Source organism: Loxodonta africana, chromosome 13 (genome assembly GCF_030014295.1).
Source record: "Loxodonta africana isolate mLoxAfr1 chromosome 13, mLoxAfr1.hap2, whole genome shotgun sequence".
Lineage (NCBI taxonomy): Eukaryota > Metazoa > Chordata > Mammalia > Proboscidea > Elephantidae > Loxodonta > Loxodonta africana.
Window position 1 is genome coordinate 36,693,422 of NC_087354.1, and position 72,089 is coordinate 36,765,510.

The 72,089-nt window shown below is 41.6% G+C and overlaps 1 protein-coding gene across 1 annotated transcript; it reads right to left on the reverse strand.

Moving 5' to 3' along the window:
- Positions 1-33,262: 33,262 nt before the first annotated feature.
- On the reverse strand, positions 33,263-46,438 carry MINAR1 (membrane integral NOTCH2 associated receptor 1). Its single transcript, XM_064267210.1, has 3 exons — positions 43,176-46,438; positions 39,615-39,872; positions 33,263-34,455 (listed from the first exon to the last, which is right to left on the reverse strand). Exons 1-3 carry the CDS (start codon positions 45,474-45,476, stop codon positions 34,258-34,260), a joined length of 2,757 nt encoding a protein of 918 aa, XP_064123280.1. The 5' UTR covers positions 45,477-46,438; the 3' UTR covers positions 33,263-34,257.
- Positions 46,439-72,089: the final 25,651 nt, after the last annotated feature.

Here is a 72,089-nt window from a genome sequence, read left to right on the forward strand (position 1 = left end):
TTCCATATTATTATAGGGTTGCAATGATTCAGAATCAACTTGACAGCACACAAAAAGAGTAACAACAATTCTGTACTTACGTCAATTATTTGGCCACATCTTTCTATCTTCCCAAGGGCCAAACCACTGAGATCTTAGACAATCCCAAAATTTTTTACTGACAAAAATTTCCAAGATCAAGTTCGGTCCCTTATCTATTATTTTAAATCCTTCCTACAATCGATTTTGTGAAGACAAGTATAAATTCCTAGATATGGAAGTGCCATGCAAAAATAAGATAATACTATTTTCTCTAATTTTTAGACGTGGTAAAGATGCAGAGCTGCAAGCACTCATTCACCTATGCCAAGAAATTTGGAAGACAGGTACCTGGCCAGCTGACTAGAAGAGATCCATATTTGTGCCCATTCCAAAGAAAGGTGACCCAACAGATGTGGAAATTATTGAACAATATCATTAATATCACACACAAGTAAAATTTTGCTGAAGGTAATTCAAAATGGTTGCAGCGGTGCATCAAAAGGGAACTGCCAGAAATTCATGTTGAATCCGACATGAATTTGGAATGAGTGATATTATTGCTAATGTCAGATGGATCTTGGCTGAAAGTAGAGAATACTAGAAAGATGTTTACCTGTGTTTTATTGACTATACCAAGGCATTCAACTGCATGGATCTTGACAAATTATGACAAATTACGGATAACAATTCGAAGAATGGGAATTTCAGAACACTTAATTGTGCTCATGCACAGCCTATACATAGACCTAGAGGCAGTCATTCTAACAGAACAAGGGGATACTGGGTAGTTTAAAATCAGGAAAGGTGTATTTCAGGGTTTTACACTCTCACCATATTTATTCAATCTGTATGCCGAGCAAATAATCTGAGAATAATGGGACGTCAGATTTGGAGGAAGACTAATTAAGAATCTGCAATATGCAGATGACCCAACCTTGCTTGCTGAAAGTTAAGTGGACTTGAAGCACTTACTGATTAACATCAACAACTACAGCCTTCAGTATAGATTGCTCTTCAACATAAAGGAAACAAAAATCCTCACAAGTGGACCAATAAGCAACATCATGATAAATGGAGAGAAGATTGAAGTTGTCAAGGATGTCATTTTACTTGGATCCACAATCAACACCCATGGAAGCAGCAGTCAAGAAATCAAACGACCTATTGCATTGGGCAAATCTGCTACAAAAGACCTCTTCAAAGTGTTAAAAAGCAAAGATATCACTTTGAGGACTAAAGTGCACCTGACCCAAACCGTGGTGTTTTCAATTGCCTCATGTGCATACGAAAGGTGGACAATGAATAAGGAAGACCAAAAAAGAATTGATGCCTTTGAATTACAGTGTTGGCAAAGAATACTAAGCATATCGTGGGCTGCCAGAAGAACAAACTACTCTTGTCTTGGAAGAGGTACAGCCAGAAAGCTTCTTAGAAGCAAGGATGACAAGACTTCATCTCATGTACTTTGGACATGTTATCATGAGGGACCAGTCCCTGGAGAAGGATATCATGCTTGGTAAAGTAAAAGGTCAGTGAAAAGGAGGACGACTCTCAACAAGATGAATTGATACAGTGGCTGCAACAGTGAGCTCAAACATAACAACGATAGTGGAGACGGTGCAGGACCAGGCGGTGTTTCGTTCTGTTATACATAGGATCACTGTGAGTCGCAACCGATTTGACAGCACCTAACAGCAACAACAAAGATGGAGATTTAAAAGCCATATAAACTCCAAGAAAGCCAGTGAGCTCTCTGTAGTTGGCATCTGTTGGTGTTGCTCGCTCCCATTCTTCATTATTGCAGATAATGTGATGTGCAAGTCAGATTCTGTTGCAACAAGCACTATGACAACCAGAATTTTTGTCTGATGTAACAATTGCCAAGCTCCAGGCACAGTCCACTAATTCCACACACTAGTCATCCCAGCAAACTCAAAGGAAAGAATTACGACAGTTCATTGAAATCCACTGTGATTCTATTTGTCTTGGATCAGCTTGCTCTGCAGACTGGTAGTGGATACAAGGGAAATATTTAACCTAATGGAACACGAATATATTCAAACAGTTTCTGAGTGCTCCTCAAACCGCTCTGGCGACTGTTACTGTGGGCAAATAATGAAAGTGCTAAATACAAATAATTTCATCAATTTTTTAAAACACTTGATAGTTTCTATAGCACAGCTGTCCAATACCCTGCTCCAATAGCAGCAGCATGACAGTAAATTAGTTTATGCTATATGTTTGAATTTTTAAAAGGTCTTTACCGCTTTCTCACTATCTCCTTTTGGAGGAAATGTGTGAGGCTTTGCAGTATGAAGACTCAGGGGAAATGGAACGAGCCTCTGTGAGTAAATTGAGTCTGTGTTTTAAATGACTAGTATGATGAAATGAGTCCTTATGTTTCCATTGTACAAAGTCAAATGACAGGAATTAGGATTTGGGGAATTCAGAGAACATTAAAACATGTTTACACCCTTCAAATCAAACTTGTAAACTCCTGGCAGAAGCATGGATTGACTTCATAGGAACCAGGGTTATTATATTAGCTGGGATGCAGAAGATTAATGTTGAAGCTTTGGAGAGGCAAACCTAGATTCCCAACACACCCTTGCGCTCCCCCAGCTGTGTCATTTTGGGCTACAGACCTCACCTTTCTGATTCCCATTAAGATCACCTGCTAAAAGGAAGCAATCACATCTCCCATGTAGGATCATAGGGAGAAGATGAGATAATGCCTCCAAAACAACCAGCCTAGCTTCTGACACAGAGATGCTTAGTGAGTGTGAGTGGTGGCACAGTGGTTAAGTGCTCAGTTGCTAACTGAAAGGTAGGCAGTTGAAACCCACCAGTGGCTCCATGGGAGAAAGATGTGACAGTTTGCTTCTGTAAAGATTTACAGCCTTGGAAACCCTATGGGTAGTTCCACTCTGTCCTATAATGTCACTATTGGTCAGAATAGAATTGACAGCAATGGATTTGGTTTTGTTTTTTTAAGGAGCATTCAGGTGCACACACACACACACGCACATGCAGTTTGTGGAAACAGTAAATTCAACAATCCAATTTGAGGGCCCTTTAAAAGGACATATTCACAAGAACAGTTATGAGAATGATTGATTAACTCCAGTTGCCACAATTCATTATGAGGGCTAGAAGGGAAGATATTACTATGACAAATTGCATGACTTTCTCTTCTGTCTTTACGTTAACACATTTGTCAGCTCAAGAGGAGGAGAGAAAAAAATAAACAAAAGAACTTCCAGTGTCAAAGAGGACCTTTTATTGATTCAGTTCTACAGGACATTCCCATTAAGAATAGGAAGAGTTGGTTTCTGTCTAACACAGTGTGGGGACAGCCCCACCCTGGGACAGGAGAAGAGCTAGGTGACCTCAAGAGGCGATCACAAGACACTGTCCCTCCAGCCCTGAGATATCCCTTCCTTCCTTCCTTCCTTCCTTCCTTCCTTCCTTCCTTCCTTCCTTCCTTCCTTCCTTCCTTCCTTCCTTCCTTCCTTCCTTCCTTCCTTCCTCCCTCCCTCCCTCCCTCCCTCCCTCCCTCCCTCCCTCCCTCCCTCCTTCCCTCCTTCCTTCTTTCCTTCCTTCTGAAGAGGTGATGATAAGAAAAGAGAGAAAAGGAAAGGATAAAAGAAAGTAATATTTCATTCTTCAGACAATGGCCTGAGTATATGATGATTAAGAACTTCAGCTTCAGAGTTGAAGAGACCTGGATTTTAATTCAAAATCAAATCCAGGTTCAAACCTGCTAACAGCGAAACCTTAGGTATATTTATTTAATGTCTCTGAGCGTCAGTTCCTGCATCTGTAAAATGGGGACAATAGCACTTACTTCTTAAAGATGGGTGAGTATTAAGTGAGACAAATGTCACTTATCACTGCCCAATTTTACATTACATATTCATTGGTTTTTGTTTGTTTATTGTGTGTCTCCCCATTAAACTGCAGTTAGGATAGGAATAGTGTGTGCGTTACTCACCACTGTATTCTCAGCATCTAGGACCTTATCTGGCACATAGTATGTATTTTACAAAAACTGGCTGAGTAAATAAATAATGTGTATAAAGGGTTCAGCACAGTGTCTGCATACAGTAAGATCCCAAGGTATGAGAGCTTTTGGAAATTCAGTGAATGAATGAAGGACTCCCTGCCTTGGGATGTGTGAGGTCAAGTTAGGTTTGGCTTTCAAAGGCAGCACAGACTAGTAGACAAGAATGTGAACTCTGATGCCAGAACATCTGGGTTTAAACCCCAGACCTGCCACTGCATGACTTGGGTGAATTACTCAATCTCTCTGTGTCTCTACTTCCTCACCTGTAAAATGAGGATGACAATAATAATAGTATGAACACCATGTTGTTGGGTGTCATCGAGCCGATTCTGACTCATAGTGACTCTGTGTGACAGAGTAAAACTAGCCCATAGAGTTATCTTGGCTGTAATTTTTATGGGAGCAGATCACCAAGTCTTTCTTCCTTGGAGCCGCTAGATAGGTTCAAAGCATCAACCTTTTGGTTAGCAGCTGAGTGCTTACCCATTGCACCACCAGGCTCCTTACCTACTTCATAGAGAGGTGGTTAATCTAAGTGTGGTGCTTAAAACATTGTAAGAGTAGGATGTTATTATTTGGTTATGGAGGAGGTCAGCATGGGGAGGGGGCATAACACAGCTGGAATCATCAAAATCCCAAGGGTCTTGAATGAGAGTCAAAGGTCACTGCCTGCCAACTGGAGTCTTAGGAGGTAAAGTCTGGGGGCCTGGGTTGGCATTAGGTCCCTGTGATGTGTTCCATCCTGGACCAGAGGCTCATTGCTCTTCCACTCCTCTGGGGAGGGGGTAGAATGGGGTGGGGAGGGCATAAAGGCCTCTTCTCTGTGGGCATGGTCTCCTTAAAGGCAGAGCACCTCGCACTGGGCAGCGCGCAGAGGAGAGCACAGGGGTGATTCTCATTCCCAAGAAGTTCTTCTTCTTTGAAAGCCATTGTCACCTACATCACCCTCCACCCCACACTCCTCACCCCAGGACTAAGTTAAAGCCCTTTATTATATGCTGCCGGGGCACCTTTCGTCTTCTATATACACTCATCCACTGGTAATGGTTTACTCAGTGTGTGGCTTTCCTGATAGACTATAAGCATCATGAGGACAGGGGCTATGTGCCTGAATGTTCAGCATCTAGCATAGTCCCTGGCACATAGAGTATAAGTTAAAGAAAAAGTCTGTTGAATGAATGGATGAAGTACATCAGTTTTGTGGATCAACAAGAACTCTTTAAAAACATGCCATCTGTATGTCTGAACTACATACACTTCATGTGCCGTACTGTACATTCTCTGTGTGTATGTGTCTAATACAAACCCTGCTACTTGTTTTTCAGTAACTGTCATGGATTGAATTATAGTAGTAGCAGCAGTACTTAGGTGCCGTTGAGTCGGTTCCGACTCATGGCGACCCTATGCACAACAGAACGAAACACTGCCTGGTCCAGTGCCATCCTTACAGTTGTTGTTATGCTTGAGCTCATTGTTGCAGTCACCATGTCAATCCACCTCGTTGAGGGTCTTCCTCTTTTCTGCTGACCCTGTACTCTGCCAAGCACGATGTCCTTCTCCAGGGACTGATCCTTCCTGACAACATGTCCAAAGTATGTAAGATGCAGTCTCGCCATCCTTGCCTCTAAGGAGCATTCTGGCCGCACTTCGTCCAAGATAGATTTGTTCGTTCTTTTGGTGGTCCATTGTATATTCAATATTATTCGCCAACACCACAATTCAAAGACGTCAACTCTTCTTCGGTCTTCCTTATTCATTGTCCAGCTTTCACATGCTTATGATGGGATTGAAAATACCATGGCTTGGGTCAGGCGCACCTTAGTCTTCAGGGTGACATCTTTGCTCTTCAACACTTTGAAGAGGTCCTTTGCAGCAGATTTGCCCAATGCAATGCATCTTTTGATTTCTTGACTGCTGCTTCCATGGCTGTTGATTATGGATCCAAGTAATGAAATCCTTGACAACTTCAATCTTTTCTCTGTTTATCATGATGTTGCTCATCGGTTCAGTTGTGAGGATTTTTGTTTTCTTTATGTTGAGGCGTAATCCATACTGAAGGCTGTGGTCTTTGATCTTCATTAGTAAGTGCTTCAAGTCCTCTTCACTTTCAGCAAGCAAGGTTGTGTCATCTGCATAACGCAGGTTGTTAATGAGTCTTCCTCAAATCCTGATGCCCTGTTCTTCATATAGTCCAGCTTCTCATATTATTTGTCCAGCATACAGATCAAATAGGTATGGTGAAAGAATACAACCCTGATGCACACCTTTCCTGACTTTAAACCAATCAGTATCCCCTTGTTCTGTCTGGACAACTGCCTCTTGATCTATGTAAAGGTTCCTCATGAGCACAATTAAGTGTTCTGGAATTCCCATTCTTCCCAGTGTCATCCATAGTTTGTTATGATCCACACCGTTGAATGCCTTTGCATAGTCAACAAAACACAGGTAAACATCCTTCTGGTATTCTCTGCTTTCAGCCAGGATCCATCTGACATCAGCAGTGATATCTCTGTTTCCACATCCTCTTCTGAAACCGGCCTGAATTTCTGGCAGTTCCCTGTTGATATACTGCTGCAGCTGTTTTTGAATGATCTTCAGCAAAATTTTGCTTGCATGTGATATTAACAATATTGTTCTATAATTTCCTCATTCGGTTGGATCACCTATCTTGGGAATAGGCATAAACATGGATCTTTTCCAGTCAGTTGGCCAGGAAGCTGTCTTCCACATTTCTTGGCATAGACGAGTGAGCACCTCCAGCGCTGCATCTGTTTGTTGAAACATCTCAATTGATATTCTGTCAAATCCTGGAGCCTTGTTTTTCACCAAGGCCTTCAGAGCAGCTTGGACTTCTTCCTTTACTACCACTGGTTCCTGATCATATGCTACCTCTTGAAATGGTTGAATATCGACTAATTCTTTTTTGTATAATGACTCTGTGTATTCCTTCCATCTTCTTTTGATGCTTCCTGCATCATTTAATATTTTCCCCATGGAATCCTTCACTATTGCAACTCGAGGCTTGAATTTTTTCTTCAGTTCTTTCAGCTTGAGAAACGCCGAGTGTGTTCTTTCCTTTTGGTTTTCCATCTCCAGCTCTTTGCATATGTCTTTATAATACTTTACTTTGTCATCTCGAGAGGCCCTTTGAAATCTTCTGTTCAGTTCTTTTACTTCATCAATTCTTCCTTTTCTTTTAGCTGCTCAACACTCAAGAGCAAGTTTCAGAGTCTCCTCTGACATCCATCTTGGTCTTTTCTTTCTTTGCTTTCTTTTCAGTGACCTCTTGCTTTCTTCATGGATGATATCCTTGATGTCATTCCACAACTCGTCTGGTCTGCGGTCACTAGTGTTCAGTGCGTCAAATCTGTTCTTCAGATGGTTTCTAAATTGAGGTGGGATATACTCAAGGTCATATTTTGGCTCTCGTGGACTTGTTCTGATTTTCTTCAGTTTCACCTTGAGCTTGCATATGAGCAACTGATGGTCTGTTCCACAGTCGGCCCCTGGACTTGTTCTGACTGATGATATTGAGCTTTTCCATTGTCTCTTTCCACAGATGTAGTCAATTTGATTTCTGTGTGTTCCATCTGGCAAGGTCCATGTGTATAGTCGCCATTTATGTTGGTGAAAGAAGGTATTTGCAATGAAGAAGTCGTTGGTCTTGCAAAATTCTATCATTCAATCTCTGGCATTGTTTTTATCCCCAAGGCCATATTTTCCAACTACTGATCCTTCTTCTTTGTTTCCAACTTTTGCATTCCAATCACCAGTAATTATCAACGCATCCTGATTGCATGTTCGATCAATTTCAGACTGTAGCAGCTGATAAAAATCTTCTATTTCTTCATCTTTGGCCCTAGTGGTTGGTGGATAAATTTGAATAATAGTCTTATTAATTGGTCTTCCTTGTAGGCGTATGGATATTATCCTATCACTGACAGTGTTGTACTTCAGGATAGATTTTGAAACGTTCTTTTTGACGATGAATACAACACCATTCCTCTTCAAGTTGTCATTCCCAGCATAGTAGACTATATGACTGTCAAAATGGCCAATGCCAGTCCATTTCAGCTCACTAATGCCTAGGATATCGATGTTTATGCATTCCATTTCATTTTTTACAATTTCCAATTTTTCTAGATTCATACTTCGTACATTCCAGGTTCTGATTATTAATGGATGTTTGCAGCTGTTTCTTCTCATTTTGAGTCGTGCCACATCAGCAAATGAAGGTCCTCAAAGCTTTACTCCATCCACGTCATTAAGGTCAACTCTACTTTGAGGAGGCAGCTCTTCCCCAGTCATCTTTTGAGTGCCTTCCAACCTGGGGGACTCATCTTCCAGCACTATATCAGACAATGTTCCACTGCTATTCATAAGGTTTTCACTGGCTAATGCTTTTCAGAAGTAGATTGCCAGGTCCTTCTTCCTAGTCTGCCTTAGTCTGGAAGCTCAGCTGAAACCTGTCCTCCATGGGTGACCCTGCTGGTATCTGAATACTGGTGGCATAGCTTCCAGCATCACAGCAACACACAAGCCCCCACAGTATGACAAACTGACAGACACATGGGGGGATTGAATTATGTCCCCCCCCAAAAAAATGTGTGTATCAACTTGGTTAGGCCATGATTCCCAGTATTCTGTGGTTGTCCTCCAATTTGTGATTGTAATTTTATGTTAAAAGGATTAAGGTGGGGTTGCAACACCACCCTTACCCAGGTCACCTCCCTGATCCAAGGTAAAAGTATTTTCCCTGGGGTGTGGCCTGCACCACCTTTTATCTCTCAAGAGATAAAAAGGAAAGGGAAGCAAGCAGAGAGTTGGGGACCTCATACCACCAAGAAAGAAGCACCGGAAGCAGAGCACATCTCTTAGACCCAGGATTCCTGTGCAGGAAAGCTCCTAGTCCAGGGGAAGATTGACGAGAAAGACCGTCCTCCAGAGCCGACAGAGAGAGAAAGCCTTCCCCTGGAGCTGATGCCCTGAATTTGGACATGTAACCTGCTAGACTGTGAGAAAATAAATTTTTCTTTGTTAAAGCCATCCACTTGTGGTATTTCTGTTATGGTAGCACTAGATGACCAAGACAGTAACAAAAATAAATAAATAAGGGTATAACATTGGGAACCCTGGTGGTGTAGTCCACCAGGCGCTCCTTGGAAACTCTATGGGGCAGTTCTATTCTGTCCTATAGGGTCACTATGAGTTGGAATCAACTCGACAGCACTGGGTTTGGTTTTTTTTTTTTTATTGTCCACCTGAATTTCCCGTGTAGGCTCAGATATGCAGAAAACAGGTACACTGTGGACCAGTACACCCCCTGAAGAGTTCCTGTGGTGATTGGTGGGTGTTTTTGAACTCTATTCTCTACAAGAGGTTAGGTCCCACTGGAAGACACCCTCTCAGACCCAAGTAGGAATCTCCTTGTGCCCAGTGGTTAGGAACAACCCTCAGGGGTGGCAGTGAACACCAGACCATGGGCAGGGAGAGCCCAAGAGCCTCTAGAAGCCAGTCACATAGCTCCAGCCAGCCTGACTCATGCAGCCTGCTCTGCAGACAGTGATTTATTTCAGAGGGCCTTGTTTGCTTTCCAGTCACATGCTCAGGGAAGATTTTCCTTTCCCATTTAGCAAGCATATGCACACACTCAGACTCACAGATACTTACATATACTCATACAATCACACACACACAAACACACACTCACATATACATACACTCACACATATATCCATTGTACCTTACATATACTCACAGCCACATCCCCTATACACATACAAACTCACGCACTCATGTATGCACAGAGATACACACACGCACATGCATAGAGTCACGGACACTCACATATACACAGACATACCACTCTCTCACACACACACTCACATATACACTTACACAATATTTACATACCTTATATATACTCACACGGTCACTCAACACACAGTTCACACTCACACATACACACACAGATGCATACACACACATACTCACCCTGACCAAAATGGAAGAAGAGGAATGAGGCTTCTTAATTTCTCAGGGAGGCAATGTCCTCAGCTCTCACCTCTGAGTCCCTGGGCTCCAGTTCCTTGCGGGAGCTCTAGGCCCTTCCGCATAGCCAGACACTTGTTCTGCTGGTGCCTAGCAAGCCCACTCATCAGCTGAGCCCTGGGCACCCCTTGCCAGGCCTGCCTCACCTTGCTTTCTGCAGCATTCCCACACCAGCTGTTTTAAACCTTCCCACCTCATCTCTCTTTTGTCTCTCTCAGCAAATGATGAACTCCCTAGCTTCCGGTTGCCTTAGTTTCCTGGTGCTGCTGTAACAGAAATACCTCAAGTGGGTAGCTTTAAAGAACAGAAATTTATTTTCTCTCAGTTTGGGAGACCAGAAGTCCAAATTCAAGGCACCAGCTCTAGGGGGAGGCTCTTTCTCTGTCAGCTCCAGGAGAAGATCCTTGACTTGTTCAGCTTCTGTAGTACAGGTTTTCTTTGGTTCCTTGGGGATCTTTACATGGCACCTCTCTCCTCTGGTGCCCCATTTGTGCTCTGCTCCCATGTCTAATCTGCCCTTTTATAACTCAGAGTGATTAGGTTTAGGACACACCCTACACTGATATGACCTCATTAACATAACAGAAAAAGCCCTATTCCCAAACAAGGTTACCTCCACAGGTTCAGGGTTAGAATTACAACACATAGTTTGTGGAGACACAATGCAATCCGTAACACCTGTCCACCTCCAACATCCTTACTTCATTACCCTCTTTCCCAGCCTCCCCTTTTGTCTCAGAAGTAAATATGCAGCACATCCCAGGGGAAGAAAGCAGACAGGCTTTGGAGTCAACAGCTGAGGGTCTGATTCCAGCCTGTTTATTCCTGGCTGTGTAAATTCGGCCAGGCCACTCGAATTTTCTGATCCTGTAAAATGACATCACTTGTATCTCAGATAAACAAATAAATGAGATAAGGAATGGAGAAATGCCAAGACTGGTGTCTGAGACAAAGTCAGTGCTCAATACATGTTCATTTCTCTTCTCTTTCTTCCCACCAATGTTAAACCCTTCATCTGGGACCAAGTCCCTTTCCTTTCACTCTATCAATCAACTTCCCATTCAGACCACTATCCTTTCTCTCTACTTTGGCTTCTGCCCTGTGTTTGTTAAGGTTGTGTGTCAACTTCGCTGAGGCATGATTCACAGTGGTTTGGCAGTTATATAATCACTTAGGTTCACAGTTATGGAATGATGTAGTTAACCTCCATGATGTGATCAGCAATCAATTGTAAGGGAAGTTTCCTTGGGGGTGTGGCCTGCATCCAATATATATGGGCATTCTGGCAAATCTCACTTGCTGGCTTTGGATTCTGTCATGGCTCATCATCATCTGACCTCTGGTTCTTGGGACTTGAGCCAGTGACCTGCCATATTGCCTGCTGATCTTGGGATTTACCAGCCTCTGCAGCCTGTGAGCCAGTACCCTGCCATTTGAGCTGCTGATCTTGGATTCGTCAGTCCCTACAGCTATATAAGTCAGGAGAAGCCTCCAGCCTGACATCTGACCCATGGACTTGGAATTTGCCAGTCTCTACAACCACATGAGCCATTTCTTGAGATAAAACTCTTTCTCTCTCTACACTCACACATGTATACATACATACATACATATATATATATATATAAAACAGATTTTGCTTCTCTAGAGAATCCAGCCTAAGACATTTGGTACTGAGAGTGGTTCAAAGAAACAAAATTGCAAGGATGCGTTTTAAAATTGTTTCTCAAGTCTGGTTAGTCTTAAAGATGTTGATGACTCTGCTTCCAGTATTAAAGAGGGCACTGATAACCCATGGCATAAGGAGACAATAGAAATATGCAAAAATCACTACCAATAGACCAAGTGTTGGTGAGAGGCGAGGCTCTAGGTGATTGTATGTTTGATTCTTCTCTACAATTTTGTCAGAATGAGAAGTATAAGGAAGATGGTTGATCTGACTTTCATTAGACAAAGTGATGAAAGAAAGAGATGAGCTCAAGGCTTCAGAATCACAGCTGAAGTGCTATGAATGAAGTCAAATTTTCTACTTGTGCCCTGAAAGAAAGCCTTATTTCTTGCAGTAACAGAGCTGACATTGCTGAAAACAAAACTCAGAGTCTTATCGTAAGAGCAGCAGAATTACAATGCCAATTGAATTCCCAAAATTGAATGATGTCTGAAGTTAAAGTGAGGGCATTGATTGGGAAGAAATGGAATCCTGAAACTTGGGATGGAGACATATGGGCAGATAATCAGAAAGCTGGGACACTGAGCCCCTAAGTTCCATTGAATCACTCCTGCCAATGGAACCAGACCTCTCTCATCCATCTGAAGAGATTATTCCATCTGCTAAACCACCCTTCCCAGTAAAACCATTAGTCCCTCCATTCCCATCTGATTAGATTAACCCAACTTTCTCTGTAGAGCCTTTGTCTGCAATATCACCTGGGGAGGCATCTGAGTTATGGCCCGGGGAGGTGTCCGAGTCATTGCCTGGGGCATTGCCTGAAGCAGATGCCTTACAAGACATTGCTGAATGTTCTTATAATTCATCCCCACCACCCATTTTTGCTTCTAGACCTATAACTAGACTTAAGTCACAGTGAGCTCTGAAAGATGAAGAACAAAATGTGACCCAGGAGGAGGTACACAACACTCCAGAAGAACTGCATGACTTTTTTAATATGCACAAATAGAATCCTAGGGAATATATATAGGAATGGCTACTAAGGGTGTGGGATAATGGTATAAGGCACATAAGGTTGGGTCAGCCTGAGTTTACTGATATGGGCCCACTAAGTACAGATTCTTCATTCAGTGTTTCAGCTTGAGAAGTTAGGAAAGGATCTAATAGTTTATTTGGTTGGGTCACTGAAACACGGATTGGGGGTGGCCTATACTAAATCAAGTTGAAATACCAGGTCTGCCTTAGTATACAATAGAAAAAGCTATTGAAAACCTTAGGAAAATTGGCATGTTAGAGTGAATATCAGGTTAGACCCACAGGCCCACATATGAAGACTACTGTGATTGCCATTTTATGTAAATTAGATTTGACAGCGGGAACTTTCCTAACTGAATTAAGACACCTAAGTGCAGTGGGGCTGACTGGACCCCATGGTGGTAGGGACCAAGTGGTGGCACTCAACCGACAAAGACAAGGTGGATGTGGTTACCATAATGGACAGCAGAGTCCAAGCAGTGATCAGAATAAGCTGGCTTGTATGGACTTATGGCATTAGCTAGTTAGTCATAGTGTCTCTAGGACTGAAATAGCTGGGAAATCTACTAAATATTTACTTGATCTGTACATGTGGAAGAATTCTAGGTCAAGTGAACAGCAGTCCAACTTGAATCACCAGAGTAGGGAGTCATGGCCCCTTAATCAATTCCCAGACCTGAGCCAAAACCCCCTGAATGAAGGGGAGGGCAGATTCCCTTGAGGAAGGACCCTACTACACTGCCAAAAATTTATACTGTTAATCGTTCTCCCAGCCTTCCCCAAAGGGATCTATAGTCACTAAGGAGAGTGACTGTTCATTGGGAAAATAATTGGACTTTTCAGGAATTACGGGATACTGGACACTGAACTGACAGTAGTTCTAGAATACCCAAAACATCACTGTGGCCTACCAGTCGTAGGTGGAAGGGGGAGAGCTTATGGAGGTCAGGTTATTAATCAAGTCTTAGCTCATTTCCACCTCACAGTGGGTCCAGTGAGTCCTCAAACCCATTCTGTAGTGATTTCCCCAGTTCCAGAATTCATAATTGGGACAGATATACTCAGCAACTGGCAGAGCCCCCACATTAGATCCTTGACAAGTGGAGTAAGGACTATCATGGTAGGAAAAGCCAAGTGGACACCTTAGAATTGCCCCTAGTTAGGCAAATAGTATACCAAAAGCAATACCACATTCTTGGAGGGATTGCAGAGATTACTGACACCCTCAAGGACTTGAAGGATGCAGGGCTGATGATTTCCATCACATCCCTATTCAATTTGTCTATCTGGCCTGTGCAAAAAACAGAAGGATCTTGGAAAATAACAGTGGATTATCATAAACTTAACCAGATGGTGACTCCTATTGCAGCTGCTGTTCCAGGTGTGCTTCCGTTGCCTGAGCCAATTAATACATCTATCCTGGTACTCAGTATGCAGCTATTGATCTAGTCAATGCCTTTTTCTTTATTCTGATTTTGAAGGACTACCAGAAGGATTTTGCCTTCAGCTGGCAAGGCCAGCGATACACCTTCACTGTCCTACCTCAAGGTATATCAACTCTCCAGCCCTACGTCATAGCCTGCAGGGATCTTGATCACCTTTCCCTTCTAAAAGGTGTCACACTGGTCCATTACATTGATGACATTATGCTGATTGGATGTAGTAAAGAAGTGTCAATGAATCTGGACTTATTGGTAAAACATTTCTGTGCTAGAGGGTGGGAAATTTATCCCACAAAAATTCAGAAATCTTCCACCTCAGTGAAATTTCTACAGGTCCATTTGTGTAGGACATGTCAAGGCATTCCTTCTAAAGTGAAGGCTAAGTTATTGTATCTGGCCCCTCTCACAACTAAAAAGGAGGCACAATGCCTGGTGGGCCTCTTCAGATTTTGGAGACAACATATCCCTCATTTGGGAGCTGGCCTACTTATCAAGTGATTCAAAAAACAGATAGCTCTGAGTGGGGTCCAGAACAAGAGGAGGCTCTGCAACAGGTTTAGGATGCTGGGCAAGCCTCTCTGCCCCTTAGGCCATGGATATGGCTGATCCAATCACTCTTGAACTGTCAGTGGCAGATAAAGATGCTGTTTGAAGTCTTTGGTAGGCCCCTATTGGGGAATCACAGTGCAGACTCTTAGGATTTGGGAGTAAAGTGAGAAATTACTAGGACAATAAAACAAAGAAAGAATCCAAGAGAGGAAAGCCTAGCATTTGAGACCAATTTTACCCCCTAGAGTCCAAAACCAAACTTAAAAACTGTGAGCTGAGAAGCTGAACAGGAAGGATTACAGTCTCACAGGACAGGAAGAATTAATATTTTATTTCTGAGCCCATTAGGGAGGCTAGGCCGTGGTAATCACTGCAGACTCTGTTGGGCCTGTGGAGGGGTACATTAAGATGGAGGTTGAACTGGGAATAGATCAGTCTTTACAGTTGAAGCCCAACTGTGAATAAAACCAATCTATGGTTAGATTAAAGTGGTTTTTTCCTAATCTAGCTGTTGCCAGAATAAATAAATTGGAGAAAGACAGCATCATCCAGAGCTTATAATTATCACTATAATTTTACAGACAGAAGTCCAGCCCTCATTCAAAAATAAATAGGCTATGAAGAGTTAAGATTTTCTTCAAATCCATGGGAAAAACAGCCAGTAAAAGCAAACCAACAGGAGATCCCAATAATAGACTTATCAATCACAGACTTTAAAATAACCATAACTAATATAATTCAGAAATTAAATGACAAAGTGAAAATTTTCAGTACAGTACTGGACATTATATAACAAAAAAGATCAGATGGAAATTATAGACTCAATAATACAGTAACTTTAAACTCTCAAAGCCTGAGTTGAAAATCAGAGTAGGCATAAAAGAATCAAGAATAAGTAAAGTGGAAAACAGGTCAGAAGAAAATATCCAGACAAAATTGGGAAGATCCAAAAAGGTGAAGAAAAAAGAAAAATACAGAATATGTATGTGGGACATAATGAAAAGATGCATAATTTAAAAAACAAACCCAAATCCATTGCCATCGAGTAATTCTGACTCATAGCAACCCTATAGGGCAAAGTAGAACTGCCCCACAGTGTTTCCAAGGAGCACTTGGTGGATTTGAACTGCCGGCCTTTTGGTTAGCAGCTGTAGCTCTTAACCACTACACCACCAAGGTTTCAGATGCATAATTAGGGTCTTAGAAAAAGAAACAGCATGGAGCAGAAGTAAGCTTTAATGAATCAACGTTCAAGAATTTTCTAATACTGAAAAAAGTCATCAAAAAACATAATCAAAAAGCACTATAAAGCCCAAGAAGAATAAACAGAGTGATATTATCAAAGCACTTAAAATTAAGATAACAGCAGCCTAGAATTTTATACCTGATGAAAATATCTTTCATAAATAAACATAAAAATATTTTGTACAAGCAAAAATTAAGAGAGTTCATTATCAGCAGACACACATTAAGATAAATATTAAAGGGCATTCTTTAGGCAGATGAAAATTAATCCCAAATGAAAATTTGGAGACACAGGAAGTAATGAAAAGCTATGGGAATGATAAGTATGTAGATAATATAAATTATTTACTGTATAAACAATAATACAGTGTTTGTTGAATTAAAAACTACAAAATAACAACAGCACAAAACCTTGGCGATAGGTAAATGGAATTAAAGTGTTCTAAAATCCCTGAATTATTAGGGAGTGGTAAATGTACTAATTTATATTAGACAGTATAATCAACTATTATAAGTCAGTCATGCATGCACAGTAATCACTAAAAGAATGTTTTGTTTAGTTTTTAGAGGATAACTATCAAGCCAATAAATCAAAAGAAAACCAAACCTGTTGCCATGAAGTCAATGCTGACCCATGGTGACCCTATAGGACAGAATAGAACTGCCCCAATAGGGTTTCCAAGGAGTGGCTGGTAGATTCAAACTGTCAACCTTTTGGTTAGCAGCCATATAGCTCTTAACCACTGCACCACCAACGCGCTGGTGGAGGGTATAGCATAATAAAAAAATGCTAATCCATGGGGAGGAAAGAAAGAAAAAGTAGAACAATTAGAAATGGCAAAATGGTAGATATAAAACCAAATATGTCAGTGACTACTCTAAACATATCTTCTTATGAGAGACACCTTAAATCTAAGGACACAGAACGACTGAAAGTAAAACGATGGAAAAAGATATGCCATGTAAACACTAACTAGAAGAAAGCTGGTGCAACTAGCCTAAAATCAGATTAAAAAAGATCTTAAGGAAAGATGAATGAGTGGAGATCAATGTAAGTATCTCATAATAAAAAAAGATCAAACCATCAGAAAATTATGACAATTTAAAATTTGCATCCATTGGAAAAAAAAAAAAAACCTCAGAATATATAAGACAAAAGTTGACAAATAAAATAAGAAATGACAAATGTGCAATCATAGTAGAAGGTTTTAGCGTATCTCTTTGATTATCGGAAACCCTGGTGGTGTAATGGTTAAGTGCTACGGCTGCTAACCAAAAGGTTGACAGCTCAGATTCCTTGGAAATTCTATGGGGCAGTTCTACTCTGCCCTATATGGTCACTATGAGTTGGAATCAACTCGAAGTCAATGGGTTTGTGTTTTTTTTTTTTTTTTCTTTGATTAACTGATGGAACAAACAAACAAGAAAAGGTCATAAGGAGTTGGAAGAATTAACAGTACAATTCCTTCAGTTCCCTTAGTTTTAAGAGTTTTGAAGATTTGTAATTGGGTGGTTATACATTTAGGATTCTAGCCCTGGTGGTGCAGTGGCTAAGAGCTCAGCCTCCTAACCAAAAGGTCAGCAGTTTGAATCCACCAGCAGCTCCTTGGAAACCCTACAGGGAAACTCTACCCTGTCCTATAGGGTCACTATGAGCTGGGAATCGGGTTTTGTTTTGTTTCTTAGTTGTGTATTCTTGAGGCATTGACTCTTTTAACATTACAAAATAGCCTTGTCTGTTAAGATTCCTTTCCCAAAAGTCTACTTTTTCTGGTACTAACATAACCACTTCAGCTCCCTTATAACTAGTATTTCCAGGAATATATTTTTATAAGAAACACACTTTAATAAAAATAAAAGTAAAAGGAGTAGAAATATATACAACATGCTGACACAAATTGAAAGAAAGCTGGAATGCCTATATTAATATCAGACAAATTAGATTTCAGGGCAAAAAAATTACCAAATATAGAGAAGGCGATTGCATAATGATAAGGGAGTCAATTTATCAAGATGATATGATAATCCTACGCATTTATGAACCTAGTAACAGAGCTTCAAAATACATGATGCAAAAACTGATAGAACTGCAAGGAGAAATACACAAATCCACGCTTACACTCAGAGATTTCAGTACCCCTCTTTCAATAATTATAACAGACTGTGGAGCCCTGGTGGTGCAGTGGTTAAGAGCTATGGCAAGCTACGGCTACTAACCAGAAAGGTTGGCAGTTTGAATCCACCAGCTGCTCCTTGGAAACCTTATGGGGCAGTTTTATTCTGACCTATAGGGTTCCTATGGGTTGGACATGACTTGATGGCAATGGATTTGGTTTGGTTTTTTTGTAAGTCAATAAAAAATCACTAAGTATATGGAAGACTTGATCAACACTACCAACAAATTTAACCTAATTGGTATTTACAGAACTCTGCACACAATAATAGAAAATATATTCACCTTAGGTGCACATAATTTACCAAGGTAGACTATATTCTAGATTAAACAAATCTCGATAAAGCTAAAAGAATTCACGTTAACGAAGTATGTTGTCTTACTGCAGTTAAATTAAATATCAGCGACAAAAAGACCTCTGGAAAAAACCCAAATATTTGGAACCAAAGTAACTCACTTCTAAATAGCCCCATGGGTCAAACAAGATATTAAAAATAGTAGTGAATTAGAGAGTATTTTGAGCTAAATGAAAATAAAAACATACATTTCAAAATTCTTTTAATCATTGAGCATATTTATAATAGCTGCTTTAAAGTATTTATGCCTGATATACCATCACATTGGTCATTTATGGTTTATTTCTATTAAATTTTTTTCCTCATGATTAAAAAAAAAAAAAAAATTACCATTGAGTCAATTCTGACTCATAGCAACCCTATAGGACAGAGTAGAACCGCCCCATAGAGTTTCAAGGAGCTCCAGGTGGATTTGAACAGCTGACCTTTCGGTTAGCAGCCATAGCAATTTAACAACTATGCCACCAAGGTTTCCTCCTCATGATTATGGGCCACATTTTCCTGCTTCTTCATATATCTAGTAATTTTTTTATTGTATGTTTGACATCGTAAACGTTACAGCATTCAGTGTGTAAACTGCGGTGATGTTCTTTAAAAAGTGTCGAATTTGCTTTGGCAAGCAATTAAGTTGCTGTGGAGTAGCTTGGTTCTTTCGGGGGTTTGTCTTTAAGCGCTGTTAAGTCAGCTCTAGAGCAGCATTCTTTAGGGCTAGCTTAGCCCTGTTGCTGAAGTGTGACCCCTATGCTGTCTCTTCTGAATGCCTTTCGAGTTCAATGAGATCTCCCCACTATGGCTGGTCAGAATTTGAATGTCTGTCACACCTGTGTGACTTCTGGGACTTTCTTAGTTTACATTTCCTCAGTGGTAGCTCTTTGGCCAACCTTGTGGAGTATCACTCAGCTAAGGACTCAAGGGAATCCATACTCATATTTATGGAGCTCTGTCTGGGCATAGCTCCTTCCCCTCCAGTACTCTGCTCTGGCATCCCGCTGCCCAGGCCTCCCCAAGCTCATATCTCTGCCTCTTCAACTCAGAAAGACTGCTGTGCTCTATTGGGATTTCCTTTCCCCACATCATAGTCCAAAAAGTGCCTCTAAACAGAAAGTGTGGTGATCATAGCGCTCACCTTGTTTGCTATTCTTCTTTCAGGTATCACAGTCCTATTTTGCCTACTCTATAATGTCTGAAAACAACTGTTTCATTTATTTCATGCATTTGGTCTAGTTTCATAGGTTTTTTACTGTGAGAGAGCAAGCCTGGCATCAGTTTCTCTGTCAAGGCTGAGAGCAGAAATTGACTCACTTCTAGTATGTATTTATATTTATCAAATTTTCTTTATAATTTCTTCGGTGTCACCCTTGCTTAGAAAAGGCTTTACACTTACATTTTCTGCCAGTACCTTAATGGTTTCATTTTTTTAACATTAAATTCTTTAGCCCATGTAGAATTTATTCTGGTGAAAAATATAAAGCATCAGTCTAGTTTTCTCCAAATGGTTAGCCAATTTGCCAACTCCATTTACTAAATAATCCATACTTCCCTTATATAAAATGCCATCTTTATATGCCTAAATTCTACATATAATTACATCTGTATTTTGACTCTTTATTTTGTTCAAATAAATTGTCCATTGCTGAAGCAGTATGGGAAAATCATTCTGAAATACTGACTTAGCAATTAATTATTGAAACTCACTCCATAGAAGGAAAGTCCATTAAAATTGGAATAAAATGGGACCTGGAGGAGAAGAATATTGTCTTGACTCTCAGTCCTACTACTTATTTCCTGGTCAACTCTGAGCAAGCCACTCAATTCCCGACCCTCAGTTTCTTCAGTGGTAGAATGGGAACAATGACATTTCATTCTTTTCACCGCTACAGTTAAAGCTCTATATTCCAACAACACAAAATTTGTCTGTACTCTTAAAATACTCCTTACTTTTCATACATCTCGGTGTACTAGCCCATGCTGTTTCCTCTTCCTGGAATAGTTTTCTTATCCTCTCTTTTTGGTAAACTTATTCATCCTTCAAGAAAGAGATATCAATGTCATCTCCCCTCTGACACTTTCCATGGTTCCCAGAGTTACTTAACCTCCTCTCCTGTGCTCTCTCAGCCCCTGTGTCCACATCTCATTGTGTTATAATTATTTGTTTATATGTCTGTCTACTGTGGCTGACTCTGAGTTCCTTGGTGAGGGGCAGGGGAAGGTAGAAATTGTGTCTTTTTAGTATTCACGATCACTAGAATTAACAGTAGATGCTTAGCAGGCATTGGTTGAATAAACAGATGAATAAATGGTTATGTAGAAGCAGGGCTGAGTGAATGATTCTGCAAATATACCATCCCACTCTGCACTTGGAAAGCACACCCCAGACAAGATTTTTGCCTCTGTAGCCCATTTTCCCACGTGCTTTTCTATCTCCTGATGACAAAATCCTAATGTCAGGGAGCATCTCTCTCTTGTAGGACTCCTGATCCCTGATGCTGCATCCCTGAAAGCCTACTTAGAGTTCCTCCAACAGATGTCCACTCCTTTTCTAGCAGATTCTCCATTCACTGCTCGCTCTGTGAGCTCTGGGCTCCTACAACACTCTTGAAACCTTAGAACACTCACATTAAACCATCAGGTGGGTCTCTGGCCTGCCAGGTTTTGGAATTGTGGCTACCTGGCAGTCCTGACATTGGTTTCCCAGCATGAACCTTGCTTCTCACCTCTTTTCCCTACCTGGGGAGTCCCTCGGTGGCACAGATGGTTAAACTCTTGGCTGCTAACCAAAAGATCGGTGGTTTGAGTCCTGGGCTGATCAGCTGGGCCAAGACCTCCCATATGCTTGTCCTTGAATGCAACAAGATGGATTGACACAGTGACTGCAACAATGGGCTCAAACATAGGAACAATAGTGAGGACGGTACAGGACCAGGCAGTGTTTAGTCCCATTGTACATAGGGTTACTGTGAGTTGAAACCAACTCGACAGCACCTAACAACAACAGCTCCTTGACTTAGAGGAAGGCAATTAACATTTTTGAGTATTATGAGTCAGGTGTTTTGTATGTGGCTTTCCGCTTAATTCTCTGCAAACCTTGCGAGACTGAGGTTGTTGTTTCCATTAACAGAAACTCAGAGAAGCTGAAACTTGCTCAAGCTCAAGCAGGAAGGGGCAGATTCAGGAATCACTCCCATACCTATCTGATTCTAAAGACCATGCCCTTTGCACATCTTTCTTTGAACTGTATGGTTTCAGTATCATGGAGACTCGTTACCATGTGGTCATCACTGGGCTGGGCTGTGCTGGATTGGGCCAATTTATTTTTGAAGCCTAGTGTAAATCCGTGTGAGGGGTCCATTTGGACTCCTAGCCCTAGTAGGTCTTTCCCCAATTCAAACTCCAGGCCAAGCACTGCTTGAGATTTGGAGTTAGAGCAACTGGCTCACCCAAATCTGAGTTCAAGCCCCACCTGTGTTGCTTATCGGCTAGAGGATCCAGCCTTAAGACTCACATGCTTGGTTTTTTGGGGGGGGGGGGGCATGAAATAATTATCCTTACTCATCAGGCTAACATAAAGAAAGAATAAAATGACCCAAGCGGAATAACAGAAAAGAGCACAGATTAAAGTATCCAGTCATCACTGTAACTAGGTCCTGTCTTAGCTTCTTAGTGTTGCTGTAACAAAAATACCACAAGTGGGTGGCATTAACAAACAGAAATTTATTTTCTCACACTTTAATTGGTGCTGGCTCTTGGAGAAGGCTTTTTTGCTCTGTCAGCTCTGAGGAAATGTCCTTGTCTCTGTTTAGCTTCTGGTCCTCAGCTCCTTGGTGATCTTCATGTAGCATGTACCTTCTCCTCCATTTGTGCTTCCTTCTCTGCGCCTTGGAAACCCTGGTGATGTAGTGGTTAAGTGCCACAGCCACTAACAAAAAGGTCAGCAATTCAAATCCACCAGGCGCTCCTTGGAAATTCTATGGGGCAGTTCTACTGTGTCCTATAGGGTCACTATGAGTCAGAATCGACTCAACAGCATTGGGTTTGGTTTTTGGTTCTCTGTGCCCTATCTGCTCTTTTTCTGTCTCAAAGATGGTTGGTTTAAGACACAACTTACACTGATATGGCTTTATTAACATAATAAGGAAAGCCTTAGTCCTAAATGGGATTATATCCACAGGGATAGGGGTTTAGGATTTACAAAACATATTTTTGGGGAACACAATGCAATCCATAACACACCCCATCTCAGACAGCTTCATACTTACCTCCAGGATAAAACTGAGTTGCAAAGGGCGATGCTACATTGTTCCTGTGAGTCTAATGATAGTTTACCGTTCTATCAGGACTTGTTGTGTGCCTACCAGGTGTCAAATATTGATGCTGAAAAGGCTTGCTCATAATGCAACAACAGTGATAGAAGTGTGGGCGAACTTGGAGGGGCTCTTGACCTAGTGAATGGAACAAGAGAGTCAGAGAAGGTGCGTGAAAACGATGATTCTCAAACTTGAGTGTCCATCGGAATAACCTGGGGGGCTGGTTAAAAACGGATGCCAAGTTAGTGGCACCATCTGCTTGCCCATCCATTCTCCAGGCACCTCACTAAAACAGTGACTCTGCTCCCACCTCCCCACCCCCCACGTTAGTCTCTCTTGCATCAGTTCATTTCCTTCCCTACACTGCACCTATTGCAGTTTGAAATGATTTTACTTATTTGTTTACTTGATCATTATCTGCAACTCCATCGGATGGAAGTTCCAAGACACCAGGCTTTCATTCGTTTGTTCCTTCAACAAATACATATTTAGCAACTAATATCTGCTCAGCTGCTAACCAAAAGGTCAGTGGTTCAAGCCGACCCGCTGCTCCATGGGAGAAAAGATCTGGCAATCTGCTCCCGTAAAGATTACACCCTAGGAAACCCTAGGGGCAGTTCTACTCTGTCATATAGGGTTGCTGAGTCAGAATCGACTAGACAGCACCTAACAACTACATATACAAGGCACTGTATGTGGCTTTGGGGACACAGCGGGGAATAATATCTTCAAGATATTGAAGATATTTTAAGACAGTGATCCACCTTACACATTCTAGTTGTTCAGTTCCTATCAGCTGATTAAATAAATAAATGAATAAGCTAACGAAGAGTTTGGATCAGAAAGTATATAGGTCACATACACATTGCTAATGGTAAAACTGAACTTTAATAAAGCAACAAAATGCTAATTTAGACTGGCTGAAGCATCAGATCAAACAGCATTAGTCTCAGAGAAAATGAGCTAGGAAAGGCTCTCTTATAGGGAGTTCAGAAATTATGCAAGAATCATTAAAATGTAGAACAAGACTGTGAATAACCAGCATGAAAATACCATGTACACTTCTACTAGCAGGGTGACAATGAAGCAACTTATTAGGCATAATTTATTAAGTGCTTCCTTGACAAATGAAGGGAAACTGTATTTGCAATTAAGCACACTCACACTGCTGGTGTTTAGCAATCATTTTACATCCAGGATTTAATGAATCTTTCAAGAATTTTCAAAAACTGCTACTAGTCAAAGTCAATTTTGAGATAGCAAAGAGGCAATGTGTCTTTTCCTGTTTTCGGATACTAATACATTTTTTCATGTAACATAGCATCACTTCTGTGGGAAATCATGTGTACCTTCTCCTTTCCCTCCTTTCCACCTCAAGGATTCATCAAGCCATAATCCAAATCCAAGTACACCAAACTCTCAATAAGCCAGGCTCGCTATGGGGAAAGCCAGTGGGGATGACTGCAAAGCCTGCATTCTAGAGCGCCAGGAAATGGCGTATGCTTTTTTGAAAAGTATGTGCAATAATGTAGAGTAGGTTAACGAAGTATTGACTTTTGCTACTACTTGCGGGGAGGAAGTTAAACTAATGATAGATTAAAATGCCTTACAATAGCGTATTGCATATTGATTTATTCTCTTAGGGGGAATAAACGTCTTTTTCTACAAGATTACTTATGTATTATTTTCTTAATTCACTTTTTTTCCAAAGCACTAAGGCAAAATTCAATCCAGGCTCAGTCTAGCTAAATGCAAACTTTGCATTTGTGAGTATGAATTAATACTTTATTGTAAAACAACAGAAAAAAATTGTCTTTTTTTAAAAAAAAATTGTGCTTTAGGTGAAAGTTCACAGGTCAACGTACTTTCTCATACAAAAATGCATACACACATTGTTATGTGACCCTAGTTGCTATCCCTATGATGTAACCACACGTTTCTCCTTTCCACCCCGGATTTCCCACGTTCATTCAACCAGCTCCTATCCCTTTGCTCCTTCTCATCTCCCCTCTGGACAGAAGCTGCCCATTTAGCCTTTGTATCAAAAAAAAAAAAAAAAAAATTTTTTTTTATCTACTGAACTAAGCAGCACACCCTTAATGGGTATCATTTTATGTCTCATAGTTCAGTCTATTCTTTGTCTGAAAAGTTGTCTTCGGGAATAGTTTAAGTTCTGGGTTACCAGAGCATGTAGAGTCTGTGTCCTCCACGGTTCCTCCAGTCTCAGTCAGACCATTAAGTCTGGTCTTTTTACTAGAATTTGAGCTCTACAGCCCACTTTTCTCCTACTCTGTCAGGGACTCTCTATTCTGTTCCCTGTCAGGGCTGTCATTGGTGGTAGCCGGGCACCATCTAGTTTTTCTTGTCTCAGGCTGATGGAGTCTCTGGTTTATATGGCCCCTTTTGTCTCTTGGGCTAATATTTTTCTTGTGTCTTTGGCGTTTTTCATTCTCCTTTGCTCCAGGTGGGTTGGGACCAATTGATGCATCTTAGATGGCTGCTTGCTAGCTTTTATGACCCCAGATGCTGCTCACTAAAGTGGGATGCAGAACATTTTCTTAATTAACTTTGTCATGCTGATTGACCTAGATGTCCCCTGAAACCATAGTTCCCAGACCCCTGCTCCTGCTACACTGTCCCTCAAAGTGTTTGGTTGTGTTTAGGAAACTCCTCAGCTTTTGGTTTAGTCCAGTTGTGCTGACTTCCCCTGTATTGTGTGCTGTCCTTCCCTTCACCTAAGGTAATTCACGTCTACTACCTAGCTAGTGAATTCTCCTCCCTTTCCCTCCCACCCTTGTAACCATCAAAGAATGTTTTCTTCTGTGTTTAAACCTTTTCTCAAGTTCTTATAATGGTGGTGTCGTACAATATTTGTCCTTTTGCAACTGACTAATTTCACTTAACATGATGCCTTCCAGGTTCATCCACGTTATGAGATGTTTCAAGGGTTCATCGTTGTTCTTTATCATTGCATAGTATTCCATTGTGTGAATGTACCATAATTTGTTTACTCATTTGTCTATTGATGGGCACTTAGGTCGTTTCCATCTTTTTGCTATTGTAAACAGTGCTGCAACGAACTAGGGTGTATCTATCTATCTGTGTGACAGCTACTTCTCTAGGATATATTCCTAGAAGTGGGATTGCTGGATCCTATGGTACTTTGATTTCTAGATTTTTAAGGAAGGGCCAAATCAATTTCCAAAGTGGTTGTGCCATTTTACATCCCCACCAGCAGTGTTTTTAGTGTTCCAGTCTCTCCACAACCTCTCTGACATTTACCATTTTGTGTTTGCTGGATTAATGCCAGCCTTGTTGGGGTGAGATGGTATCTGCCTCTAGTTTTGGTTTGCATTTCTCTAATGGCTAATGATCATGAGCATTTCCTCATGTATCTGTTAGCCGCCTGAATGTCTTCTTTGGAGAAGTGCCTGTTATATCCTTTGCCTATTTTTTTAATTGGGTTATTTGTCTTTTCGTAGGTAAAGTTTTACAGTATCTTGTAGATTTTAGAGATTAGACCCTGATCGGATATGTCATAGCCAAAATTCTTTTTCATTGTCTTTTTACTCTTTTGGTGAAGTCTTTTGAAGAGCATAGGTGTTTGATTTTTAGGAGCTCCCAATTATCTAGTTTCTCTAGTGTTTGTGCGTTGTTAGTTACATTTTGAATTCTGTTTATGCCATGTATTAGGGTTCCTAGTGTTGTCCTTATTTTTTCTTCCATGATCTTTATCGTTTTAGATTTTATATTTAGATCTTTTATCCATTTTGATTTAGTTTTGGTGCATGGTGTGAGGTATGAGTCTTGTTTCATTGTCTTGCAGGTGGATATCCAGTTATGCCAGCACCATTTGTTAAAGAGACTGTCTTTTCCCCATTTAGTGGACTTTGGGCCTTTGTCAGATACCAGCTACTCATTGGTGGATGAATTTACATCTGGATTCTCAATTCTGTTCCACTGGTCTATATATCTGTTGTTGTACCAGTACCAGGCTGTTTTGACTACTGTGGCGGTATACTAGGTTCTAAAATCAGGTAGTGTGAAGCTGCCCATTTTGTTCTCCTTCTTCAGTAATGCTTTACTTATCTGGGGCCTCTTCCTTTTCCATACGAAGCTGGTGATTTGTTTCTCCATCTCATTAAAAAATGTCGTTGGAATTTGGATCGGGATTGCATTGTATCTGTAGATGGCTTTGGGTAGAATTGACATTTTCACAATGTTAAGTCTTCCTATCCATGAATAAGATATGTTTATGTTTTTCCACTTATGTCATTATCTTTTGGTTTCTTGCAGTAGTGTCTTGCAGTTTTCTTTGTATAGGTCTCTTATGTCTCTGGTTAGCTTTATTCCTAAATATTTTATCTTCTTGGGGGCTACTGTAAATGGTATTGATTTGGTGATTTCCTCTTCAATGTTCTGTTTGTTGGAGTAGAGGAATCCAACTGATTTTTGTATGTTTATCTTGTATCCTGATACTTTGCTGAAATATTCTATTAGTTCCAGTAGTCTTGTGGATTCTTTGGAGTTTTCTGTGTATAGGATCATATCATCTACAAATAGAGATACTTTTACTTCTTCCTTACCAATTTGGATGCCCTTTACTTCCTTTTCTTGCCTTATTGCTCTAAGACCTCCAGCACAATGTTGAGTAAGAGTGGTGATAAAGGGCACCCTTGTCTGGTTCCTGTTCTCAAGTGGAATGCTTTGAGACTCTCCATTTAGGATGATGTTGGCTGTTGGCTTTGTATAAATGCTCTTTATTATGTGGAGAAATTTCCCTTCTATCCCTATTTTGCAAGGAGTTTTTATCATGAATGGGTGTTGGACTTTGTCAAATGCATTTTCTGCATCAGTTGATAAGATCATGTGGTTCTTGTCTTTTGTTTTATTTATGTGATGGATTACATTGTTTTTCTAATGTTGAACCATCCCTGCATACCTGGTATGAATCCCACTTGGTCATGGTGAATAATTTTTAATATGTTGTTGAATTCTATTGGCTAAAATTTTGTTGAGGGTTTTTGCATCTATGTTCATGAGGCATATAGGTCTGTAATTTTCTTTTTGTGAGTGTGATGTCTTTACCTGGTTTTAGTATTAGGGTTATGCTGGCTTCATCAAATGAGTTTGGGAGTATTCCATCCTTTCTATGCTCTGAAATACCTTTAGTAGTAGTGGTGCTAACTCTTCTCTAAAAGTTTGGTAGAATTCTCTAGTGATGCAGTCAGGGCCAGGGCTTTTTTTTTGTTGGGAGTTTTTTAATTACCTTTTCAATCTCTTCTTTTGTTATAGGATTATTTAGTTGTTCTACTTCTGTTTGTGTTCATTTAGGTAAGTGGTGTGTTTCTAGAATTTTGTCCATTTCCTCTAGGTTTTCAAATTTGTTGGAGTACAATATTTCATAGTATACTGCTATGATTCTTTTAATTTCAGTTGGGTCTGTTGTGATATCGCCCATCTCATTTCCTATTTGGGTTATTTTCTTCCTCTTATGTTTTTCTTTTGTCAGTTTGGCCAGAGGTTTATCAATTTTGTTGATCTTTTCAAAGAACCAGCTTTTGGTCTTGTTAATCCCTTCAATTGTTTTTCTATTTCATTTAATTATGCTCTAATTTTTATTTATTCTTTTCTTCTGGTACCCCAGGCTTCTTTTGCTGCTTTCTTTCTACTTGTTCGAGTTGTAGGGTTAATTTTGGCCCTTTTTTCTTTTTGGGTGTGTGAATTTATTGTTATAAATTAACATCTGAACACTGTTTTTGCTGTGTCCTGTTAGGATGTGTTTTCATACTTATCTGATTCTGTGAATTTCTTTATTCCATCCTTAATTTCTTCTATAACCCAGTAGTTTTTGAGCAAGGTGTTGTTCAGCTTCCATGTGTTTGGTTTTTTTTTTTTTTTTTTCCCTTGCATTTTCTATTATTGATTTCTACTTTTATGGCTTTATGGGCAGAAAAGATGCTTGGAATATTTTGATGTTTTGGATTCTGTTAAGGCTTGCTTTGCGGCCTAATATGTGGTCTATGCTGGAGAATGTTCCATGTGGATTGGAAAAAAAAGCATTCTTGGCTGCTGTTGTGTGGAGTATTCCATACATGTCTATGAGATCAAGTTGGTTGATTGTGGCATTTAGATCTTCCATGTCTTTATTGTGCTTCTTCCCGAATGTTCTGTCTTTCACTGAAAGTAGTGTGTTGAAGTCTCCTACTATTATTGTGGAACTATTTCTCTATAAAAAACGTTCTTATATCTAACTTTGTATGGTGGCCCTAACATTCTCCAAGATCTCGTCAGAGACTTGTTCGTGTGTTTCTATGTGAAAATATTATTACAATTATCACAATTAAAATAATGACTAAAGCAGGGAAGTTGGTCACATTTGTGAATGGCAAAATGGGTAAAAGGAGCTGGGTGCATTCTCTCTTCAACATCCTCTATGACGTGATTTCATAAGTGAGAAATGTGCCAAGGCTTCTGCCCAAGTCATCTACTATTCACTTACTTCATACTGAGGAACAGTTTAATGCCCCTGGGATGAAGAAAATTAGAAAACGGGTGTTGTGCTTACATAAGAACAGATGAATAGACCAATGGAGCAGAATAGAAAGTCCAGAAATCTACACATACATTCAACAGATTTATGTCAAAAGGGAAAAGATGATCTTTCTAATAGATGGTGCTGATCAATAAATGTCCAAAGGGGAAACAAATATTTCTCTTAACCATCTATCTCACACCAAGTACAAACATCAATTCCAGAAGGATTACAGATGGAAATGTGAAAGTAACACAAAGTTTCTAGAAGAAAACAAAGAGCGTCTTCACAATCTTGGAGTATGTAAAGATTTCTTAAACAGGACCCAAATTGCTAATCATAACGAACTTGGACCCATGTTAGCTGACTCCAAATCTTCTGCTGTTTGTTCTGTACTGTGATGCCTTTTAAAGACCAATAAAAATAATAAAGTACTCACATTGAATGAAAAATGGATTAAATATGAAAGAAAACCAAAAAAAAAAAAAACAATTTCCCTTGGAGTCAATTCTGACTCATAGCAACTGTATAAGGCAAAGTAGAACCGCCCCATAGAGTTTCCAAGAAATGCCTGGTGGATTTGAACTGCCAAACTTTATGGTTAGCAGCCGTAGCTCTTAACCACTACATCGCCAGTGTTTCCAGGTAACTAAGACAAATGGATAAATAAATTGTGGTATATTCACACAACTGAATACTATACAGCAATGAGGGTGAGAAAACTACAACCACGCACAATAACATGGCTCTCTCACAAACGTAATGTTGAGTGAAAGAAGACAAAAAAAAAAGAGCGCATAGAGTACGTACTGCATGATTGCATTTACATAAAGTTCAAGAGCCCACAAACTAATCTCTGCTGTTAGAAGTCGGCATAGTGGGTTTTCTTTGCAGGGTTTTAACTGGGAAGGGGCAAGAGGGAGGCTTCTGGGCTGCTGGGAACATTCTGTTTCTTTGATCTGGATGCCGATTACACAGATGTGTTTAACGTGTGAAAATTTATGAAGCTGAACACTCATGATCTGTGTATAAAGCTGACTACTTATCATTGGCACATAGAATAAAATCTCACTGCAAGATGTAATTTTTTTCGGTTTATTTTCTATTATATTTGGAGAGGCAAATTTTATGTGATAGCTTCAAACCAACCATTGTACATTAACCAATTTTTACACAAGCCATTTGAAAAAGGATCTAAAAATGTGCTTAGTTATTGGTATTATATAACATTTATCAAGCACCAAGAGTGTGCTGAGAGCTGTACAGAACAAACATAGAAAAGACACAGCCCCTGCCTTCAAGGAAACACTTTTCTTCAGAGTCCCCCACATAAAATGTCACCTCACGTTTCACACCCTTTTATTCATAAGGCATAAATAAGGAAGTTTGTTGCATTTCTCATTGTTACTTAATTAATAAATATCTAACACCCTCTCCCCCAATTACACCAACAATTACTATTTCTTTTCCTGTAAATACAAATCTCCATAGTACAATATACAGTATATACTGATTTGGTATTCACACAATTGACCACAATACTCTTGCAGGTTGGTTATAATATGAAGCATGTTGAATTTCAACATTCACAAAATTTTATACCACTTAACAGAATCCTTTACTGTTGGCAGAGTTTTTTTCCCCCCTTTAAAAAAAAATGAGGGTCCACTGCTCTTATCTTGACAAACTGTAAACAGAAACAGCACTGCCTTGATTCCAATAAGGGTATCAGAACTTACGGCACAGATACTCAGAACAGTGATTCTTAGCAAATCTATTAAACTAGCCTTGCAGATAATAATCACATAGCTGCATGCCCTAAAATACTAACAACTTACGTAATGGGTGACATAAGTAGGATTTGCTTTATCATATTTGAAGTTTAAAGAAGGAGGCTTAGGAGGTACTGGTATAGAATGCCTGAAAACGTTGAACGGTGGAAATTTTTGCTTTTCTGCAAGGCTGTGTTGAAAAAAATTCAGGTTAGAAAAGAGGATGAAATGATTCTGAATTTAATCATTGGCTAAGGAATTTGATTACAAAATAGTCCCTTAAGAAATAACATCTTATTGTTTAATTTTAAAATGCAAGAAAATGAAGTGAATTTTGATAATGAAGTGATTTTAGACTCAGACCAAGAAATTATGCTTTATGTAAAAATGCTAGGAATTATGATGGAAGATGGCACCCAATATACCAGACAGGCCAGTCCATATGTCACCTGTGGGAAACTCATACAAGAAGGAGATGAGGGACAAATTTTATGGGGATAGATAGATGTCTATCTCCCAGCCAGATTCTGGTCCTTCTCAACTCTACAAATGGTGGAGCTAGGATGAGTCTGGTGTCCAGACAAAGAAGGCCATAGCAAGCTTGGTGTCAATGGAAAGAAAAGATCCAACTGTGGACTCTACCTTCTCTAGATCCCAAGACCCCAGTCATCCTTCACCAAGTTCAAGCCATGGAGAAGGCCAGCAACATCAGCACCAGCCTTGATGCTATCAGGCTGAAGGATGACCCCTTTCCAGAGGAAACCACTTTGCCTTTGGGCCTTCATTGTCTGGTTTCCTGGGAGTTTTACCAGCCTCTGGATACTTCCATATGTTCAATGACTTTGAGTTAAACTTTAAAACTACACTGAATTTCTGTGACTTCCTGCCCAGAAATGAAAAGGGTAGAAGATTATAGAAAATTTTATACTTCCATGCACTGGGGGGATTTACAGTCACCCCTTCCCTAGGTAGCTAAGCACATGGCCCAAACAGGGCCATTAGGAATGGATTCAGCCAAAGACAATGAAAAAAATGGTTTGGTCCAGCCCCCATGATCCTGTCTGTCTAATGAAGAAGTCTGGTTGGGATTTGACAAGATTCTTCTTATCCTGGGTAAGTATGCCTTCACTTTTCTGCTAATCACAAAGCAGGATGTTAGGAGCTACCAATCAGATAGGATATGGGATAGAGTGGGGGAAATGTGGGATGGCAACTCCCAAGGGTGGTAATTTTGTATGCCCTTTGGGGTGAAGGAAACAACCTTATTGCATGTAATGTGCCCAACCAAAAACAGAGACCAAAAGACTAAAATTCTGACAATAGACAGTAATGTATTCTTTTACCATTTTCAATGATAAGTCCTCAGTTTTCCATACTAAGACTTAAGTTTCTGTCACCTAATTGAAAATCCATTCATAAATATGATAATAGAGATGAAATGAAGATGAAAACATCCATCCCATGTGCGATCATCATAAAATTTACTGACAACCTCTTAATGATGAACAAAAATTAAGATGCAGAAAGCTAGGCATTATTTGGAAGTTTTTAGGATGGATGTTGGACTTCTATTGCTTTAAAAATTAAGATGCTTCCCAAACCTTTCTTGCAAGAATTGATTATAGCATTCAGAGTGATTATTCTTACTACCAAAATTTAATTACATCCACCTTGTTCTTAAAAGAACTTAAGGTAGCTAGTTTTTAATCAATCATTTTTCCTTTAACCTGTAATAAGAAGTTAGCATCAGATCCTGGAAAGGATTCTTTCTGTGAAATTATTGTCAAAGCACCATTCAGCAGGTGAAACCGAGATCAAATTCTGATGAAATTACAACTGCTTCCTATACACTGGAGAAACCTTGCTCCCAAGTTATTTAACAGAGAAGACAATCAATGAAAATCAGATATTTAGATAGACATGTAGATAGATAAATGGTTAAAGAGATATTTTTTGCACTGCTGACAGGTATTCAAAACTCTGGAGTATGTGTTTGGGGTAGGTGAGAACACCTCGGTGCCTTTATCATATTATTGGACAAGCTTTCGACATCTTTTTAAAGCCATGGGAAATGGCTATCATTAGTGGTGCACGGAAACCATAGTTTATGGCTCGAAAGTCAAAGTTTAGCCATTGTTTCTACTCTTCAAGGCACAAGGACAAATTTCAAACTCTTCAACTCATGTGTGAGAAGCAGAGCATCTGGTACCAGACAGGAAACCAAGGAGTGGTGCCACGCGCCAAAGCAGAAAGGGAGATCCTTTGGGATAGCCATGATTTTCAAATATTGGCCTTACATGGTTAGCAAGCAGGCCCCCAACACCTTGGGGCTGAGGAGGGGAAGTCTGGCCTGAATACGTTGGCCCATTAAGCAGAGAGAACACACTTGATGTCATTCCTGATTTGGCAGTCTAGCTCCTTCCTACTGAGGGCACAAGGAAGAAGGTCCAGAATGTTTCCATGAAGATCTGCAGTGAGGACCATACCAGTGACAGAAGGGCAAGAATGAAGAGTCCGTAGCCCTTAACAAGCCAGCAGAGAAATAACATCCTTTATGGATACATCTCTACTACTTTACCAACAACCATCTAAGAACATTCAGGAAAATAGAACATCTACTTTTTCTTCTCATCTTGCCATCTCCCTTAGCTTCCCCCAAAGAGGAATGTATTAAATATATTCTGTATAGCATATTCCCCACCGTAAAACTTCATCAAAATGGGAAGAGTCCAATTAATCTCTTTTTTTTTTTTTTTGCTTGAAATTAATTTTGGATCTACTGGTAGTTCATTACATTCTTTTGGTGGGAAAAAAATATTACACTTCTAAAAATGCATCAAAGTAGTTAAGTCAAAGCTAATAGGTAGGTAGATTTCTCTCTAGAATGTATATTTTCTGAAGACCACCTACAGCATTTTCAGAAAAGTCTCCAAGATTTCGTCTTTAGTTCAACAAACGGTTACGACTTTTGCCGCAAGATTTTAAAACACGGGAAGACACTGGTAGCCCTAAGCTGTCCGTAATACTGTGTCCATCGACTCAGGACTTCATGGTGCAGATGGGCACAACAATGACCAGGATGACTGTGCATGCGGCAGCCGCAATCAGAGCTGCTATTTTGCAGACCTTGGCTCGTCTGAATTCGGCTTCTTTGCGTTTTAGCAAGGAGTCGTAGCCTGGAGTATAAATATCTTCCATCCAGTATTCTAAGTTGTTTGGGTTTAAAGATTCTTGTGCCTGGAAGTGAAGAGATGTTAGAAATATGGTGAAGACATGAAATCATGTCCAAGAGGTTCTGACATTGTCAGTCCTGAAACACTTAAGAGTGGGCTACAGCTGTTGTTTGAGATGAGCATGTGATATAATACAATATTGTCCATAAGCCCAGGGCCTGAGACAGGATACCAATGACTTGGGTTCCCACCGATCACAGACTGCAATGTCCCCTCCCTTCCTACAGACTTCATGAAGCTTTTGACATGGGAAACCCACAGGTCTTCTCTCTGTAGGCAAGCAAATGAGGCCAAGACAAACAAGGGCACACAACCAAAGATTTGCACCTAGTTCCCAACTAGAAGGTGAAAGACCATAGTGGAAAATAATCAACCTTTCAGACAGGCTGGCCTCACTGTAAGGGAAGCAGAAAACTCACTGAAAAATATTCTCTACCAATAGGTCTGAATGATATCTGCTCGGAGCAAGGTCATTTATTATGTGATTCTGATTCATTTCCCAGCTACTTGCAAAAGCTTCGCTGAAAATCAAAGGCACCTCCAAGATAAACAATTCAAACAAAACATAAAATATTTCCATTTCAAACATTCATCTAAGTCGGCTAGGCCAGCGCTCAAAGTCAAGGTCCACAAACCCACCACAGAGCATCCCGGGGCCAGGTGTGCTTGGCTGTGATTCCGGACTTGGTGCAGCTTCCCCAAAAGGAAAGCCACCACTGACATTTGTCTCCCGAGCTCACCGAGATTAATGAGTCGTCTGCAGGAAAAATATCATGTTTAACCTGGATTGCCCATCAATTCCATTCCGCATTGATGGTCATAATCTATTTCCACGAAGAAAGACAATGTTCTCCTTTTATGGCAAGCATTTAATAATGCAAGTGTCACATAAAAGCAACAGTACATTGCAATTCAAGTGAAGTCACCTAAATCTTTGAGAGACATACAAAATATCCATTTTGAAATTTTTCTTGCATTGTTTAATGCTTATAAACACGGGCTGGTTAAAAACCTCTCTCATATACACACTACACACACGCACACACCAAGAGGATTAACAAACCAATCCTTCACAATTAAAAAACTCAACCATACCATGTTATTGGTGGAATATTGATTATTTTAATTTGCTTGCTCTTCCAGATTCATCTTTTTTTTTTTTTTTTTTTTGCTCTCTTCGGCGTTGCTTGGTGCCCCATGGCTTTCCATCATGTGGCTCCCTTCCCTTCCAGTGCCCAGTTGGAGTGTTTCTTCCCCCAGCTCCCTCCCTGCTGGGCAGTTTGGCAGTGGCTCAGCTCCCATAGGTCTTGGTGGGTATCAGAAGAAGTTCCTTTCCCCTGGCCCAAGGGAAGGGTGGCAACAGCTTTTCACTGGTGTTGATACCTGGCTATATCCCCAGCTCTTGATAGTCCCCTAAATCCTGCCCATATCACTGTGAACATTCCCTTCATTAACTCATTTCCATTACCCCTTTGAGTGTGCCATCTGTTTCCCACTGGGCAACTGACAACCCACGTGCCAGGGACCCCTTTGGCTTCTTTATTGCTTTCCTGTGGCTAATGGTACAGTGGTTGGCAGACTACAGCCCACAGGCCAACTCTGGCCTGCTGCCTGTTTTTGCACACCCATGAGTGACGAATGGCTTTTATGTTTTTAAAGCACTGAAAAAAATCAAAAGAAGAATATTTTGTGACATAAAAAGCATATGAAATTTGCATTACCGTGTCCATAAATAAAGTTGTATTGGAACACAGCCATTCCCATTTGCTTACAAATTGTCTATAGCTGCTTTTTACTACACTGGCAGTGTTGAGTAATTGCTACAGAGACCCTGTGACCCAAAAGTCTAAAATATTTATTATCTGACCCTTGACAGAAAATGCTTGCTTACCCCCATTCTAGTACATACTACACAACATGGTACAAGGGAAGGAAAATGGATTTATTGGGTCACTGAAATCTCGCCAGGTTCCTTCCTTCACTGAGGCACAATGTTTGAAGACTGTTGTGAAATTTTTCATGTTACCTGGAGGGTGGAAAGCAGTGCTGGCCACCCAGTACACCCATAATGGGAATCAGGATACTCTCAATGCTGGAAAAGGCCTTCAAGTGCAGAAGGCTCTGTCCAACTTGCAGTCTTTGCAGGAAACTCCTGCTACAGCATCCTCTGCCAGGGTCTCAGGAGCCATGGTTCTCCCCTGGGCTGCCCAGAGAAGTCATGCTACTGCCTGGCTCTGCTGTTAAAACGTGGTCCTTATGCTTGAGCCACATCCCCCGCCCCTGAAGCTCTGCCCTCCACGGAAAGAACCAGTCTGCTCCCCTTGGCACAAAAGGCCCTCAGCAATTCAATGGACATTGTAGAACAGAAAGATGGACCCAAGAGGGGCATATTTTGTTGGGAGACAGGTCTGCAGGAGTTTGGTGATGTGCCCACAAAAGTGGGATTCAGGTGGAGGACTGGACTAGCATCATCCTGGTGCCCTTGAAGAAAGGGTCTGGCCATGGGGCTAGAAACAGACTCCTCTTCTCCTCAATCTTCCCAGGGCCCTCCCAGAAGGTAAACAGTGTGTAACTAGCACCTCACATTTTCTGCCTTATTCCCTCCGGCTCAGATAAAAAGAAACTGGCTGCTTTTCATAGCTATATACACTTTATGGGCTGGGATTCAGCCTGTGAAATAAGCTATTTTTAATTAGCCTTTTTTCAATAACTGCAAGCTCTAATGGCACCAAGTAGCAGAGAGGTAGATCATATCAAGGCTTCAAGGGACACAGGGCAGCGTACGTAGTTGTTAATTAGGCTTGCCAAACACTGGGAATCAAAACAGGGCCCGCACTTCTGGCGACACCCCCAAGTGGTCACCACTGATAGTGAACTTGTATCTGGACACCAAGGGACCCCGAGGAGCTTGCCCAGACGCCGAAGCAGCACCAAGATAGCGCTTGGGTCTCTGGGAAAGAGACAGAAAGAAATAAGGCAGCACTTTCCTGCCTCTATCCAGTTTGCAATGCTTGGTTGGCTTTCTGCAAACAGTCTCCCAAGGCTATTGCATAGTTTATGCAAACAGATACAATATTTTTTTTGCATTTTTAAGTGATGTTACCTAAAGCTCTGTGACCCAATTTTTAAATATAAATTTATTCATTTTTTTGTGCTTATAAACATTGGCACGTTAAAATCTCATGTATCTGTAGGGGCAAAATTTCCCAACTCCCTTCCCCACCTCTGTCCAAACTTTTAAAAGGTGTATCTCAATCCACGGCTCATTAAATTCATCTGAACCTTTCAAACTCATTCCGTGATACTGGTGAAATAGTGATTATTCCACCAGCTAAACCATTCATGCCTCTGTTGCCTTTTGGACTTGCCTGCTGTGCGTGGTATTCGAATGCCCAGGGAGTGCAGGGTGGCACCCGTGGCAGAACTGCACAGGGAACCACCTGGGGGAGAATCAAATCCCTGTCTCACCTGCTTGCCAGCAGGAAGATGACGGGAGAGGAAGTGACCTAAAGGAACAACTGACATGCAGCACACCACACAGAGACGTGACATGCAAGAGGTAAGAGGGGCTCGGAGGGGCTCAGGGAGGCCCCAGCTGCCACCGAAAACCTCTCTTTCAGGATCTGGCCTTTTAGAATTGTCCCTTCCCATAATTGCTGTCCTCTAGACCCTGATCTAAACAAATGTCATTTCAATCATTTTTTATGACATGACGTGTTACTAAACTCCATCAACAGAAAAAAAAAATGGTGGAGAGGTAGCAGAAGAGAAGGAACATGAGACTTCCTGTCTGATGGTCCAGTATGAATTTAGACTTATCTGACCTGGGGCAAGTTATTAAGCTTCTAGGGCCTCCATCTCATCTGTAAAATGGAGAGGACATTAGCACTTCCTGCCTCACAGGCCATGGAGGCTTGAGCTGAAAGACCGATGTAAAAGCACCACATGAAGGCCGCTGATTTCAGCATCAAAATGTCAGCCCCCAATACCTTCTTTTTCAGTGCCTACTCAATGTCCAGAGACCTGGTGGTACAGTGGTTAAGAGCTTGGCTGCTAACCAAAAGATCGGCAGTTCGAATCCCCCAGGTGCTCCCTGGAAACCCTATGGGGCAGTTCTACTCTGTCCTATAGGGTCACTATAAGTCAGAATCGACTTGACGGCAACAGGTTTTTTGGACTCAATGTCAGGTGCCTTGAGTACATGATTTTCAATTCTCACACTGACTCTGTAAGTTGGATGTTATCATGCCTATTCAACAAGTTAGGGAACCGTTGCTCCAGCAGGTGACATGACAGCTCCAGGTCACAAAGCTAAGGAGCACTCAGAACCCAGTGCTGCCAGAATCCGTGGTTCTCTTCCCTCCACCACACAGCACTGCCTGTGGTCTGCAGCCCTCTTTGTTTTACAGCAAGGCGATTTCCAGGGAGCTCTGCCACCCTGACCTCGCAGGTGGCTCTCCCCAATCGCACTTTAAGTGGTGTGGCTGTCCTGGGGCCGTATAAGCCGGCACCCTCGGGGATATGGCCTCACGGTGCACAAGACAAGGCCCTCAGGTGGGGGCAGGGGACTTGCTTTGCTCCATCAGGGATGTGAGGACACAGACAGACGTGGTGGTAATGGAACCAGGCGGAGCTGCCCACCAAAAGAAAAGTGTGGCCAGAACCCAGCCCTTCCTGTGGGTGAACAGAACACATGCCCTCCAGCCACAACTTCATTCACAGAGCTTCTGGGGATGGCTCTTACCTGGGGCTGCTCCATATGGAAACATAATCCATAGCTTGGCTCCCACAAATATGCTTATCCCACGTGCTACATATGGAAGGAGAAATCAGCCTGTATTGCATTAAACAGTTTGGCTCAGGTCTTGTGAGCAAATACTAGAATCTGCACTTGGTACGGAGTCTTAAATGCATCTTTAGCAAATCAGATGTCGAAAAAAAGAAAAGAAAACACTGCTAAATGTTTTAAAGCAAATAAGCAAAACAACAACCCCCTTGTAAAAAATCTCTGCTCTACCACCTACTAAAATCGAGAATTCCACGGAGGGGGCCCAGGGAGCTGAAGGGTGGGGGAGCGGGCTGGTCTACACCATCCATGATCCATTCTGGCACCTGCCAGGGTGTGGCTAGGCTCCCCCCTCCCTGGGACAGAGAAAGGCTCACCTGCAGGTCCAGAGCTGTCAGCTTGCCCTTGTCGCCCGCATTTCGCGCATACTCCTCGATGGTCCAAGAAGGCTGGCCCCGCTTCACCTCGGCCAGCTCTGTCAGTCGCATGTCCGTGTACAGAGGGTTGCTCTTCATGTGGGCTTTGAGGGAGGCGGGGTAGGGGTGAGGGCTGAACACCTGCTCCACCAGGAAGCCGCTGTCTTTGGGCTGCTTGGGCAGCCGGTGCTGCGGGGGAATGTCGTACTGCCTGTCTGCCTGCGGAGGGGCACAGAAATGTCCCAAAAAGCGGCACAGACGCCATCTGGTTTCACAGCGCAATTTCACAGTGCACCAGCTTTTACCACTAGGCCACACTGACATCCAGGTAGCAAATGCACTTATTGAAAAACAAATAGGAAGTATCCCTGTATGGTGGAAAATTCTCTAAAAAAAAAGATTACAATGATAACAGTACAAACAACCAACTAAACTGGGTACCCTCAAGCTGATTCCAACTCATGGAGACCCCATGGGCTCAGGGTAGAACGGTGCCTAAGGCTTCCAATGGTTGTGACTTTTCAGAAACAGGTCGTTGGGCTTTTCTTCCTGAGGCGTCTTGGGGTGGATTCAAACCGTCAACCTCTCAGTTAATAAGCAAGTGCTTAACTGTTTGCACGACCTAGGGACTCCCTAATAATACCAGCAAGTGCTAATATTTCTGTCCCAGGAAGAGGTGATTTTATCTAATCCTCACTACCATTATTAACCCCATTGTGCAGGTAAGGAAATTGAGTCCAGAAACATTCTATAACCTGGCCCAGGGTACACAGCTGGTAAGGAGTACACCTGTGATTTTTACCTGATAATCTGGCTTCAGAGATTCTCTGTGCACTGACATGTTACTGCCCCTTTTTCTTCTACCTGTTTGTACTTGGTACAGGTGAGGAAAAGACACGGGCACTATGCTGCTTCCCTGGAAGGAAGAAGCCAAGCCAGAAAGTAAAGGTTGGAAGCCTCTAGTGATTTTTCCAGGATGCAGAAGGTTCCCCTTCAGAGACATCTGCACGGCCTTCAAGGTAAAGGGGACAGTCTAAACGATGGTGTGGAGGCAGGAAAGTGCCTAGCACAGCCAGAATGGTTTGTGTTCTCAGTCCTTGAGCCACATATCGGGCAACTATTCTCAGTGAACACTGTTACAATAGGGGTCTTCTGATACTTTATATTTCTAACTTCTATTAGGCCCTAAGATCTCCACATGGATGTCACTGCTTCTAGGAAGCACTCCTTGAATCACCAAGACTGGGTCAGTACCCATCTATGTGACCCCTTAACACTGATACAGAGAAATCAGGGTAAACATTGCCTATCTCAAACAAGAAAAGAAGGCTATTGCTTATTTCCTAACTCATCAAAGCCAAGTATCTTCTAAGAAGCTCCACTGATTTTATTTATTCTGCTCATCACCACTACCCAACATTTATGGACCCGTGCCAAGCTGGCTTTGCTGGCTTTGAAGGAGCAGATGGAGGTGGCAATAACGTTAGCTACAACAGCAGCCACTGCACCTACAATTACAATGAATCGAGGGCTGACTGTGTATCTACCACTATGCTCAGGGCTACACAAGCATGATTTCATGTAATCTTCTCGGTAATAGTCTGATGTTGTAACTACTATTAACCTCATTTTATAGATGAGGAAACTGGTCAGAGAGGTTACAAGACAGACCCAATGTCACACAGTAAGGGAGAGCCGGGATTTGAACCCATTCTCACTTCTAAGATGGAAGGCTTAACTGCTGCCCATGTCTACCTCCTTGTTACTCCCCTCAAGGAGTTAACACTCTAACTTGGCAGTCAGTACACACAGATTATATATATATGTATATTTTAACTAGAAGATTGTCTCTACTACCTCTGCGCAAAGAGGATTAAAGGCTAAACATCACAGACCAGCAATAATTCCTAAAAAAGCCTGCAGAGACATATGAATTGAAAGGCCTTGATGGGAACAGAAGACTTAGATCAGCACAGAGAAGGTGAACAAAGCATTCTTCGTGAAGGACTCCTGTGAAGAAAGATTTGAAAGTGGCATAGGGCCAGGCCATAATAGATGCTAAATTATTATTTGCTGAATGAATTGCTAAATTAATGAGCACAGCATATATGGGGGAAACAAGTAGACTCCTCAAGGTAGACAAGGGCCTAGTCTGTAACAGAGCCAGAGGAGGAAGGAGTTGCTGGATGCTGTAAATGGTTAAAGCTCTGGGCTGCTCACTGAAAGGTTGATGGCTCGAGGAATTGACTTGACAACTGATTGGGGAGAAGCAGTACAATTCCCAGGTGCCAGAGAATGGGGGGCTTTAAAATCCTGGCTAGTCGTGAACTTTTCCCTGAGGTCAACGAGAGCCAAGGAAGAGTTGGGAATAGGAGGCTCCACACAACTACAGAGAGTAGAGTTTCAGGAAAGTGAGCCCAGCAGTGATCAATGAAATGAGATGGAGGGTTAGGGAAGGTAAGTGAAGGAGACCAGTTATAAATGTGTCACAAAACTCCAGGTGGGATGTGGAAAGAACCTGGGTGGGGGGGTGGGGGGTGGGGGGAGGGGGATGGAAGAGGGGAGATGGGTGGTTAAATAGAAAGGAAGGCAGAGATGCAAGAGATATCACAAAAGAATAATCCACAGGGCTCAGGGGCTAAGCTGGATATGAGAGAGCCAAAGGGAAGTCAAAGGCCCAAGCTGCCTCTTCAGTGTGGGGAGTTTCTAGAATGGCGACCCCAGAATACAGACAGGGAGAGGGAACGCTGGCTTTGAAGGAGCAGAAAAGTATGGTTTGGATCCTGTAGATTTGGACAATGGATGAGACATGCAGGGGTAACTGGCCTTCGGTAGCCTGAGATATGGGACTAAAGGTGGTCTCTGCCCTGAGATTCATCAGTCTAGAGGTGGTAGTGACAGCATGAGAACTTCCAATCAGAAGGAAAGGGAGAAGCAGAGTCCAGTCTCAGGGAGGAGAAATGGGGTTACAGAAGGCAACAGAATGAGAAGTACTCACAATGGCAGATTCAATGGCCAGGCCAGGCTAAGATTGGGTTATGGAGAGACTCAGCCCAGATATTAGCAACTCTGTGCTAGTCATTTCAAACCGATCTTTCTCAAGCAACAATGTACCTATACAGGACATATTAGCTGGTTTGCTTTTAAGCCATTTTCCTTGTTTACCTTGCCACTACCCTGCTATTTCAGAAAGGACAGGAAAATATCCTTGACGGTGCTTGCAACCTCTGACACAGCCCCCAGTTTATGAAAATCCATTCTCACACACCTGTTCAGTATCTGAACCACACTTTGTCCTGTTGGCATCTTCGCAGCATGGGCTCCTGCTAGCTGGCTGACAACGTGGCAGAATAAACCACTGGCCAATGCCGTCCTCCCTGTTCTAACCTGAAAAGCCCACCAAGTCTGGCTGAATAACTAGCACACTGCTCTCTCTTTTGGCATGCGCTGTTCAAGGCTTGGAAACACACCAGAGCTATTGTAAAGCCTGTGGCCAATTACAGGAACTTAAATATAGATTACCTCTTTAGATTTTCGATGCCAATCTTTATTGTCCCCGGGGCCTCTGTCTTTCAGCTCCTCCTCGTGGAGACCCACGCGGTTGGAGTAGGTGATGGTGCGCCAGTCTCGGGGGGAGTTGGAGATGCTGGCGATCTTGGATTCCGTGGCACTGTTCTCCTCGGTCAGGGACCTAGAGGACGGCCTGGTGAAGAGGCTTTTTTTTAAGGCCTTGACACGCAGGCTTTCGCTGTTGCTTCCGCTCGCGTCAGAGCAGCACCAGTCGGCGTTGTTCTCCAGCTTGGGTCCGTGGGAGCCATTGTGCGCACGGAACATCCGCGGGGAGGCGCTGTCGTCGGATGGAGCCTCGCTCGTCAAGGAGTTCAGATCGATCTGCACACTCACCTTCTCGGGCTGCTGCATTTTCTGATCCAATTTATTTAGCTTGCCCAAGACCTGGGAGATCTCCTCGCGGACACCGGACAGCGATTCGAGCTTCCGTTCAATTTCTCCGATCCTGAGCACCAGTTTGCACACGCTGGTCTTCAGCTCTTCTTCCGAGTGGTGGTGGTTTTCAGGCCGGTTGCCCTGGTCCCCCTTGCTGTTGGGGACCCCGTTGGCCATCTTGGGTAGGCTGTGCTCCGGTGAACTGTCGCAGTCTGACTTAGGAAGCTGAGACAAGGACCCCGTGCTGTTGTAGCAGGACGACTGTATCACCCCGGTGGAGCCACTGATGCTCATGTCATCCAGAAAGCGGAAGATGTCACTGATGTCATCGCTGACGATCTCCGAGTCATCGTCTGACTGCTTCATGGCGTGTCTGTCGCTGTACTTGCCCTGGCCGGAGGCGCTCACGTCTTTGCATTTCTTGGGCTCCAGCGCGTGCTGCTCTGTCTGGGTGCCCACGCTACTGGTGTCTGAGCTGAGCTGCCCGCTGGTGCAGCTGATGCTCTTGTCCTTAAATTTTTTGACCGGTTCGTGTTTGTCCAGGTCCACGGGGGACGGGATCTCTTTAGATTTGAGCCCGTTGGTTTTTGCTGCGTAGCCAACAGGCAGCATCTGCGGTTGCTCCTTTGGTGAGAGGTAAGCTTGGCGCCTGTCTGGGCCTGGAAAATTGGGGGACTGGCTGCTGGAATTGGGGTAACGGAGCTTCTCCTCAGAGGGATTTCTATTGAAAAAGGACCGTTCAAAGTCAGGGACTTCTTCGGTGTTTAGGCTCCAGCTTTTGGCTGGCCAGGGGGTCTGCTTGCTTGGCCTCCCGGGACACCTCCGGGCTTCCTGGGCTCCCACCACTGGGGTGGGACCGAAATACGTAGACGTTTGAAGGTCATCTAAGCTTTCATGCTTCACCCGCCTTTTGTCAGGAACCGGAGAATACATGGGGTTCAGGTACTGGCTGTTGTAGGGCATTTCAAAGCTGTGGTTAAAGAAGGGCGGCTTGTGAGGCTCCTTTCGACTCTGGGGCTCCCCATGCTCACCCTCTGCTTTACTAGCGGGGCATACCAAACCCGGGGACACCGTCATCAGATTGTGAAAGTCCTCTTTGAAAATGTTCCTTTTCTGGACACAGGACTGGACCACGAAAGGCTCCTCGTTGGAAATGAAAGTCTCCTTGATGCCCGGGTTGATGGGCAGGGAGTCCTGATCCGAAATGGACTCGTTCTCAATGTTCATGGGGAAATAGGTTCTCTGCATCTCGCAGGGCTGGGGGCTGCCGACCGAGTACGGGGCCAGGGCCTGCAGCCTGTCCAGGGATGCCGCTCGGTTTTTCACCTCCTTGCTGACACCCAACAAGAAGTTGGGCTCGGACGCAGGGACAAACTGCGGGCAGTCCTTGCAGTCCATCTTCCGGCACTTGGACGACTGCCGGGTGGGGTAGCCCCGGCTGAAAGGCCGCTCGTTCAGCTCGCAGTTCAGGGGCTCGCACTCGGCCACATGGCAGATCTCGGTGTCCGAGCGGCACGACTCGAAGGACGACTCCTTCTTGCGGACTTTCTGGCGGCTGGTAGGCAGCTTCTCCTTGGCGGCTCCCCCATTCATCTGGATCAGGTTGAATATAGTCACAATGTCCGCGGCCACCATGATTTTCTTTGATTGCTGGTTATTCACGGTGCATTTCATCTTGTCTTTGAATAACGTGGCTGGAAAATTGGGATCGAGACAAGCCGTATAGAAGAGCACGCTTCTCAGCTTGGCGAGCTGCGACAGATCAAAGCGGGCACACAGGGATTTGCACAGGTCCTGGTAGGACACGGTGTTTTGCTTGCTGTCCAGCTCCTCCAAGATCTTCACCAAGAAGAGAGAAGTTTCCTGATTGGTCTCCATGATTTAGAATTTCAAAGGTTTGCTGACTACACTGAAACTTTGGGCCAGTTCTGCAATGACAATATCAAAAAAGACAGAGGGAAAGAGGGTTATAAAAACAAGTGGAGGTTTAGGTCAAGCTTCTTATGAACTACATAAAGAAATACAAGAATTGGAAATTTTGTGTTATCTATATTTTTATGGCAATTTTTTAAAAAAGAAAAAAAAGCACCGAAATGAAAGAAATACAAGGAAATACTTTTTAATGACACCCTAAGATGTATTAAGGGTCTTAAAAATATTCATAGCCTTCATAACTGGATATCCATCTGCAAAAAAAATGAAACAGGACCCATACCTCACACGATGCACAAAAACTAACTCCAAATGGATCAAAGACCTAAACATAAAGTCTAAAACGATAAAGATCATGGAAGAAAAAATAGGGACAACATTAGGAGCCCTAATACAAGGCATAAACAGAATACAAAACATTATTAAAAATGACGAAGAGAAACCAGATAACTGGGAGCTCCTAAAAATCAAACACCTATGCTCATCTAAAGACTTCACCAAAAGAGTAAAAAGACCACCTAGAGACTGGGAAAAAATTTTCAGCTACAACATCTCCGACCAGTGCCTGATCTCTAAAATCCATATGATTCTGCTAAAACTCAACCACAAAGAGACAAACCACCCAATTAAAAATTGGGCAAAGATTATGAACAGACACTTCACTAAAGAAGACATTCAGGTGGCTAACAGATACATGAGGAAATGCTCTTGATCATTAGCCATTAGAGAAATGCAAATTAAAACTACAATGAGATTCCATCTCACTCCAACAAGGCTGCCATTAATCAAAAAAACACAAAATAATAAATGTTGGAGAGTCTGTGGAGAGATTGGAACACTTATACACTGCTGGTGGGAATGTCAAATGGTACAACCACTTTGGAAATCAATTTGGCATTTCCTTAAAAAGCTAGAAATAGAACTACCATACGACCCAGCAATCCCACTCCTCGGAATATATCCTAGAGAAATAACAGCCTTTACACGAACAGATATATGCACACCCATGTTTACTGCAGCACTGTTTACAATAGCAAAAAGATGGAAGCAACCAAGGTGTCCATCGACAGATGAATAGATAAATAAATTGTGGTATATTCACACAATGGAGTACTATGCATCAATAAAGAACAGTGATGAATCTGTGAAACATCTCATAACATGCAGGAACCTGGAAGGCATTATGCTGAGTGAAATTAGTCAGTTGCAGAAGGACAAATATTGTATAAGACCACTATTATAAGATCTTGAGAAATAGTTTAAACTGAGAAGAAAACATTCTTTTGTGGTTATGAGAGGGGGGAGGGAGGGAGGGTGGAAGAGGAGTATTTACTGATTAGATAGTAGATAGGAACTACTTTAGGTGAAGGGAAGGACAACACTCAATATGGGGAGGTCAACACAACTGGACTAAACCAAAAGCAAAGAAGTTTCCTGAATAAACTGAATGCCTCGAAGGTCAGCAAAGCAGGGGCAGGAGTTTGGGGACTATGGCTTCAGGGGACATCTAAGTCAATTGGCATAATACAATCTACTAAGAAAACATTCTGCATCCCACTTTGAAGTGTGGCATCTGGGGTCCTAAACGCTAGCAAGCGGCCATCTAAGATGCATCAATGAGTCTCAACCCACCTGGATCAAAGGAGAATGAAGAACACCAAGGTCACAAGGTAATTATGAGCCCAAGAGACAGCAAGAGCCACATGAACTAGAGACTACATCATCCTGAGACCAGAAGAACTAGATGGTGCCCGACCACAACCGATGACTGCCCTGACAGGGAACACAACAGAGAACCCCTGAGGGAACTGGAGAATAGTAGGATGCAGACCGCAAATTCTCACAAAAAGACCAGACCTAACGGTCTGACTGAGACTAGAAGGACCCAGGCGGTCATGGTCCCCAAACCTTCTGTTGGCCCAGGACAAGAACCATTCCCGAAGCTAACTCGTCAGACATGGATTGGACTGGACAATGGGTTGGAGAGAGATGCTGATGAGGAGTGAGCTACTTGCCTCAAGTGGACACTTGAGACTATGTTGGCATCTCCTGTCTGAAGGGGAGATGGGAGGGTAAAGAGGGTTAGAAACTGGCAAAATGGTCACGAAAGGAGAGACAGGAAGGAGGGAGCGGGATGACTCACTAGGGGGAGAGTAAATGGGAGGATGTAGTTTTTTAGTAAGGTGTATATAAGTTTATATATGCGAGACTGACTTGATTTATAGACTTTCACTTAAAGCACAATAAAAATATTTCAAAAAAATTCATAGCCTTCAATTTAGTAATTCCCATTCTAGGAATCTACCTTAAGGCAATTATCAAAGACAATAACAATGATTTATACATAAAGATATTCTTTTTTTCAATGTGTTGGTATTTATGATAGTATAAAAGTAAAACAATAATGTTGTTGTTTGTCATTGAGTTGATTCTAACTCATACTGACCCTATAGGACAGAAAATGGCATGATAAGGTTTCTTAGACTGTAATCTTTACAAAAGCAAATCGCCAGGTCTGTTGGTAGGTTCACACTGCCGACATTTCGGTTAGCAGCCAAGCACTTAATCATTGCACCGCCAGGGCTCCTTAAAAAGAATAATGGGGGCACATAAATAAAACATGGTGTTACCTGCAATGAATTTTTATAAACATTAGAATTACATCAATGTTCTTCCATACAATGGAATACTATTCAGTGATAAAAAGGAACAAACCACTAATACACGCAAGAACATGGATGAATCTCAAGCGCATTGTGCTTGAGGGAAAGAAGCCAGGCTCAAAAGGCCGCCTGCAGTACGGCTGGCTCCATCTTAATGACATTCTGGAAAACAGATCAGTGGTTGCCAGGGGCTAGATGCGAGGGGAGCGGCTGACTACAAAGGGGCATGGAGAGATTTTCCAAGTTGGGGGAACTGTTCTATATTCTGATTATAGTGGTTACATGGTTCTAGCATTCTCAAAATTCACAGAACTGTACACTACAAAGTGGAAATTCTTACTATATTAAAAAAAAAAAAAATTGCCATTGAATCGATTCTGACTCATGGTGACCCCAGGTGTGTCAGAGTAGGACTGTGCTCCACAGCATTGCCAGCGGCTGATTTTTCAGAAGTAGATCACCGGGCCTTTGTTCTGAGGCACCTCTGTACCGTGTGTAAATTAGGCCTTAACTCAAAAAATTACGTTAACGCAGACTTTTTTATGACAAAAGGAAACTATGATACAATATTGAGTGAAAAAATCTGAAAATAAATCTGTATCTGTAACGAGATCTGTATATATAAGTCAAATTAAAATGAAAGAAAATAATGTGCACAAAAATGTTAATGGTGGTTTGGTTTGAATTATAGAATATAAATTTTTTTTTTTCTTACCTAGTCATCTTTTTCCCCAATATTTTATTAGGCAAACTTTCAGACATGCAGCAAAGTTTCAAGAAGTTTATAATGAATACTCGTACACCTAGGATCTGGATTCTACCGTTAACATTTTCCTTTATTTCCTTTACCACGTATCTACCCATCTATCCATATTCGAGCCATCTTTTTTTTTCTGATACACGTCAAAGTAAATTGCAGACATCTGTACACTTGCCCCAAACACTTCAGCATGCTTATCATTAACCCAGGTTCAGTAATTGTGCAGAGTTTTTCTTTTAGCGTAAAATTTACATGCACTAATCTTAAACATGCTTTGCTGAAGTTCTGACAAGCGCAGACGCCCATGTAGCCAAAACCCTGTAAATATATAGAAGGTTCCCATCACCCCAGAAAATTCCCTCATGGTCCTCCAGGTCAACCACTTTTCTTATTTTTTATAGATGATTTTTATTTTTTCTTTATAATTTCCTGTCTTTTCTAAAGTCTCTACAATGAGAATGTATTACTTTGCAACCACAGAGCAATAATAAACCTTACTTTAAAATGAAAAGGAGAAGCTACGTTAACTGGTCTGGGATGAGATAACTAAAAACATTGAACTAAAAGTTTAACAAAATTTCATAAAAGAAAGTAAAGCTCCTTGTTAATAAACACGAATGTGGGCTCTGAGAATTACAAGGACATATTAGACTTCACCCCTTTAGCTTCCTCAGTGACAGCTTGCTTTAAAAAAAAATATGTTTTGACCGTGGACTTGCTGATTTTAAAGCTGACAGTCTACGTCTTCTAGGGGAACTGTGTATTTCCTCTGAATTAAATTTTACCAGCATTAGACTATGGACCTGCACTTCATCCTAATGGCAGCCACTCCCTATCCCTATAAACCAGTTGCCTCTGAGCCAATTCCAACTCATGGTGACCCCATGTGTGTCAGAGTAGAACCGGGCTCCACAGGGCTTTCAGTGGCTGATTTTTGGGAAGTAGATTGCCAGGCCTTTCTTCTGAGAAGTCTCTGGGTGGACTTGAACCTCCAACTTTTTGGTTATCAGTACAGCATGCTAACCGTTTACACCACCCGGGGAATCCCTAAGAGCTTCTATAAACATTACCTTGTTCTCTCTTGCGAATGTCTGGAGGGATTTGCAGAGACCAGTGGTTTGGTTTTTATTGTTACCTAAGACGAAAGAAGCCCTGGAGTGGTTCTGTTTTCACAGACACCCATATACAGTCACACAGGGACAGTCATCCACACACACTCACACATACACACACACACTCATAGAAATACACACAGATACCCACACATCCGGAAACCCATGTCTCCCAGCCCAGTACTCCCTCTCCAGCCCCAGCCATCCAATCCATCTGATGAAAGCGTTCTGTGTCAGAATGATCTGGTTTATTAAACGTGTGGACAACCTGTCACGCTTGGGCTTCAAGTAAATAAACAAGCACAGGAATCAGGGCACAGGACAAATGAATGTAATTTAGAGAACAGCAACTACAACTCATGTGCACTGTATTTTATGGTTTTGGTGAACAAAGCACTTTCATAAATACTTTTTTTAGTCCTTGCAACAACCCTACAGGACTCCTTCAAGCTTATTATTACCCTCTGGCAGGTAAAGACACAGGCCTGGAGAACTAAGGGACCAGTAACTGGGACTGAATGAAAGGCAGGCCTCCTACTCTAAGCCCATGCTTGTGCCCCACATGAGCTGCTCAGGAAAACCCAAGACTTTGCTACCTTGGGAGGCTTTCTCAACTTTGTATCCTACTGTGCGTGGCTAAAAAATTGATCCCAGGTCAAAAGAAATTATTTGGAAAATCAAGGCCCAGTGTCTCTTGGAGTAAATAAAAGAAACACAAACAATATGGCGAATGTGAGTAAATTTTTTATCAAAAGTGAAATTAGGGGGTCTATAGTTTTTTATAGATGGGTGTGGAGTGCCAAGCATGTGCCCCCTTGAAAGGAGTGCATGAAGGCATGGATGACAAGTGTGCGTGTGATAAGGAATCGTCTTAGAGAAACCCCACAAAGACTTTCTACAATACACCAGTGAAAACCAGACAGAGGTGGGGTAAGAGGACAAAGCGGGACATGGGTAGGAAACCAGGTTCGCAGGACCTGTAACAGCTGCCCACCCAGCCTGCAGCATGTAGCTATTGGAGGGTGACATCATTGGAGGTCTGTACAAACAACTGTGTAAGGTGAGGAGATGATCTTTTTACAGATGAGGAAACTGAGGCACTGAGAGGGAAAGTACACAATCTAGAGAGTGAAGTGAGCTGCCCAGGGTCCAGTGCGGGGTTATGGTCCCAAGTGGACTAAACTCCAGGTCTTGTGAGGGTGTTGAAGGAGCACCAGGCTCAGTCGCATGCCAGGAGGAGCAAACTACCACCAAGTGACAGAGTGGGTGGGGGAGAGGAGCCGCAACAGACTGCTTGCCTACTACGGGCAGCGGCAGCAGCGTTGGGACTTTACAAGAAACCGCGACAACAGCCTGGAGAGGAAGGCACCCACATTATTAACTCTATGCCAAAGGAATGAGGAAAATGAGGCTAGAGAAATTATGCAGGGAGGGAGCTGTGTGAACTGAAGCCAAGTCTGGTTAATTCAAAGCCAAGCCTCTTTTCTCAGTGATAAAAGTCCAAGGGAGAAAGATCAGCCAATAATCTCTGGGGCTTAAGAATCAGATTCACATGTAACATGGATGTGTACATATACACAGACATACTCACACACAGACACACAGTCACACACACTCATACATACGCACAGAGACACAGTCATCCTGCGCACATTCACACAGACACACGCTCACACATACATGCACTCATACAAACACACTCACATAGACATATGCTCATCACCCATTCACACACACTCACATATAGACACACAGTCACACACATTCATACATACACACACAGACACAATCATCCTGCGCACAGACACACATTCACACACGCACACACGCACACACATAGACACACAGAAACACACAGACACACTCACACAGACACACACTCATCCCCTCCCAAACATTCACACAGACACACTCACATGTAGACACACAGTCACACACACTCATACATAGACGCACACTCACAGGGACACACAGAGACACACTCACACAAACACACACACACTCACACACACACTCACACACATACAGTCACACACACACACAGACCCACAGAAACACAAACATGTACTCATGCCCCACACACATTCATAGATACACACACTCTCAGACACACTCACACAGAGACACAGTCACCCCCCCACACTCACACACAGGCAGACACAAGCACACATAGGTACACACTCACCCCCACACACTCTCAGACACCTCCATACTCCCACAAGTACACACACATGCACACATCTTTCCACACGTTCACATGCATATGTACACGCACAGCACACCCTCACCCTCTCACCCACACCCTTTTACCCTTAGCTATCTCTTAGTTCTGTGCTAAGGCTCGGAACATCCATAAGCTCCCAGCACAGCTTTATGCATATTTTGGGAAAGGCCAAGGGGCCAACAAATCCACCCTCCCTGATCCTGGAGAAGGCTGCACAGGGCTGCCTCCAGCAGCTCTCTCATTAATCACTGTAAATACCTGAAGGCAGCAAGCACCAGCTGCAATGGCCTCGGCCTTCTCCCCTAGGGAGAAAAAGCTCTGTGGTGGCGCTGACAGTTGAGCTGAGGGACACCCACCTTACCCCCTCGGGAACTCCTCACTGAGGGTCGGCCTCACCCCCCACATGCACAACGAGCTGGTGAGCAACCGGGATCTGGAAATCCAGAGCCCAAAGGGGGTCGCCCACAGGGCATCAGGACCCCGCCAGGGCCCATGATACGGCTCACCCCGCAGCCAGGCAGACTCTCTCTGCTGCATTTCCCAAAGGGAGGCCTGCCCACGTGCCCATGCCTGGGTGCACCCACCACCCGCTGAATCCTGCTTACCTTCCAGGGCCCACCTCCAGCACTCTTCATCCCCCCATCCCTCTTTAATCCCCAGCGTCTGAATGAACGTCTTCTTCCTTGGTGCGCAGCATCCCTCTGCCTGTGCCTCAGTTATAGCATTTATCACACTGGAGTTCTCAACCAGGTAAGATTCACCTGCAGTGGTTTTTATACTTATGGAGACCTGGCCCTGCAAGCCTAGAACCGTTAAGTCAGAATCATGGGGAGGCAGGCCAGGCATTAGGGTTTTTTTAAAGCTGCCTGGGTATTTCTGAAGTGTGGGCCTTCAGGGCACGGGATTAAGGCGATTGGGAAGCTGTTATAAAGTAGCGGGGCTGGGATTTATGGAAGGCAGAGAAACAACGGTTGAGAGTATGGGTGACAGGAAGGCATAGACCTCGGCTCAGGTCCCAGGCCTACCCATCACTAGCTGTCATGGGCTGAATTGTGTCCCCCAAAAAAGATATTTTCCTGATACCCGGTTCCTGTGAATGTGACTTTATTTGGAAATAGGGTCCTTGCAGATGCAATTAGTTAAGTTAGCATGAGGTCATACTGGAGTAGGGTGGCCCTAATCCAATGTGACGGGTGCCCTTATAAAAAGAGGAGAAGAGACACGGACAGACACGCAGGGAAGACAACCATGTGAAGATGAGACAAAGGCTGCAATTATGCTGCCAAAACCCAAGGAATGCCTGAGGCTACCAGAAGCTGGGAAAGACAAGAAAGAATCTTCCCTATAGCCTTTGGGGAGAACATGTCCCTGCTCACCCACCATTGGCTCCACAGGAGAAAGACCCGGCGATCTGCTCCATAAAGATTATTGTTGTTCTGACTCATAGCGACCCTATGTACCACAGAACTAAACACCGCTTGGTCCTGCACCATCCTCACAATCTTTGCTATGCTTGGCAGCCACCTTGTTAATCAGTCTGGTTGAGTGTCTTCCTCTTTTTTGCTGACCCTCCATTTTACTAAATATGATGTCCTTCTCCAGGAACTGGTCCCTCCTGATAACATGTCCAAAGTACATGAGACAAAGTCTCACCATCCTTGCTTCTAAGGAACATTCTGGCTGTATTTCTTCCAAAACAGATTTGTTCATTCTTCTGGCAGTCCATGATATATCAATATTCTTCACCAACACCGTAATTCAAAGTCCTCAATTCTTCGGTCTTCCTTATTCATGGTCCAGCTTTCACATGCGTAGGAGGCAATTGAAAATACGATGGTTTGGGTCAGGTGCACCTTAGTCCTCAAAGTGACATTCTTGCTTTTCAACATTTTAAATTTTGGCTTTTGTGGACTTGCTCTAATTTTCATCAGCTTCAACTTGAACTTGCATATGAGCAATTGATGGTCTGTTCCGCAGTTGGCCCCTGGCCTTCTTCTGACTGATGATATCGAGCTTCTCCAATGTATTCTATCTGGTCCACATGTATAGTCACCGTTTATGCTGTTGAAAAAGGTATTTGCAATTAAGATGTTAGTCTTGCAAATTTCTATCATGTGATGTCCAGCATCAATTCTATCACCAAGGCAGTATTTTCCAACTGTCAATCCTTCTTGTTTCTTTCACATTCCATTCACCGGTAATTATCAATGCACCTCGATTGCACGTTTGATGAATTTCAGACTGCAGAAGTTGGTAAAAATCTTCAGCTTCCTCATCTTTGGCATTAGCGGTTGAGGCATAAATTTGAATAATAGTCACGTTAACAGGTTTTCCTTGTAGGAATAGGGATGTTATCCTATACTGACAGCATTGCACCTCAGGATAGATCTTGAAATGTTCTTTTTTCAGATGACTGTGACGTCATTCCTCTTCAATTTGTCATTCCCAGTGTAGTAGACCATATGATTGTCTGATTCAAAATGGCCAATAGCAGTCAATTTCAGCTCACTAATGCCTAGGATATTGATCTTTATGTGGTTCATTTCATTTCTGATGACTTCCGATTTTCCTAGATTCATACTTCATAATTCCATGTTCCAATTATTAATGGATGTTTGTGGCTGTTTCTTGTCATTTTGAGTCATGCGACATCAGCAAATGAAGGTCCCAAAAGTTGACTCCAATCACGTTATTAAGGTTGACTCTACTTTGAGGGGGCAGCTCTTTCCCAGTTGTATTTTGAGTGCCTTCCAACCTGAGGGGCTCATCTTCCGGCATTATACTAGACAATGTTCCACTGCTATTGATAAGGTTTTCACTGGCCAGTTTTTTAGAAGTAGACGACCAAGTCCTCCTTCCTAGTCTGTCTTAGCTTGGAAGCTCTGCTGAAACCTGTCCACAGTGGGTGACCCTGCTGGTACTTGAAATATCAGTGGCATAGCTTCCAGCATCACAGCAACACACAAGCCACCACAGTACAACAAACTGACAGATGTGAGGGGCCATAAAGATTACAGCCTAGAAAACCCTAAGTGGCAGTTCTACTCTGTCCTGTAGGTTTGCTATGAGTCACTATGAGTCAGAATTGTCTGGACAGCACACAGCACACAACAGCCTCCACAGCTGTGCCTCCACAACTGTGGGAGAATACATTTCTTTTGTTTTAAGCCACTCAGGTTGTGGTACCCATGCCGTCGAGTAGATTCTGACTCATAGCTACCCTATAGGATAGAGTAGAACTGCCGCATAGAATTTCCAAGCAGCAGTTGATGGATTCGAACTGCCTACCTTTTGGTTAGCAGGCATAGCTCTTAACCACTGCACCACCAGAGCTCCTCTGTTAGGACAGCCCTAGGAAATAACACACTAGCTATGTGGTTGATTACTTACAGCCCTTGAACCTCAGTTTCCTCAGCTGTAACAACGGGTTCAATTAATAGCCCAAAACTCTGCTGCATCTAGGCAATCCCAACTCATAGCAACCCTATAGGACAGAGCAGAACTGCCCCATAGGGTTTCCAAGGCTGTAATCTTTACAGAAGCAGACTGCCACATCCTTCTCCCGGCTGGTAGGTCCAAACTGCCAATCTTTTCATTCACAGCACTTTAATCCCTGCACCACCAGGGTTCCTTTTTTAATTAACAAGCATATGGAAAGTCTCAGTTTCCTCATCTGTCCCTTCCTCATCCGTAACAAGGATGAAACAGCAAGCACATGTAAAGCACTTAATAAAGTGCCTCACCCATGACAGCCATTCAACAAATGACAGCTGTCACACATGGTAGGAGCTATGGTGGTGGAAATACTAACAGCTGAACAGTGGTTTTATGGCTCACGGCGCCTCCTGCAGGTTATAAAGGAGGAGGACTACATGGGTATTTTTGGAAAAATGACTCCATTCTCTACAACGAGCAAGACACACCTGCCTGAAGCAGGATTTTGACCTCTCGATTTTTTCATTTTCAACCTTGTTAAAGATTTTCAGTTTCCCGCTGTAGAAAAGCCTGTCCTCAGTTACATGATTTCAGGGACCCTCATTAGATCCCTGAGTTATTGTCTTTGTCTGGATTTCTCACCACCTCAGAGGCAAAATAGTGAGTCAGTTGTGGGGCTCATTATTCGTCTTTTTTTAAAATAAGAGGCACGCTCATAAACTGATTCCATGACGACGCTCTGAAGGCCATGTTTGGAATTACCCACTCAGAATAAGTGGGGGTGTCCTCTCAGCCCCTTATCACACTCTCCAAGTCCAGCCTGGCCCTCCTTATCAGCTGCTTGGCACCCGCCATGTATCTGCCTCGTGTCTCCTTTAAGCTTCTGTAGGAATTCAGTCCTTCCAGCCCTTCTTCTGAGCACATGACATGGGCACAACATTGTGCTATGCACAGCTGAAGAAGACAAAGGTGCTGCTTGTACAGAGCCCACAGCGTTGGAGAAGAAAACACTCATCAGGGTCAGGGCTGCGGGGACCAGTGAATACACAGTGTAAACCCCTAGTTTTATAGACGGGAAACCTGGGGCTCAGCGAGGGATGGGACTTTCCAAAGGTCTGTGGAAAATGAATGGTAGAACCAGCCCCGGGATCCGTGGCTCTAGAGACCTAGCCCTCTCCTGCTCTATCTAACAAGCCTCCAGGAAAGATGCCAGTCCCCATTGTCAAGCATACACAAGGAGCTGGGAACCCAGGTGAGCATGGGATGAATACCATTCATGGGAAAAGGAAATGCTGGCTTCACAGAGGAGGTACCATCTGCAATGGCCTCAAAGACTGAAAAGGAGGAAGTGTTTGATTTTTGGGGGGAGGGGGACAGGGAGGGTATCCCAGGCAGAAGGCAAGAGGCATGAAGGTGCAAGGAGGAGGCAGGTGGAGTCTGTCCCTTTGGTCAGAATGGAGAGAGGGTGGTGAAGCTGGACAAGTAGGCTGGGTTTGGATAAAACAAAACACTGACTTCTGGGCTGAGAGTCTGGACTGGATTCTGCAGCAATAAAGAGCTATAAACCTGGCAGAGCAGGTGCTGGAAGGGATCTGGCCTTGGCAATGGGGAACACTCCAGTCAATAGGATGCCCCCAAAACAGGGTGTCCTGCTGACTGGGATCAATATCGCCTTCCTCCTTCAGATCCTCCTGCGTGTGGATGGCCAAGGGGAGACTCCAGGCCCTTCCTACTCCAGCTCTAGGGCTGTTTCCACTACTCGACAATCTCTGCTTTGGGAAGGCAGGAACCAGATGCCTGTTCCCCCCCACCCCCAATTCCCTATGGCACCTCGTTCATTACTCATGTCACACTCTGGGCATGATAAATGTTCCTGACATCCACTCTACAAGGCTAAAATGAATGGTCACCTTTTTGTACTTTATGCATTTTTAACTGCTCAAAATGTTGACATCGGATGTTGATCAAACCAAGCAGAAGAAAGAGAGGGATGATTTAAGGATATAATTTGCAACATTGCTGCTTGACTCTTTGAACAAAAAAGACAGGCTCTCTGAATTTCATTTCTACCAACTCTCTTAAAGGTTTAATCTTTTTTTCAGCCACCAATGACCCCAAAGTATGATGGGAATGAATGACATCAACCTTTAACTGGTTTAGTAAAATTCGGTTATAGTGCTCTTATTAAAGCTTTCTTGCATGCCAAAATATAGTGATCTTTCAACATCCAAAATAATGTGCAGAGATGTAACATGGCCATGGTGTCTTCACGCTCATGGAGAGCACGCCGCAAGAGGGTTGCTCTGCATTTTTTGTGTGATTCCTGGCTTGGTTTTGTTCTGCTTGTTGTTTTGGAGTTTTGTTTTTCTCCAGGATGGTATTTGCTACCGTGATTCATTGATTTAATGAAGTGATGAAAGGAAGGTATTAATCTAGGAATCTAAAATTCATGGCCAGGAATTTCTACATTCCTTTCGTGTCATTTTTTTATAAAATTTCAAACTGAAAGGAGGTCTTTTTCTCTTGCAGAGGCAGCTTTCCTCCACAAAAACTGCTAAAGAGGGCAATAAGGAGTCAGGAAGGGGGCTACGCTTCTGTTGGCCAAGATGTATCGCTGCAGAGCTCAACCCTAGTGCAAAGCCCTTGATTAAGAAGTCAAGAAATTATGAAGCAATTTCCCGTTCTGGCAAGAAATCAAGCTTAGAAAATGTGAAAACACTCCCATTACAAAAACCTAGAAATGCTGGATGAAATATAACTTCTTTTCCTTAACATGCATAGCTCAGGTTGCAAGAGAGCAGGGTAAATGCTTAGGTGCCAGGAACAAAGAAGAAACTGAAAATCACAGAGGTCAGCAGAAGAGTTGGTCTGCGGCTGCCCTGGGGGCCTGGAACCCTTAATGAAGTGATGAAAGTATGTATCCTAATAAGGGAGAGCAGAAGAGGCCCTTCATGAGACAGGAGTGGGAACACAGACGTCTGCATAAAGCCAGCACCCTGGAAGGCCTGTTCTGTAACTCTAAGTGAAAGTATGGAATAGGAAAAAAAAAATCTGCTCATCACCACAGGAAACCCAGAAAATTGTCAGTCTCTTCTCGAACTCTAAATTAAATAAAATCAAAAGTGACTTCTTAGAGATGTAAAACAAGGTCTATGCCTTAAATACTTTAGAGCCCAAGTTTATATTGTCACATGGTTCTAGAACTCTTGAATTAAGAAATAAACGTAAAAATGACCCCATGCTGGAGATATCCCAGGGTATGAGCAGAAAAAAGTACAAAGCTGCTCTGGACAATCAGGGGCACATAGAAGCCCCACAGAGAAAACAAGCCACACTAAAGTTGAGTTATATTTTTAAAAATTACAACACACAAGAGGAAATACCCCATAACTGGAAAGTGTCAACAGACACAAAGTAACCAGGAGGATTAGACTTCAAGAATGTCACAAAATGCAAAAATAATCTTAAAAAAAAGCCATAAATATATTTAAAATAAATAAAGATGCTTTAAAAATTATGACATTCAAGTAAAAGATGAAGACACTGAAAAAAAATCTGGAAAAGAAAATTAGAGCATTGGTATAAAAACCCAATGGACAGATTAAATAATGATTAAACGTAAGTGAAGAGAAAATTAGTGAACTAGAAGATAGACCTAAGGGAATTTAGCAGACTGCAATACAACACAGGGAGATAGGAAGACAAAAATATGAAAGCAGAATGAACAGACAAGGAACATAGAAACAGAAGTTTCAGTAAGTGTCTAATAAGAGTGCCAGAAGAGGTAAAAGAGAATCAGGGAGAGCAATACCCAAAGTGATCATGTATAAGAATCTTGAAGAATTAAAGACAGGAATCCTCAAATTCAAGAAGCAATGTAAGTCCTAATTAAGACACGTAAAAATGAATTCACCCTTGAACACGTAAACACATCATATTGAAACCGAAGAAAACCAAAAGCAAAGAGGAAACCTTAAAGAGAAAGGAGGAGGCATGGGAAACGAATTACTAAAAAGTAGTAAAAGGAAGCATGGAGTTTCCATTCACAGTGATGGAAAATCTGGCGATGGATGCTGGTAATGGTTGCACAACATAACTGATGTAACTGGTGTCACTTAATTGTACTTGTGAAAAATGTTAAACTGGCAAATGTGATATCTATATTTTTACAACAATTAAAAAAAACATAGTCCCCAAGGTTAAAAATAGAGACTAGAGACGCAGGAATAAAATCCTTAAAGCGCTAAGGAAAGAGAATTTATAGTTTATTATTACATTACCAGATAAACTATTATTCAAGAATAAGGATGAAAAATAATAAATTAAGACAGAGGCAAAGAATTTGTCATTCACAGTTCCTCACTGTAAAAATGACTAGAGAAGCTCCTTCAGAGAGAAGTGAAATGAATCTAGATATGTTTATCAGTGTCTTTTACCTGGATTCATTTTCTATCTCTCTGAAGGAACTTCTCTAGTCGTTTTTACAGGGAGGAATGTGAATGATAAATTCTTTGCCTTCATCTTAATTTATTATTTTTTCAACTTTATACTTAATTCTAAACATTTATCAACTTCATAAAACCATAAAAAAAAAAAACAACAGTGCCATTGAGTCGATTCCGACTCATAGCGACCCTATAGTACAGAGTAGAACTGCCCCATAGAGTTTCTAAGGAGCACCTGGCGGATTCGAACTGCTGACCCTTTGGTTAGCAGCCGTAGCACTTAACCACTATGCCACAGGGCTTCCGCATAAAACCTTAGTAAAGAAAAATTTTAGAAGCAAAATTGGAAGGAGGAATGATTAGAGAATTAAAACTTTCCAAGTATCTTATGTGGAGGAGGATGTAGTTGTTGTTAGGTGCTGGCTGTCCAGTCGGTTCCGACTCACAGCAACCGTATGTACAACAGAACAAAACACTGCCCAGTAGAGAACCGACCTCATAATCATTGTTATGTTTGAGCCCTTTAAAAAAAAAAAAATTATTGTTGTGTTTAGGTACAAGTTTACAGCTCAAGTTAATTTCTCATACAAAAATTCAAACACACATTGCTATGTGACATTAGCAATACCTACAATGTGACAACACACTCCCCCTTTCCACTCCGGGTTTCTCATGTCCATTCAACCAGTTCCTGTCCCTTCCTGCCTTCTCATCCTGCCTCCGGGCAGGAGCCACCCATTTTGTCTTGTGTATGGGGTTTTTTTTTTTTTTTTTTTTAATGGGGTTGAACTAAGAAGCATACTCCTCACGTGTATTATTTTTTGTTTTATAGTCCAGTCTAATCTTTGTCTGAAGACTGGGCTTCAGGAATGGTTTTAGTTCTGGGTTAACAGAGCATCTGGAGCCATAGTTTCGGGGGTTCCTCCAGTCTCTGTCAGACCTTTAAGTCTGGTCTTTTTACGTGAATTTGAGTTCTACTCTACAATTTTCTCCCACTTTGTTCAGGACTCTCTGTTGTGTTCCCTGCCAGGGTGGTCATTTGTGGTAACAGAGCACCATTTAGTTCTTCTGGTCTCAGGCTGATTGAGTCTCTGGTTTATGTGTCCATTTTGTCTCTTGGGCTAATATTTTCCTTGTGTCTTTGATGTTCTTCATTCTCTTTTCCATTATTGCAGCCACTGTGTCAGTCCATCTCACTGAAGGTTTTCCTCTTTTTCCCTGACCCTCTTCCAAGCATGGTGTCCTTCTCTAGGGAGTGGTACTCCTAATAACATGCCCAAAGTACATAAGACAAAGTCTTGCCATCCTCGCTTATAAGGAACATTCTGGCTGTACTTCCACCAAGACAGGTTTGTTCCTTCTTCTGGCAGTCAGTTTGTCACTCCTGGAATAATAGACCATATGATTGTCCAATTGAAAATGGCCAATACCAGTCCATTTCAGCTCAATAATGCCTTGGATATCTATCTGTAAGCTTTCCATTTTATTTTTGACAACTTCCACTTTTCCTAGATTCATACTTCGTACCTACCATCTTCCAATTATTAACGAGTGTTTGCAGCTGTTTCATCTCATTTTGAGTTGTGTCACATCAGCAAATGAAGGTCCCCAAAGCTCGACTCTGTCCATGTCATTAAGGTCACCTCTACTTTGAGGAGGTAGCTCTTCCCCAGTCGTATTTTGAGTGCCTTTCAACCTGAGGGATTTGTCTTCCAGCACTATATCAGACAGTGCTCCGCTGCTGTTCATCAAGTTTTCACTGACCAGTTTTTTTAGAAGTAGATCGCCAGCTCCTTCTTCCTAGTCTGTCTTAGTCTGGAAGCTTTGCTGAAAACTTTCCACACTGGGTGACCCTGATGGTTTGAAATACTGGTGGCATATCTTCCAGCATCACAGCAACATGCAAGCCAGTACAGTAAAACAAACTGACAGACGAGTGGTGGAGGAGGATAACCCAAACAAAAACCCAAACAAACAAACCCATTGATGTCGAGTCAATTCTGATCCATAGCAACCCTTAAGACAGGGTAGAACTGCCTCATAGAGCTTCCAAGGAACAGCTGGTAGAATCGAAGTGCTGACGTTTGGGTTGGTAGCCGAGCTCTTAATCACTGTGCCACCAGGGCTCCAATGGAGAAGGATAGAGATGTTAAATACATTCAGATGTTAAGTCAAATGTTTATGTGTTAAACATATTTATGGGTAACCAGTAAAGGAACAGGAAGAAATTGCAGAACTTAAACCAGTGTAGAGAATACAAAAAAAAAAAAAAAATTGCCATCAGGTTGACTCCAACTCATAGTGACCCTATAAGACAGAGTAGAACTGCCCCAGAGTTTCCAAGGCTGTAATCATTACAGAAGCAGACTGCCACCTCTTTCTCTCACAGAGCATCTGGTGGGTTCAAATTGCCGACTTTTCAGTGAGCAGCCAAGCTCTTTATCCACTGCATCCCCAGAGCTCTTCAAGTGTAGGGAATACATGGGAATAAATAAAATTCTGTCAATTAATAAAAGGTAGGAAATAAGAGAAATAAAGAAACAAAGATAAAGTAACACAAAGGAAAAACACAAATAAGATGACAGGAATATTTCCAAATTCACCATAAATAGGCTAAGTTTACCAGTTAAAAGTCTATGACTCTTAACTATATTTAAAAACAAATTCAGTCAAATGCTACCTATAAAAGATATACAAAAACATTCTGTCACAGAAAGGTAAAAAGTATAAGAATGTAAAAAACAAATCAGAGTATGGCTGGTATTTGTTATAGGCAGAATAGTGTAGTAGTGAAAGATCATAGACTCCGGAGCCAAACTGCCCAAGTTTAAATCTAAGCTCTTCCATTTATTAGCTGTGTCACTTGAGCAAGTTATTAGTTTGTCTGTGCCTCAGTTTTCTCATCTGTAAAATGGGGATGATAATAGTATCTAACTCAATGATTGAGTTATTATATGTAATATTACCTGACATGAAATTAGCACTATAATTATTATGATGATGACATTAACATAAATCAAAAAGACTTTAAGATAAAAAGCACTATTAGGGATAATGAAAATCACTACAACAATGATAACATGGAACAACTCACCAACAAGGTAAAACAATTCGGAACATGTGTGAACCTAATAATATAGCCTTAAAAATACATGGAGCAAAAATTGACAGAATTTCTTGAAATCATATCAAACCCACAATTGTTCTTAGAAATTTTAACATACCTCTCTCAAAAAATGGTGAATCAAGAAAAAAATTAAGTTTGATATAAAATCAGAACAACACAACTAAATCTACTTCACTATCAAGAATCCCTCATGCAAGAATAAATAATTAATAGGTCAAAAAAAAAAAAAAGAAATTATACTGCAAATTAGAAAAAAGTTCAGATTAAATGCAATGAAAACACTACATATCAAAACTAGTGAGCTATAGCTAAAGCTATCCTTAGTGTAAAATCTATAGTGATAAATGCATACATTAGAATAAAAGGTTGAAAATCAATTAGCTAAGCAACCCATTATAGAAAGTAGAAAAAAGTCAGCATAATAAATACAAACGAAAGCAGAAAGAGACAATGTTATGAGAAAAAATTAGTAAATTAGGAACCAGAGAAACATTAAAATAAACAAAAAACCAGTTGCCATCCAGTCAATTCCTACTCATAGCCACCCTGTAGAAACATCACCTTCAACAAACCCTAAAGTTGTTTCATTGACATGAAAAATTACCTGGGGAAACCTCTGCAAAAATGATGAAGACAGAAAAGAGACTTGAATAAACAATAATAACAATACTGAAATGAGTAATATGAAGGAGAGCTTACCGTGTGCCAGATAGAGGTCTAAGCATCGTATAGGTATTAACTCATTTAAACCTCAAAACAGCCTTAGAAAATAGGAACTAATATTATTCTAATTTTGTGGCTGAGAACACCCTGGTACAGAGCAGGTAAGTAATTTGCCCAAGGTCACAAAGCTAGCGCACGGGTGAACCAGGATTTAAACTATATGGTCTAAGTCCAGAGCTTACACAATTAACCACCATATTTTATAGCCTTTCACAAAATTAGGAGTGGAAAGGAGGATAGAGCCCAACAGATGAATGGATAAACAAACTGTGATACATACACACAATGATGAACAAGGATGAATCTGTGAAGCATCTCATAAAACCAAAAAAAACCAAACCCACTGCCGTTGAGTCAATTCTGACTCATAGCGACCCTACAGGACAGAGTAGAACTGCCCCACAGGGTTTCCAAGGAGCACCTGGCAGATTTGAACTGCTGACCTTTTGGTTAGCAGCCGTAGCACTTAACCACTATGCCACCAGGGTTTCCAAAGCATCTCATAACATGGATGAATCTGGAGGGCATTATGCTGAACGAAATAAGTCAATCACAAAAGGACAAATATTGTAGGAGACCACTACTGTAAAAACTCATGAAAGGGTTTACACACAAAAAGAAACTATCTTTGAGGGTTACAAGGGAGGGGAGGGGTGGGGATGGAAAAACACTAAATAGACAGTAGATTAATGATAACTTTGGTGAAGTTATCATTACACAATACTGGGGAAGGCAGCACAACTTGACCAAGGCAAGGTCATGGAAGCGCCATAGATATATCCAACTCCCTGAGGAGTTGTTGTTCTAATATTTTATATGAAACTTAATTTTTTTCTTGATCCACCATTTTTTGAGAGAAACACACAGGTTCTCAAGGAGGCAAAACTGTTTATTAAAACACTTTTTAAAAGTAAAAGTGTACAGCAGGAGAATAGATAAACTTGTTGTTAGGTGCCATCGAATCATTTCCAACTCATAGTGACCCTATGAGCAACAGAACAAAACGCTGCCTGGTCCTGAGCCATCCTCACAACCACTGCTGTGTTTGAGCCCATTATTGCAATCCATTTCATTGAGGTTCTTCCTATTTTTTGATGATTCTCTACTTTACCAAGCATAATGTCCTTCTCCAGGGACTGGTCCCTCCTGATAACATGTCCAAAGTAAGTAAGATAAAGTCTCTCCATCCTTGTTTTTAAGAAGCATCTGGCTGTACTTCTTCCAAGACGGATTTGTTCATTCTTCTGGCAGTCCATGGTATATTCAATATTCTTCACCAACATCATAATTCAAAGGCATCAATTCTTCTTCTGTCTTCTTATTCATTGTCCAGCTTTCACATGCATATGAGGCAATTGAAAATATCGGGGCTTGGGTCAGGCACGTTGTCTTAGTCATCTGGTGCTGTTATAAGAGAAATACCACAAGCGGATGGCTTTAACAAACAGAAGCTTATTCTCTCACAGTCTTGCAGGCTAGAAGTCCAAATTCAAGGTCTCAGCTCCAGGAGAAGGCTTTCTCTCTCTGTTGGCTCCAGAGGAGGATCCTTGTTATCAGTCTTCCCCTGGACTAGGAGCTTCTCCACACAGGAGCCCTAGCACTGCTTTCTTGGTGGTATGAGGTCCCTGTCTCTCTGCTGCTTCTCTCTTTTACACCGCAAAAGAAATTGGCTCAAGACACAATTCAATCTTATAGATTGGGTCCTGCCTCATTAACATTACTGCCGCCTATTCTCCTCATTAACATCACAGAGGCAGGATTTCCAACACGTTGGAAAATCACATCAGATGACAAAATGATGGACAATCACACAATACTGATACCATGGCCCAGCCAAATTGATACACATATTTTGGGGGGACACAATTCAATCCATGACACACACCTGAGTCTTCAAGGTGACATCTTTGCTTTTTAACACTTTAAAGAGATCTTCTGCAGCAGAGTTGCCCAGTGCAATACAGCGTTTGATTTCTTGACTGCTGCTGCCATGAGTGTTGATTATGGATCCAAGTAAAATGAAATCCTTGACAGCATCAAGATTTTCTCTATTCATCGTGATGTAGCTTATTGTTCCAATTGTGAGGATTTTGGTTTTCTTTATGTTGAGGTATAACCTATATTGAACGCTGTAGTCTTTGACCTTTATCAGTAAGCGCTTTGAGTCCTCTTTACTTTCAGGACACAAGGTTATTCCTGAAAGCTGCATATCACAGGCTGTTAATGAGTCTTTTTCCAATCCTGATGCTGCGTTCTTCTTCATATACTTAGGTTTATTCATATAGCTGATATCATACAACACTTAATATGAATGAATTTATTTACAATAAATGTGAGTATAAACCTCAAAACCATAAGAATACATGGAAAAAGAAGGTTGCAAATAGATGTATAATGATGCTATTTCTGAAATTTGAAAAAAATTAAATAGGTTTTTTAGTAATATCTGCATAAAAAGGAAAGTACAAACCCTCATAACTTGCTGGTGAGAATGTAAAATGGTATAGCCACTGTGGAAACAGTTTGGTGGGTCCTCAAAAAGTTAAACATAGAACCACCTTATCACCCAACATTCTACTCCTGGGGATATACTCAGAAGAATTGAAAGTAGGGACTTAAACACATACGTGTACACCAGTGTTCATAGCACACTATTCACAACAGCCAAAAGGTGGAAACAACTCAAGTGTCCGTCAACAGGTGGATAAACAAAATTTAGTATATTCGTACAATGGAATATTATTTGGTCAAAAAAAGAAATGACATTCTGATATATGCTATAACATGGATGAACTTTGAAAACATTATGCTGAGTGAAATAATTCAGACACAAAAGGATGATTCCACTTATATGAGGTATCTAGAATAGACAAGTTCATAGAGAGGAAACATTAGAATAGAGGTTACCAGGGACTGGGGAGAGGTGAAATGGTAAATTTTTGTTTAATGGGCATAGAGTTTCTATTGGGGGTGATAAAAAAAGATCTGGAAATACATAATAGTGATGGTTGCATGACATTGTGAATGTACTTAAGACCACTGAATTATGCATTTAAAAATGTCTGAAATGGTAAATTTTATGTTATGTATATTTTTACCGTAATAATTTTTTTAACGAATAAAACAGCAGCTGCTATTAAAAAATAAAAATACAAAAACATAGAAATGAAATATAGCAGGTTTGGGATGGTGGTGTCATTTGAGGATAGAAGTGGGTAGTGGGACCAGAGCTATAACTATAACATAGTCTTTTCTTTAGAAAAAAATAAAATAAGCACTGCAGCAAAAATGACAAAATGCTAACATCTATTTAATCTCAGCAGCACACGGGTGTCTGTCAGGCTATCTTCTGTGCTTTTCTGCATTTTTAGAAATACTAATTAAAAAGATAAAGAAAGCTTAAATCTAAAAAAACAAGTTCCCACTTATATTCTTTCACTGAAACCTATTAAAAATGGAGCCAAATTATTTTTAGAAATAAGGTTGTAAAAGGGCAGTAACCACACAAAAAAATTGACAAGACAGTTTTTTGCTGCTGTTTATCCTTTGCTGTTTTTGAATTTTTATGGTAGAGAGGCCCTGCATGTTAGAGGGAACACTAAATGGTTATTTACTTTAAATTGATTACTTAAGGGGACCAGGCCAAATGGGCAATCTATTTGGATAGCCAAATACTAAAACTCTACTACAAAGCTCCTATAGTTATAATCTGACAGACAAATCAATGGAATAGAAGAATTAGAAGCAGGCACAAATTTAAGTAAGGATTTAATACATAATGAAGATAACATTTCAAGTCAATGAGAAAATAATTTATTCAGTAAACACAAGTGGGTCAATTGGTTTACTTAAGTATTAATAGAATAATTGGTTAACCATTGGTAAAAAATTAAGCTCTCACCCCATGCCATACAAAGCAGTAAATTCCAGATGAAATAAAACGAAGCAAATTTAGGTCAAGATTTAGAGAATCTGAAGTTGAGAAAGTATTTTCTAGACAAAATTCCAAAAGCTTGAAATCATTAAGAAAAAGAGCGATCAATTTGGATAAATAAAAATGACTTACCTTACCACATCAACGAACATAATAAAAAAATTAAAGAAAAAATGTTGACACAGAAACTTTTTGTACCTTATTGAAAGCTCTTAAAAATTAATAAGAAAGGATAAATAACCAGAAAGAAAAATGACCAATTCACAAAGAAAGAAATGCCAAGGAAAAAAATGTGCACCCTAGTAAATAAGGAAAGCAAATTAAGACAGAAATTTGTTCAACTCTTCTGTAATTTATAAACTTAAATGGAACCTGAGGTAGAAAAACACTAAAATACTGCGCACATGCGTGTATGTCTACGCGTGTTTTCCTATTGGATTGGCATTGGTTAAGAAGGCTCATTCCACCATTGGGGAAATGCAGAAAAGGAGGCACTCCCATGCATTGCTGGAGAGCTATAAATTTGGGTAACTGTTACAGGAAATAATTAGTAATATGTATTAAAAATTTGAGAATGTGCATATCATTTAAATGAGGCAAATCCACACTTCTAAGTATTTTTCTAAAGGAGATAATCCGATATACATGAAAAAATGCTAAAAATGCATTCCCTTCAATGTTGCTTATAAGAAAAAACCAGCACTAGCCTTCGTATCTAAGAATTGGCGAAATAAAAAAGTACATTGATATGATGGAACACCATGCAGCCATTAATAAATCACGTTGAAGAATTATATTTATTTACATATTTAATTTTTAATAATGCATTATTCTTAGTGAGAAAGCACGTTACCAAACGGTATACACTCACTCCTCACTTACCGACATAAGTTCCAAAGACTAGGTCATTATGTGAAAATCAGCACTATGTGAAAATGGAGAATGACTACATCATTACACAACTGCCATATTACATCATTACATAACTGCCAAAACACTGACAATCATGGCCCAGCCAAGCTGACACATAACCTTAACCATCACAGCCAGCATTACTCTCACCTCACAAGTTAGTGTTCATTACTGCCAGATGTATGTCGTTAATGCACAAAGCAGTCGGAAAGTAGAATTTTTACTATTATAAATGTGAAATGTCAGATATTGAGAAAGTCAATAAGTGAGGAGTAGGTGTATTTTAATATGGTGTAAATTTGCATATATATATGTATATGTATATTATATATATATATATACATTGTGCTGTTGTTGTGTGCCACTGAGTCAATTCCAACTCACAGCGACCCTATAGGACAGAGTAGAACAGCCCCATAGGGTTTCCTAGTTTGTAATCTTTACAGGAAGAAGCCCTAGGTGGTGCAATGCTTAAGTGCTCGGCTGCTAACTGAAAGATCTTTAGTTCAAACCCACCAGCGGCTCCACTGGAGAAAAGACCTGTTGATCTTCTTCCATACTCAAATGTCCTATGTGTATGATGTTCTAATAAGAAATAATGAGAAAAGAATCTGCAGGCAAATCCTCGCAATGGGAACCCGGGGAACTAAATTATCATCTCCGGTTTTTGGTTTTCTTATCTGTAAAAGAAACATATCAGTCCTTGCCTTCTGGGATCACTAATAGGTTCAAATGAGAGATCCATTTATTCATTCAAAAAGTATTTTATAACTGGCATGTTCCAGGCACTGTTTTAGCTAGTGGGAATACAGCAGAGTATAACGCAGATAGCAACAACAACAACAACAAAAAACCCTACCTTCACAAGTTTATATTCTAGTGGAAGAGACAGATGATAAGCAAAATAAAAAAAAGTAGAATGTATAATATATTAGAAGGCGGGAAGTGCTATGGAGAAAAGTAGATCAGGAAGACCTCAGTGGAAAGATTACCTTTGTGTAACGTCCCCTAGACGTAATGGATCAAACCATGTGACTCCCAAGAGGGTGGAGTGGGAGGAAGTGTAAAGGTCTAGCAAGCGCAAAAGACCTCAAGTGGATACACAGCTGGCCTGTTCTGTTGGTCATGACAATGGTTTATAAAATGTAGTGTACAAAAGGAATATAATTTATTATTACATTATCTTTGAAAGTGCACGTTCAACCATTTCAGAAGGTACCACATGAGCAGGAACCAATGGTACTGAAGGAAGAAGTCCAAGCTGCACTAAAGGCATTGTTGAAAAACAAGGCTCCAGGAATTGATGGAATACCAAAGAGATGTTTCAACAAATGGATGTAGCACTGGAAGGGCTCACTTCCAAGAAAATTGGAAGACAGCTACCTGGCCAACCGACTGGAAGAGATCTATATTTATGCCTATTCCCAAGAAAGGTGATCCCACTCAATGCGGAAATTATTGAACAATAATATCACACACAAGTAAAATTTTGCTGAAGATCATTCAAAAGTGACTGCAGCAGTATATCAGCAGAGAACTGCCAGAAATTCAAGCTGGATTCAGGAGAGGACGTGAAACCAGGGATATCATTGCTGATGTCAGACGGATCCTGGCTGAAAACAGACAGTGCCAGAAGGATGTTTACCTGTGTATTACTAACTGTACAAAGGCATTCGAATTGTGGATCATAACAAATTATGGATAACATTGAGGAGAATGGGAATTCCAGAACTCTTAATTGTGCTCATGAGGAACCTCTACATAGATCAAGAGGCAGTCGTTTGAAAAGAGCAAAGGGATACTGTGTGATTTAAATCAGGGAAGGTGGGCATCAAGGTTGCATCCTTTCACCACATCTACTCAATCTCTACGCTGAGAAATAATACGAGAAGCTGGACTATACGAAGAACAAGGCATCAGGGTTGGAGGAAGACTCATTAACAACTTGCATTATGCAGGTGACACAACTTTGCTTGCTGAACATAAAGAGGACTTGAAGCACTTACTGATGAAGATCAAAGGCCACAGCCTTCAGTATGGATTACATCTCAACATCAAGAAAACAAAAATCCTCACAACTGGACCAATAAGCCACATCATGATAAATAGAGAAAAGATTGAAGTTGTCAAGGATTTCATTTTACTTGGATCCACAATCAACACCCATGGGAGCAGCAGTCAAGAAATCAAAAGTCGCATCGTATTGGGTAAATCTGCTGCAAAAGACCTCTTTAAAGTGTTGAAGAGCAAAGATGTCACTTTAAGGACTAAGGTGCACTTGACTCAAGCCACGGTGTTTTCAATTGCCTCCTATGCATGTGAAAGCTGGACAATGAACAAGGAAGACCGAAGAAGAATTGACGCCTTTGAATTGTGGTGTTGGAAAAGAATGTTGAATACACCGTGGCTTGCCAAAAGAACGAACAAAACTGCCTTGAAAGAAGTACAGCCAGAATGCTCCTTAGAAGCAAGGATGGCGAGACTACATTTCACATACTTTGGACATGTTGTCAGAAGGGATCAGTCCCTGGAAAAGGGCATCATGCTTAGTGAAGCAGAGGGTAAATGAAAAAGAGGAAGACTCTCAATGAGATAGATTGACACAGTGGCTGCAACAATGGGCTTAATCATAACAACAATTGTGAGGATGATGCAGGAAGGGGCAGTGTTTTGTTCTGTTGTACATAGGGTCGCTATGAGTTGGAACCGACTCGATGGCACCTACCAACAATCTTTGACACAATTTTTAACTCCAAAATGATTGTTTCTTTTTTTCAAAATGTCTCCAAAAGTATCTTCCTAATGCTCAGGCATTGCTCATGTTCCTTTTGGAGTGAAAGAATAATGAGAGCTTTGAGCTCCCCCAGCTTCCCCTCCCCACCTCCTAAAACCACCCCCAGGTCTGCCTCCTTCCTGACCTCTGACCTCCCAGGAAGAGGTGAGACCCTGACCAGGTGATGGCAGCGGGAATGGAGAGGCACAGACAGATACCAATTTGTTGCAATGGGAGCCAAAATGTTGACTAATAGCATAAGAAGCTCCATCTTAGTTATCTAGTGCTACTATAACAGAAATACCACAAGTGGATGGCTTTAACAAAGAGAAGTTTATTCCCTCACAGTCTAAGAGGCTAGAAGTCTAAATTCAGGGCACCGGCTCTAGTAGAAGGCTTTCTCTCTCTGTTGGTTCTGGGGGAAGGTCCTTGTCATCAATCTTTCCCTGGT

Excerpts from the sequence above, each read along its gene's own strand:
- MINAR1 (XM_064267210.1), bottom strand. The coding sequence starts at position 45,476 with ATGGAGACCAATCAGGAAACTTCTCTCTTCTTGGTGAAGATCTTGGAG. Across the intron at positions 39,873-43,175 it reads GGCATCGAAAATCTAAAGAG|GCAGACAGGCAGTACGACAT; the intron begins GTAATCTATATT and ends GCCCCTCCGCAG. Across the intron at positions 34,456-39,614 it reads TGACAGCTCTGGACCTGCAG|GCACAAGAATCTTTAAACCC; the intron begins GTGAGCCTTTCT and ends CTTCACTTCCAG.